Genomic DNA, 55,373 nt, shown 5'->3' on the forward strand with positions numbered 1-55,373 from the left:
CTCTGGGGTAGAGCATGACAACTATTTCACAGCACAGAAGGAGTGGCAGGGAAAATGCAGTTGTTTTTGCCTGCAGAGATGGAACAGCAGATTGGAATGGCAAAAACTGCAATTTAACTGGAACCTTGAGAAATCCTTCATGGTTTTCATAATTTAGCCCAAAGAAAATATAAAAAACCCCTTGCTTATAAAAGGCTGGATCACCAAAGCATGGGCTGACTCAAAGGGAAGGGCTTTGTTTAGTTAGGTGCAGCACTACCTACTAGAGCACCTACGTATTTCTTAGAAGTCTTTTCATCTCCCAAGTGAGTAAGCCCATTTCTGCTCACTTGTGAAACCAGGCAAGCTCAAAGGCAGGAGCATGATAGTTGCAGGTGAAATAGAAAAGGTATGGGTCACTGCTCTTTCGCATGACCCAGGTGCAGCTCACAAGGCAGCCATCTCATCTCATCTGATTAGAGGGTATAATACTCATGTGAGAACTGATCAAAAGCACTTTTTCTCCTGGTATGACTTCTAACACAGGCATTAGCCAACACTACCCCTTCCTTCCTCACCACTTCCTTGCCCAAACATGCTCTAGAGAATGAAAGGTTCAGCAGAACTGCATCCCCACAAAATCTGGCTCAGGGACTGAGCCTAGCTGAGAGTACAGTAAGGTGAAAGTGCCTAGGTATCCCAGTGATTAGCTCAATAAAATTATGTGCTCAAGACATTTCAGTTAATTTGAGGGTTTTGAGTTTCCAAGCAGGCAAAAGCAAACCCTGTCTACACTGGTAAGAGTGGAAGATCAGGAGATGGGAGTGGTAGGTTAGTTAAACAAAAATCAGTATTCACCAGGCCCACATATATCAATGTCATTCATGTATGAAGTAGAAAATGGAGTAGATGTTCCATGCATATCCTCAAGGATAAATGCAGCTAACAGCCCTGTGCCATCCCTACCTGCCAGATTCACTCTCTGCTCCTTTGGTGGGAGGTGCACTGGGAATTGCACACACAAACTCAGCTCCACAAGACACTGGCAGTCAGGAGGGGGAATATGCTCCTTGATTTCGTGCAACACCAGGAGTCCCATATCCCATACAACTCAGAGGAGCCCTGGATGTCCCTGCTCTTCCTGAAAGCATCTCTGCCATCCCAGCCTCCGTCAGCGGCCAGCCGGAGCAGGGTGCTGAATGTTGCTGCTGGAGCTAATTTTCAGTGCAACGTGCTTCTCTGCCCAGCAGCTTCATGCAGCACAGTGCCAAACATCTATAGCAAGAGAGCGGCTTGGCAGAAACACACCATGCCACAGCTCAGAGTTATCATCGCATCCTGAAACATGGGTATTCTGCTTTTCATTACAAGGGCCTGGCTCGGAGTCTGTCTCTTTCATGCTGCAGCACACGGCTGTATGAGAGGGGTCCAGAAGACAAAGCAAAAGATCTGGGGATGTTGTAAGCAAAATCTGAAGACACAGAAAGTCACATACCTCTTCCACTGCCAGCAATCAGCTCTAGGGAAGGGGCAGGATGTTGCTTCCAGTCACTTGCAAGCCCTGTGTGTCTTCTCTCCAGCCCTGGCCACTTCTATTCCTTTGCCTGAAAGAGGTCTCTAAGCAAAAGAGGCTGGATCAGGAGCAAAAGAGTAACTGTTGCATTATGCAGCATCCAGTTATAAAAAGGGAATTAGATTTTTATCTGCTTGCTGAAGTTTGCTATTTCTACTCTAGTACCTGGTGGTCAATTCGTTGCCAACATCTGTATAACATCAAACATTCACATCCATATGGAGAATGTATAATTAAGGCTTGCTGCACACAACTGCGAGAACTTTCTCATATCCTCCCTAAATTGCACTGCAACCCCCAGATGAGGGCTGGGAGCCAAAATGGAAAAACTCTGGCATAAATATTTAACTAACTTGAGATATGTATTCTTCAACTATTAGCTAATTATTTTGTGCCAGCCGTAAAAGGCATCTGGTTCGTTAGCACAGGATACACAAGGATGCTGCAGGTTAGACACATAAGTGGGAAATGAAACGTGATTTTGTGCTAATTAATATTAATGAATGGATTGAGGACCAACATCTCTGAAAATACAAGTTCACCAGGAGCCCAAACATGATTCATTATGATTAGTGCTGGAGTGACAACCATTACCAGTCTCAGAAAAGCCTCTGTTTCGTGCAGCATCTTTTTGGGAAATCTCTTCATTCTTTTGGAATTAAGCATCTCTTAATTGGCTTCTGGAAGAAGTGAGGATGATCAGGGGAGGTAGTTTCAGACCAGCCTGCAGGTATGTGCTTGATTATCACCCTGGAATAGGCATAATAGTAACAATTCCTTTTGTGTGCATACACTGAGGTTCCCATGCTTCGGTTGGCTTGCCGACGTGATAGCCTTAGCCTGCAGTCAAACCCCTGCCAAACTTCTTCCTATCCCTCAAACCTTTCACCCCTCTGTCCCTCTTCCTCCAAACTTGGTCCCTTCTTCCCCAGACACTTTGCTGCTGTTTCAGACTGCCTTGGCAGCCAGATAGCTCAGCTCTGAGACCTTGTGCCTGAATTGAGTGTGTTTCTCCTGGGAAGAAGAAAGTTTGTCCTCTCTTTCACACAGTGGCTCTCTGGGGTGCACTCACCATGGAGCCAAGGGAAAGTCTGGCTGGTTACCAGGGCAGTTTTCTTCCTTAGCCAGCATACAGCTATATGATAGAAATTGCCATTCTGCTTCCTTCTTTCAAGTCTACGTGGGTTGCTCTCTATTTCTAAAACATGCTAGCCATTAACAGAAATGTTTGTCCTCATATAAAGATCTTGAGCAACCGTCATTCAGTAGCCAGTTGCTTTGCTTAGCTATCATATCCCTTGGCTCCAGCTTTGAGTGCCTGTGCTGATAGAGCTGCAGCTTTAGCAGGGCTCAAAAGGGAATGCTACACTGTCTTTCTTTGGTTAAGCCTGTTCAGTCAAAGAAAAGATCTCCAGTTTGGTTTCTGCCCTTGAAGTAGCTCTTGAACTTGCATTATATATATTTGGGAAATACATTGAGGTTTTGGATTGCATCTATCTTTTTTCTACCTAGGAATTACCCCTCATCCCACCATTCCCCAACTGTTTCTTTGCTGTGTTCTCCATTTCTCAGTCATTTCTACTAACAGCTGACTAGTCCGCAAGCTAATTTCCCTCTGGTCTTGAACAAACATCAGCAGAAAATTAGCTGAAGCTGAAAGCCTGGTGCTGCTTTATACTATAGTTTTTCTGAATCAAGCAAGTCCAAAAGAGCCACTAGGACCATTAGTATATCTCCAGAAAGGGAAGACAACCACTGTCTCTGAACCACTGCTGCAGTTCCCATTAGTAGAGCTTTAACATTGACACTCCTGTGTTGTCTTCACAACTCTCAAGTCTTTGTAAAATCAGTCATGTCACTGAAGGCTAACAGAGAAAGAGAAAGAGCAATCGATGTGCAATACGTGCTGTGGGCTTATGATGGGGATTGGAAACTGGATCTAGGAATCCTTCCCCAAGGTAGTCTGTCATGTCTTGTGATTTTATGTAAAACCCCTTATATTTCCTCCCATGTTGCTCAAGACTTGATGGAAAACTGGGTTAACAAAAATGTAAAGAATCCCTCAATGCAGCAGAGACTGCTTCAGAGCCAGGCTTCCCAGGGGAAATAAATGATGAACAAAAACAAACAACAGCACAGCTCAAATGATTCCTTCCCTCACCACAGTCCTGAGATTTCGTAATTGCTCCCTTCATGGCCATTTTGGCTTGTAATATGCAGAGTAAAGATTTCCATTATAGCTGTGTTTACTTAATCACTATAATTTTTTTAAGTGAAGTTTGGGCTGTTGAAAGCACCAGGCTGCCAGCCCCAAGAAAATTAACCACCAGCAAGTTGCAGCTAGAGGCTGCTCTGCTGTGATCCTTAGCAAAGGGTTTGCTCCCCAGCAGTCTGTTGGTTCTCAGATGGATCACCTACCTCTGGAAGTAAGAAGGATATTTAACATGTTACACCCTTTATCTTATCAGGCAAGATGAGGACTTCTTGTGTCTGTGTTTAAAAACCCTCTGATCTCTAGGAATGGGATAATCATGTGGACATCTGGGACAAGTCTGACATCCATCAGAGGGAAGCTAGACAACTGCCAAATGCAGAATTCATTTCAGAAAACAGCAGGACATCGACTACATCTGCAACACAGTCTTTCCAATGAGGTTACATTGAATATTCTCATCGTGCATGGCAGAATATCCTGGTATGAATATTTAATCATGCAGGGCAAATATAAATAGATTGAAATTCTAGGTGATGACAACTTTCAGATGACCTGGGCCGAGACTAGAATTTGTGATTTCAGATGGGAAGGCTCCACCTCCCATTCCCCTTCTCCCAAGCCACTGATCCCCTAGCATGGGAAGTGGGAAACACCTTAGCCTTTATAAAAGCAGCAACAGCTACCACACAGGGGTCTTTCTTAAACACATGGAAACAGTCAGTGCCTGCAGCTGCTGGAACAGAGGCACTTCCTTGGTCAGGGCATATGAGACTGGCTGTCACTTAAGACACTTGCCAACATAATTTTCCTGGCAGTCTCATGGTTTCCAGCACCCCAGTCACTATGCTCAAAATGAAACTGGCTATTGCCATTTTCAAGTTGGACTGACCTGAGCTACTGGGCAAAGCCACTGCATCCTGTTTGCTTGTAACCTTTCGGGAATAAAAGATCCAGCCTCTGAAACATAACCCAGGAGTGAGGTAGATGGACTTCCTTGGCCCTAGTAGAACGAGGATCCCCAGCAGGGATCTCAGATTAGTCTAGTGGGCCCCCTTCACACAGGCCTCTCTGAACCCTCAGCAGCCACACCTCCCAACTTCTGTACAGATGAGAGATGGGAGGAAAAAGAAGTGCATGTGCATTGATTCAAGGAGTCTATTCTATAGACCAGCTCCATCACAGTATCAGATGTCCAAATCCCATAGAAACAGCAGAAAGCAGACACCCCAGTTCTTCTGGCCTGAAGCTACTGCAGCACTGAGACCCAGTGCATAATCAGACAAAAAAAAAAAAAAACATACATTGTCAAGAAGACAGGGCATCAACAAGCTATTCCTTTCTATAGTTAGAAGTGCAAATTCCTCTGTTCCCTTGTTTAAGTAACTGTAGCTCATATCATACTTTCTGCTGATAGGAATATAATTCAGTCATTTCAGCAAGGTTGTCAGGCACCATGAATGGTCCCTGCATTGACAGCTTCAGGTATTATCCTCATTTCCTAGTGGGAGAGATTCAAAAGTTCAATATCATCTCTGCTTGCAGAAACAAATCCTCATAAAGTGAAGCTATCATAGCAAATATTAGTGAACATCTTTGCTTCACAGGGGTGGAGGGGGGTGTGCAAGAGAAATCTCACTGTACAGGCAACAGGCAGAGATTAGAAGAGCACTAAGTGGCCAGGTGGTGAAGGAAACCACTTCTGATTTACAATTGCAATGATTGCAATGAATAGGGAGAATCTATGATTAAAGACATGCCTGAAAATAACAGTAATGATTTCCACTTGTATGCCTTTGATCAGACAATCTCACAGTATTCTATAAGTGAAATCTCCAAATATCTCCGCAAAGTTGGAAAGCCTTCTACAGACAGGAACATGTCAGAAATAAATAGCAGCTGAATGGTGTTAGATAGGTGATGGCTTAGATAAGTCAATCTCTCTTGGAAGAATTTCTTCTAGAGACAGAATTTGCCCCAGTTAAAAGAGAGGAATGTAGCTCAATGTGAGCTATATTGGACTACATCCACAAATTACAAATCCAGCCCATTCTGTTCTCATTTCCGTAGGTGAAAGTGCCAATAAGGGAACTAATCACCTGTCTGTAAGGATAATTTTAAAAGATGGAGACATTGCCCATCAGGAATCCCACTGGGACTTATCAGCACTGCTGGTAACCACCAGGAAGTAAGAACTGTACTTTCAGTCACTGTCTCCATAGGATTAATTTGAATTAACCATCTGGAGTGGAAAAATGTATATCCATTACCATGCCCTTGTTCACTACATTCCCTGGGACCATCACATCCAACCATAAGCTGAAGAGTCCTGGACACATCGCCCCACCTGCTCGTTTGGAAGCCAGGACCCATGTAGGCAGCTTTTGCACAGGTTTCACTGGGCTTTGCAGGGGCAGGAGATATTACTGTATGTTTCTCTGGCAATAGGGGAAACTGGGACCCAAAACTGGACAAAGTGTATAGTTTTCTGTGGTAAGAGAATTGTTTATGTTTGGAAAGCTTCAACAGTTATGTTTGGTCTTGCTCTGGTGCTGGTGGGGTTACATATGTGTGGGGTGTTGAGAGGGTTAAACACGGCTCGTCACTTATTTCGCTTATGAGTATGTTCGTCCTTCTGTCACCAAGAAAGAACCCAAAATACATTCTGATATTCAGATCTGCTATTTTAGCTTGTGCTTTTCTGCATTATTTGGTGAACAAGAAATGGCTTTTCACTGGTTCAGAAGCTATTTGTATAGTATTTTCTGAGGATAAGTTGTAGGGGTCAGACACCCCACCTTCACTGTTACGGTTGATAACCATAATTCCTGGTCTTCCTCAAGAGCCAGTAATAAGCTGCCTACATTAATCCTATTTAGATGTTTGATTTGGGTGTATCTGTCAGCAGACAGATTGTATAAATACAAAGTTTGATGAAAAAATCCTTACACTGAAATAAAACCAAGTACAGCTTTACCCCTGCTCAAGAAAAGGAAAACATTACCCAGCAAGTCAAATGCTGGAGATGCTCTCCAGGTGGCCAGAGGGACCTTGCTCCGAAAGAGATGGCAGTCCTTAATCTATTTAGGGCAATGTCAAAACACCGTCCTTAGACTTAGAATTTAAATATATTTTGTGAGGAAATATTACATCTGTCTGAACTCCCTGAAAGCCTTCACAAAGGAGACTACATGTAAAACCAGTGTGTTGTTCCTCCCTCACTGCCACTGTCCACTGACCTGAGGACATTCTCTTCCAAGTGAGTACAACAACATGGATAAAAAACAACTCTGTCCTCCCCCCTGTGCCACAACCAGCAGCTGCAGTTTCTAGTATAGGCATATGAAACAGCCCAAGCCCCACTATGTGTTGCCTGTTCAGGTCCCCCAAGCCTGCCTGGCAGAGGCACCCCTTTGACTTCTTCCCTGACCTGTTTCACTATGAGAAACCCCCAGGAAAATGTTCACTTGCTTATTGGGGGGGGTCCTTACCTGCTAGGTTAAAGCCCCGAGCAGGTCAGATGAAAGCTACATGGGTTGCAGCAGCAGCAGCAGTAGGCTGGTTTAGCTGCCAGGCGAGGTTCTGCCTGGAGGGATGTTGGTGGTGGGCTTTGGGGCAGGAAGGCTGGTGTGTACATAGCCCCGGCCCCTGCTGTGGCTGCAGCAAGGTACAGGGCAGGTGGTGAGCCTGGGCATGGTGCACAGGCAGGCCTGAAGTGGGTTGGTTTGACCACAGCAGTGGAAATGCTGAGGCAGCACAGAGGCCAGTGTGTGTTTGGGGCCAGCCAGGAGGGGAAAGAAGGATGATGGCTGGGGCTGTGGCCCAGCACCCACTGTCACCCTGTATCTGCAGAAGCAAGATGTGCAGGCAGATTTCCTCCACCCCAACATTCTGGGGGCTGTGAGAGGCAGCTGGGCACAGCACACCTCTGCACACAGAGGCAATCAGAGCACAGGCTTTCCAATAGCAGCTGAAGAGAGATCAGCTGTGTGATCCCTCCAGCCAGCCACCCCAGAGCAATGACTGCAGGAGCATGTTTGACCTCTGATTTATTCCTTTGGTAAGCAGTCATCAGCAGCAGTAGCCTCAGTGATCATCAAAACACCCTCTGCTCCTTCTCTCTTAGCCTCCCTCACTGCCCTGTTTTGCATGCTTCTCTTTGAGCCTCACCAGGGTTTGTTAGAAGGAGTAAAGCCACACAGTTATTGCTCTGTCTGCCTGATTCATCCTCTTACCATTGTCTGTGCTTCTAACAGGTGCTCTGTTAACTGGATCCTGCTGCTTTTAATGGTCTCCCCGGCCCCCATGTAACATACATATTTTCTGTGAGCCTGCTTGCTTGATGATGTTCCTGTTGTAAGGTCTCTGATAGGGGCTCCAGGAAGGGTCATGCAGCTTCTGTAATTAAAACAGGGTGAAAAGGCAATTCTTCTGTTTACCCAGAGGGAAAAACAAAATGGGGATGAGAGGAAGGACATCCTTTGCTGCTAATATGAGGGGTAATGAGACAAAGCCGGAAGATCTTTAGCTTAGTTGTTGACACAGAGTTGCACCAGAATTCATCAGGCCCTGTGCTATCAACGGATCACTCAAGTAACATGAACAATTATGCTCATATATGGAAAAAATGTGGTCACATTTGATATCTTCTGGCCTTACTCCTTCTCCCTGACTTCCCTGGAATAACTCAGCAAGGCCTGGCACACCAAGCAGAAATGTCTATTTCAGTTACACCCCTTGCTGTCATCCCCAGTTCTGCAAACAGCAGAAGCAGCACTTCTTAGAAACATCACTGAGCACACCTCATCTGAGTTTGTCCTGCCAATTTGTTATCTGGGATTATTATAGGGCTATGTATATGCTGCTACCATCCTCTGCATTTCTTCTAGTGCACATCTGTGTCTGATCTTGGTGTATTTCAAGTGGAAAGTTGTCAAGGCAGAGAGGTATCGTCCTGGGTACCATATGCATACTGTGTCCCTGCTACTGGGGGAGTCAGGGAGGAATTTCCCAAATGCACAGGTTGGTGAAAGGTCCAACATTGTTTTGCCAACACTGTCTCCATCCTCTGGACCAAGAGACATTGGTCTCCCATTGAAAGTGGACATTACAGATGGCCCTATTTGACATCACGGTGGCACTGCACCTTGCTAAGGGCCACCCTTGTATCTGCAGTGGATGCAGCATGGCATGTATGTGAGCTGTGGTGCAGGGCAGTGGTGTTTGCAATGCGTGCTGTAGAAAGGGGTTTGTGTTCCTGCTTGGAGGACGGGAGGGCATGGAGAAGGGTACAACACCTAGGTTTCATAAGCTGAAAGCTGGGATGCTCTGTTAGAGAGGACTTTGGGCATGGCTGGGACTTCTGAAAAGGATGGGAGAAGGATGGGACCTGAGGGGAGAGGGAAAGGTGGGCTGACACTAGAGAGAGCTTTCATGAAAGAGGGACAGCCACAGAAGGGAACTGTCAGTCTATAGCTCACTCCAGGCTGATGCTGACAGCTGGCCCATCAACATAATGTGAGGGAAACCTCTGTTTCATAAGAAACCAGACAACAGGGGAAGATGGTCCTGTGCCAGGGCTGAATCAGTGACAGTCATCATTAATATGTGGGAGTGCCATAGGGTAAGTCAGACTGTGGGTGCCAGAAATAGTGCATTTATTATGGGGGTGAGTTGGTTGTAGTCAGGAAAAAATATAGGGGATTTTTCTGCAGGTTATTATGAAATCACTCAAGAGAGCATGTTGCAAGTCATTCTGCTGAGGAGCAGAGGATCCAAAAGAGAAACTGCTTTAGGATGTGTATAGAACTCATATACCGAGTAATTGGGAGAAAGGTACAATGGAAGTTTATGAGTACCATTCAACTGACTGACTTTGGGAAGAGATGGAAACAGAAGCTGAAGAATCAAGAGTGCAGAATCCCTTTTCTCTGCGGAGGTCTTTTCAAATAAGCTTGCAAGTTCTCCATTAGCAGTCTCACAAATGCCGGATGGCTGAAGCAATGCCACTCCATAAAGAGATCCTAAATTAGCATAAAATAAGGGGATTCCAGAAACCTGCTTTGAAACATGATGAGTCCCTGTAAAATCTCCAGGATGCCCTTCAGCACCCTATTTTCACTCTATGACTCTCCTGAAAAGACAGAAACATAAATAATGGACTGCAAGGAAAGGAGGGGTGACTTGTTGAACCTTCGCTCTGCCAGGGAGAGGAGGGTTGCTAGAATTAACGCTGAGTTTGGGCAATGAATGAAAGAAATTTGAATCTGGTGGGCAGGATGGAGTTAAGGTTGCAGGCAGATGTTGGTGGAGCCTTCTGCTGTTTTCTTTCTCCCTAACCTTTTTTCCAGAGATAGTAATCAGATGTTTAACTTTTATTTTGGTAAACTAACCTTGCAATTAACCGTCTGGCAATAAAATGTGGTCTCTCTATAAAGCAGATCTTTTATTCAGGAAAAGTGTTTTCCAAGTCTTTCCCAGCAAGAACTAACTGTGGCATTCCCAAGAGCTGGGACACAAGTTTTACATCTTCCCATAAGGGTTGGGACCTGATAACATTTATTGCTACACCTGGAGAATGGAATTTCCCTCAGCATGTAGCAGAAGAGGCAGGAGCACACCTCCTGATGCTAAGAATAACTTGCTTATAAAAAACAGCTGTAAAGTATGCTGGGGGAGCTGAAGGTATTGCATGTGCTGGAGAGGCTGGTCCCCATATATTAGTCCAATGGGCCATGAGGCTCAGAAGGCAATTTGGCCATTATTTCTTCTGACAGGCATGGAGGTAGTAGCACGGGGCCCTAGATGCTAAGTTACCCATCCTGCCACAATAATTCTTCCCCAAACACCATCATTCCTGAGGCCATTTAGCATTTTGGTGCTTGTTCTGATCTACTCTGGGCTAACACTTCCTCAATAAACTATAATAAACCTATTAGATAGGTTTGCTGAAGTGTACTGCCACACTGGCTGGAGTCATTTTTCACTTCATTCAGTTACATCCAAAGTAATAGACCAACATGAATTAATGTTGATGTGATGGAGTAATGTGGTCTGAAAAATTACCTTTTCCTTTTATCCTCACACTGTTTTCTGAAAGCTCTTCTGTGGGGCAGAGCTGGTCTGCGTGACACCGCAGGAGGGGTCTTCTCCGCTGATGTGACATGCAGCTGCTGTTATCCAGGTCTAGGTGACCATGTTCCAGCAGTTTCAAAATTATGAGAGAAAGATTTTTTTTTTCTTCTCAGTATCTGAGGGCTTTTAGCATCCACAGTGTACCTTTTCCTTTATTAATTAATGTTATGTTTAAAATATAAGTAGGTTCTTATTTCTGCTCACTACTTATTATAATGCTCTGTCAGCACTTCAGTACCTTTCCTTTCCCATCAGCCTCAGAGTTGAGTTCAACCTTTGATGTGTTAGTCCTGGTCTGAATTGCAGCTTGCATCACCAACAACTCTAACACAAGGGTCAGGGTAACTTGTAACCCATAAAGGTGAGCTCTGCATTCACCTGCACAAGTGCAAATGAAGAGTGCCAGGCTGGGCTCGTGGCTGCTGCAGGGTGCCCTGTCCCAAGGCATCTGCACAGGGGGGTAAATGAGAGCACTTGGGTTTTTAGCATGTCAACTAGCTGAAGTGATGTCCACTAGCTGAAGTGATGTCCACAGGCAACCTTCTACAGCAGTCTCAGCTATACCTCTGTAAGGACTAATGCAATTAGCGCTTTTTTGCTAAAAATGAAAAAAAAAAAAAAAAGCAGGGAGATCCTCCCAGGAAAGCTGATTCACTGGGAAAGCATTGGGATCAGCACACTGCCAGCCTCTGCTGGGCAGGACACTGTTGCCAGGCTGGGCTGGTGTTTAACCACTATCCAAAGAGGCTTGGTAGTTGCCACTACACAGGGCACATGGGGGACCCAGGGTGAAGAAGGTGCGGTGTGGGCACCACCACACTGACAGAGTCTGTTCTCAGCAAGGAGAGACCCCTATTAGCCACAGGCAGATGTGTGGGCAGCAGCTCACTTCCCTCCTTTAAAACACAGCTATATTTGGAGGCAAATTGCAAACAAAGTGACGGTGAGCTGCTGCTGGTGCCCATAAATTATACAGCTGTGTGGGATACAGAGGGCCCATTGACATTGCCTGCTGATGGGGTCAGAAGTGTGATCCGGGTGGAGGAGATAATGCCTTCCCAACACTTGTGAGGTTCCCCCTGCATTGCCCCCACCTCATCCACACTCCCCCGGGCAACCAGCCCCCACAGCGGAACGGGGACTGCGGTTCAGCAGATGGTTGCTATGGGTTACCCCTGCACCACAGATACTCCTTTCTGAAACAGCAACAATAATTGCAAACAGGGGCTCTACACTGTCACTTCAAGGTTTGCTTCGGCTGGCTTGTGGTCCTTGCCAGCAAGGCACAACTGCAGCTCGCTCGACAGCACTGGCACCAAAACCTTCTCACAGCATCCTCTGAAGATGATGTGCTGAGGACCAGGGTTGCTTGCCCACAGCATGACCTGGCTCAATGGGGAGGACCATCACAGAGCAAAGCCTGGGAAATGGGGCCAAAAGAAGGGGAGGATGATGGAGGGACAGTGACCCTTGGCAGGCAGCAGCCCCACTGCATAAGATGCATAAGGCAATATTGAAATTACAGAGGTGAAGGCCATATCCAGAATGGCCAGCAACTGAGCTGGGAGTAGATCCCAGTTCTGACCACGGCCTTATGCTCACACTCCCTCTAGTGAAACAGTGCTTTAGAGGGGAATTTAGCAGGGCTTTTCCTGACACTTTGCCACACTGGCAAAAAGCTGGCAGGGTGACCAGAGCACAAGGGGGATGGATATTAAAGAGCTAGGGTACTGGTGGGGCTCTACAGGAATGAATAGTGAGTTTCATCTTACTTGAACCTATTCCTTTTTTAGGATGATCAATGCGCAATCAGTAGGCTTGTAACATTTAGATAGCGTAGCCTGCTGCCATCAATTAGAGAGATATTTCTGTTCTGCAGAGGGCTGTCAATCTGTAGCATAAAGTATCATTACGGGTACAATGTCTGCAAGCAAGGAGGAAAGTTGGGCTCCTGCTCAGGGAAGAATGCTTCCTCTCATCTCCCCATCCTACACTCAGGGACTTCCTGGCTCCTTTTCAGGCTCTATTCTCTCTGTGCTGTGAGGAGATTGTCCCTGCCTGGCCCAGGTTTCCTCTGGGGATCCCTCACCAATGCCTGGGAGACACTTGGTGCAGTGGTTGCAAGCACAGGAGGGTCTGTGCAGAGCTGTTCTTGCAGTCTGAGCATTAGCAATGCTGTTTCTGCATTAAGTTTCTACACTTGTGATCTATCCAACTCCTACACTAGTAACATTTTACCTGAGGCTGCACCACTTCGCATGCAAGTAAGACTTTGCTTCTAAGGTGGCAGAGAGCCTGTCGAGTGTATCTCTTCTTGTGTTACCCTTTCCAAAGGTTCAGCTGTATCTTCCTTGATGCCAAATCCTCTCACCTCCCACTCTTTCAGTCCTAAGCATGTCTGGGGGAGAATCCCAGTACTGCAGGCATTTCTAAGTGTCTTGTCAGGGTTTCTTAGTCTTTTTTTGTGAGCTCAGAGGGACATTTGCAAAACTCTGCTACCAAAATCAGCACCTAAAGGCTACCTTATCATCCCTTCTTGTCACATCCCTAAAAACTGAAAGCATAAGAGAGGTACCTTCAGTCTTTTCACTTTAAGAATCATTCTGGGAGAGCAAGATCCTCACCTGGAGCTTTTGTGTCCTCCCGGCGCTGCCCTGTCATTTCATTGCCACAACTCCAAGAGGCTCCACATTGCCCTTAACTCCACAGACTGTTCACAAGATTTTCATGAAGTTCTGATTTAAAAGAAAAAGGTAAAAAAAAAAAAAAAAAAAAGCTACTACAATTACTCCTGTGCAATCTTCACCAGCCCTCTTAGCACCTGCAGTGTTTGCTTTGCCCTCTGCTTGCACAGATAAATACTGCAGGTCGACATTGTTCACTTTAGAGAAACCCATCGACAGACAGAAAGGTGTAGCACAACACCTTAGGTTATCAGATTGATTCTGCATAAGGCAATGTCATCAGGAGTTTGACATCATCTGTGACATCTGGAAAGCATCAGTGTCTGTAGAGCAGAGCAAAGTAGCTTCGCAGCACTTATGGGGGAATGACATGCTTGCAACGCGTTAGCACGACGTATGACATGCCAGACTATGGAGACATTATACAATGCACTGGGGGATGACTGGTCTTTCTGTATCCACATAGGCTGCTAGATACCATCCAAAAAAATGCTATACTATCAGAAAAGTATTATACTGCTAGGAAAGCTCAGCGCTTTGACTTACGAAAAAAAATGAAAGAGTTTAAGATGTCTTTCTTGGCCAAATGTCTGCTGAGGATGTATAAGATCTTATTCTACAAGTATCCTAGGAGGTATAATGACCACAGTGGGGAAGTAATTGCATCCAGAAACCAAAGGGAGAATTGATAAATGGAGCAAGATGAAGCTGAGTTAAGGAAAAAAAAAAAAAAGATACAGATTTTCCTAACAGCAAAATCTGTTGAGCCACAGAAGGCAGAGCTCCCCTGGTTAAGCCATTTAAGAGTTAGAGTAGAGGACATTGCCCACATTGCTCTCTGGAGCAGAGCAGAGAGTATATGCAAAGAAACAGACCTTATTCCTTAGTCACAAGCTGGTATCATTGGGAAGGCAGCCTTTTATTTCACTTTTTTACAGCCACCAGAGAGCCAGTGCTGGGTTTCCATGTCTACCTAGCTCAAGTCTGGCAGGACATGAGAAAATTTTAGGGAAGGTAGCCAAATCTTATGGCACAGCATTGCCAATTGCTCCCCAGAGCAGTCATCTCTTGCTGTCAAAGGCACATGTTGCAGTGTGAGGCTGAGAAGCATGGTCACAGCCACTTTGCTGGCTGGCTGAGCAAGCGCGTCTCATTAACAGGGATTCATCAGCATCATTGTTAATAATGCAGGAGCTGCCTGTCTCTGGGGGAGTTCCTCAGCAAAAACTGCACTGCTTCTGTATTTCAAACACAGCCTCTGCTGGCACGATGGGCTTCCATGCTGACAAAGCACTTTAGTTATTTGTTATTCTCAAACGGCAGCTGTGACTGAGCTGAGTGGTACATCCAGAATAGAGGAGAACCTGGCCAGTCTTGAATCTACCCGTATCTCAGCATCAGCAGGGAACAGTATGATTGCTGCTAAGAGAGCTCTGCTCCTGAAGTCATCTTTGGGAAATGCAAGAGCAGGAGTTCAGGCTGTACTGGCATTACCCTCTGCTCCAGTCACTCCACTGTAGGGAGAGGGGATGAGCATACAGTGGTCCTGCTATCACCAACCTCCTCCTCTTTCAGGAGGATCTCCCTGGAGTCTTTGTTGTGGCCTTTACGTCTCTGCAGCTGGGGCCAGATTCTCACATAAAATTGCTTAGTCCTTCCAGTAGTTCAGCCTGCACAAAGGATGGAGCAGATGTTGTAGTTCCCTATTAGAATCACTTAGAAGCCTTATTTTGTTGTTACCCACTTGTGTATAGCAGCATATGGGATAAGGGATAATTTCATGCTGTATGATAGGGATGCTGTACAATGCCCTTTCTAAGGCTAGCCTGAACACTGCCAGCCTGTAAGCTCTGCTGCTGGTGCGGCTGGGCAGCCTTGTTATGGAAAAAGTGTCCTTTAACATTTACCCAGAGAGGAAACCTAATAAGAAGAGACTTTAAAGTGAGCAACCTAGCAAAACAGGCTATAAAAAGCCCAGACCAACTCCAAACCTGCCCTTTGGCCACTGTAGGCTGTTCTCCAGCATCTTAGGCCATGCATAGAAGAAGCAGTCTTATAAAGAAACAATTGCCAGGGCCTGTAGAGTGGAGTGCCCCAGGAAGTGTGAACCTCCAGCCAGGGCAGCATGCCTATTAAAAGCAAATGTTTTGATTGAGGTAAGATACCAACATCCCCTGAGAGGAGTGAGTATTCATTCTCATCCTGGCCTGGAAGGTGGAAACAGCTAATGCTTCCTGGCACGGCTGCAGGGACATCACATGCTGGAGTGGGTCCATGTACTGATACCCAGTGCCTTCCCTGGTGCCAGCACAGGGATCACATCCCTCCACCCTGAGCACATCACACAGGGCAATGATGGTAGATGGCTGCATGGATGAGCCTGCCATCTGGCACTTTGTCACACCTCCTGCCCTGCCGCAGACACATCCCTGCTGATGGGACCAGTGTGAAAAAGGGAACATTATGGGCCAAAGCCAAGAAACATACCCAGTTTCAGGGTCCATATGGCCTCTTCATGAAGCACAAGGTGCAGGGACTACCCTCATTTCAAAGCACATTTTGGTGGTTCATCCATAGAAAAGTGAGAACTTCCTTCCAGACACTGAGTGTGCATGGTTGGGCAGCCCAGCAGCAAGAGATCCCCTCCCTCGGGAAAGAAGGCAGCACCACCCTGGCCTTGCTCAGATGAGCATCTCTCTCCCTTTTGCAGTTAGACCAGCTAAACAAAGGTGAAGCATTGCTCACAGCACTCTCTGAAAGCTCTGGGGAAACAAACAATGTGATTGTAAAGCTCTGCAAAAATTCAAACTGTTGTGATAACTTTAGCGAAACAATAACAAAACAAGTCCTTACCTCTGAGTCTGGTAAATGTGGCTGAGAGGGGCAGCAGCCTTGCTGCACATGGACATCTCAGTGGACACAGGGAGGATGTCACAACAACAATTGTGGGGCCAAGCCAGCCCAGCTGCCTGGCGGGAGATTCCTCAGCTGATCATGTATTTCTGTGATGAGCCAAGGGCAGTGTAGGTGGAAGCCATAAACACAGTTTATCTGGGAAGTTCACCCTCTCCTAGCCCAGGGTCCCAGCAGTGCTGAGGCAGGAGCAGTCTTCAGCAGCTCTAGCAAGCATTGCTAGCCTAAGACCCCAAAAATCTCAGTGCCTTGGAGGAAGCTGACCCTAGATCCACATTTCCCTATATGGGATGGGTCTATGCTAAGGCATATCCAGGTGAGTGGCTGCAGACAGCTCCTGCTGGGAGACAGTGCTTTCCAGAGAGTGCACACTATAGCCTTTCACATCTGCCTTGGTCTGTACTCCGCTCCAGCCACCCCAGTGCTGGAGAGCCCCTCTCCCACAACTGCTCGTTCCGGCAGGCCAGGTGAACAAAGGTGCATCTCTGCTCCATCATCCAGATCTCCATGACTCCTCTCTCAGGTGTCCATACACCCATCTTGCTGTCTCAGTGCTTCTGTGGCTTCTTCTGCCGTGTCCATGTCACCTCCGGTAGGTGGCCCTCCTTCATGGCATGGAAGAAAGGTTTCAAGAGCTTTTAATGGTAGGCCTGGGGGACACCCAGATGAACCTCCTTGCTATACCACTGCAGATCTGTCCCAGCCAGCGGTACTCTGGTTATGCTCTGCCAGTGCCTGAAAATCCTCTGCTCTTCTGTGTACTCTATCAGCGCTGCTAAGTAAACCATATCTAAACATAGAAAACTAGCTAGCTGGGGTTTGGGAAAGCACCCAAGAACTCACATAATTTCCATTCCCTCATCACACCCACAGAACACTCATGAGCTCTCCAGTCCAGTACACCAGACACTTTACATGACAGGCTGTGAGAAATTACTGTGACTTCTCACTTTGGCTAGGTAGTAGCACAACAGCACTAGCCTTTCACCACCAGAAAGAGAGGAAATATAAAAAAATCCACAAAAAAGAGGGACATGGAAAGAAACATCAGAATCTTCCTAAAAAGGTTCAAACATAAGCACCAGTCTGGGAAGAAGAGCTTATTTTCTAATCTCTCCTCACCAGTGTAGTAACCTTGGACTCCTTGAACTCCGCACCTCTGCCTGGCAGCCCACAAGAGTAAGCCTTGCTCCTACAGGGACTTTTCAGTTCAATGCTTGGAAGAGCATCCATCAAGACCTTAAATTTCTGTATAGCCTTTGAATTTGCATGCTCTCAGACACTGCTTGTGGCTCCCTGGGAAGGCTTGTGGGTCAATGGCAGCAGCAGGACTCATCTTCTCACATGCAGGCTCCTAAATCTCTGGTTTCAAGGCCAGGCCAGTGCAAGGAGACAGTGGGCAGCTGTTCTTTCCCCATCAGGACTGAATATTGAAGCTGTGAAAGCTAGAACCAAGTAGTGATAGGAGTGAAAGCATCATCCTAGACACTTATGTGATGACTTGCCAAGTGCCCATTGTTGATCCAAGCTGTGGGAAGACCCATTTTCTCTAGTGGTTTCTTGGAGCAGGCAGAGGGTCAGCAAGGTTTGTCTGACAGTGATTAAAGCTCGGAGGAAAGAGGCAGAGTACAAACACTCACTACCAACCCTGGTGCCAGGACTGTCTGTGCCTGCTTTCAGAGGCCAGATTCTGCCAGGCAAGCAAAGATCTCCTTACATTTGTTTTAAAGCTTGAAAAATCTCTTGAGATAAACTTCCAAAATTAAAGATAAAAGTGCTTTGGGTTGCCGGCAGACAGTGTCCCTCTCCTTGGGTATAAGCTCTTGCCCAAGCCTCACACACATTTTCAGCCATGTGCCCTGACCAAGGATTGCACCCAAGGGTCCTCCTCTCCAGGAGGCCTGAGAGGTAACAAAACCCATCTGCCCCGCTGCCTCGACTCCCTCTGATGGCGGGTTCAGTGGGAGCAGTGCTGTGTTCCAGTTTCCATGCTCAGGATCTCTTGGGAGGATGTTAAATCCCATCTAGCACTGGCTGTATTTAAAGTGATTGTAATTCACATGGATTGGGCTGTGGTTATAAGCTGAATTACATTCTGATTTAGCTGTGGGGATTAAGGTTCTGCATTTTAACATATTAACTCAAACCAAGTTAGGAGAATTCCTCTTGTGGCCCTGCTAAGCTCCTGCACAAGGAAAGGCAAGGCTGGGGGGGGAGCAGTGGCAATGGGGAGGGATGGGAGGGCTGTGCCCAGGCTGGGTCATGGCTGCACAGCTCCCGTGACAGAGGGAAAGCAGAGGAAAGGAAGCACGCAAAAGGGACTGCAGCAGTTGTTTAGTATTCCCTATGCACAGGAAATTTCCTTTGTGTTAAACCTGGCAGAAAGGGGTACATGAGCAGTTAATTCCCCAACTAAAAGCCAGGGAGGTGTCTGCTGCTTGCGATTCCTGCTCCAGCCTGGGCCAGTGATGCTCCAGCCCTAGGACCTCAGTTGTCTCCCTCCCATGGTCTCTCAGTGGAGATACCTGTGAGAGTTAGCTCTTCGCTTTGGGCTGTATCAGTGGTGGCGCAGCTGGAGGAGATGCTTGCTGCTCTGACTGAAATAAGAGGAGCTCTGCAGACAGCCCAGAGCATGACAATGCCTGTCCTCACTGCTCCTGAGGAGGAAGCCCTGCACCTCCAGACCCAGGGTTCACTCACTTGGCTTCTCTCTCTTGCCATCAGACAGACAATTGAAAACAGCACAGGCATGCTCTAGAAAATTTCATTTAATATTTAATCAAAACCCAGTGTAACTGTCATGTCCTTTTCTGTTTCCTCTCACTAATGCTGCTGGCTGCACAGGTATCTGTGTATAAACAAAGCCTGTCTACTTTCCACTCAGTTGCACCTCTCCAGCTCAGAGCACAACATGTGATACCCATGCTCACCTTCAGAGGAACTGCTGGGGCAGCCCTACCAAAGACAGCATGGGTCCCTCCACAATGCCTTCACCACTTTGGACATCTGAGGGCATCCCAACTCAGCCCAGTGAGATAGAGGGATGGCAGGCTTTGGAAATCATAGAATGGTTTGGGTTGGAAAGGACCTTAAGATCATTCAGTTCCAACCCCCTGCCATGGGCAGGGACACCTTCCACTAGAGCACGTTGCTCCAAGCCCCATCCAACCTGGCCTTGAACACTGCTAGGGATGGGGCAGCCACAGTTTCCTTGGGCAACCTGTTCCAGGGTCTAACCACCCTGTTCCAGTGCCTCACTCACCATCATGGTAGGGAACTGCAAGGTCACAGCAGCAGTGTGGCATCCTACTTGCCTCTGTGCCAAGAGCCCAATGCTGCACACCTCATTGCTTTCATCTCTAGGCCCTGCAATTATTGGCAAGGAGGGAGGGAAAGCATTGCACTTTCATTCCCCTGCCAGTGCTGAACCACTGGGTTGTAACACATCCTACTTGCTCCTACAGAGTGAGTTGCAGCCAGAGCTCGGGAGATGATAAAGGAAGAGAAAGTGGGATGTGTTTTTATGAAACAGTTTTTACTCACAAAACTAAGCAGCAAACGGTGGGGGGAGAAATAAAACTTTGATGTTTGTTACAACGTAATTTTCCCTTCAAAAAACTAAATCCCTAAAACCCAGCATGAACAAAGAATGGTAGAATGGAAGTTTCCTTCCATCCCTAAATGTGTTATCACAGCTGCTGCACATAGACATCTCTGAATGATTGCCCCAGATCAAGGGGGGACCTTTGAAGCAGGGCTTACACTGTGATTTGGAAGCTGGTACCAGACAGAGGCCCAAAAGCATGACTGCTCTTCCTCATATGAATGCAAAGCTGATTTACTTGCTTCTGTGGAGAACTGGGGGCTCTGCCCAGGAAAGCAGGAAGGGGAATCTGCCTTCCTCTGCACTGAGATTTTCAGTGCCTGGGACATGTCAGTACAGTGAATCCAGGGCAGGGAATGTATATCCCATTGCTATCAGTGCCCCATGCACAAAAGCAGGACTGCAGAAATCCTAAGGCTTGGTCAAGAAATCCTAAATCTCTTTCTTGCTCCTTGAAGTAAGTACTTGAGGAGTAACTCTTGGCATTAGAAATGAAAGAGAAGACCTCTTATGCCACCCTCACCTTTTCCCCTACCCCTAGATGAACGGGATGCATGAATCCTGGTGGAGGATGCTCCTGCCAGAATCCCCTGTTGCAGGACAGACAAGGGCTGTGGGAAGGCATCACTGCCATGCACTGTATAACCCTTTCAAAAGAACCAGACCTGAACCAGACCTGAAAAGCATGTCTGGTGGGGAAGAGCAGAAGTGAAAGCAACAGCTGGGAATGCTGTAAGGACAGGGCTACACCCTGTGTCATCCATCGTCTTTAACTTAGTGGCAGAACATTCCCATAGCAAAGCACACATGCCACAAAACCATAACCAAACCCTAGTGAGTAGGGCTGGCAACCAACCAGAACAGGGACCCTTTCCCACGGAGTCAGCTGCCACTGATGGAAAAAGGAGGCACGCTCTCGAATGTGCCAGCTGGTAAACTCTCCCTGCCGTGGTCTGGCATGGCCCAACAACAGCAAATTTACTTAAAGAAGAAAAAAACGGCTTAACTAATCTATGGTCACTCAGCTCTACTTCTTCTGCTGACACAGCAGGAGGTACTCACAAGCCCAATGGCTTTATTTATTTAAGTGTATTGATTTTAGCCTAGATTGGAAGAAAACAGGTGGATAAAGTGCAGGAAATTCCTCAGCTGTGAGAACCACACAGACTACTAGAAATCAAGCTAGCAGATGAAAATACATTTGCCAGAACAAGGTAATGAATCCTTCTGCCAGTAGCACGGAGATCTGGCCAAAAGCCAAACCCTGCCCACTTGAAAGCAGCAATTTGGGGTATTAAGCAGTGACTACATTCCTATCACTGATCATCATTTAATATAGCAGCAATGCTCAATGGCTCTCAAACAGAAGTCAAAGCCTGCTGTTTAAAACCAAAGCAAAACCTGTCAGACCTTCCCCCAAGATCTTATTTAAAAATCAATGGCCTTAGAGTCAATCAGATTCAATGAGAAAGGGCTAAGCAAGAAGAATAGAGGACAAACCACAACAGAAGTGTACTCAGCTATACAGGCTGCTGTGCACAAGCAGTGTGCGGTAGCAGAAAACCACAAACAGCATCAGGACATGAAGGGAAATGACAAGAGGAGGGTTTTTGGAGGGTAATATTTTGTTCATGTGTCAGCTCTGATTATCTGATTAACATCTTTGTGGCTGGGACTCCATGAGAGAGGTCAGCCGCTCTGTTGCCTGTTGTCACAGATCTTCCCTTAGCTACTGGTGCTGTGACATTGTCCTGTGGAGATGAGCAGGAAAAGCAAGGCAGCTGGAGAGAGTCCTAAAATTAAATCTCAGGAGCTAGTGCAAAGTGAACACATGCAGTTTGTTAAACCGGTTCCTACCTTCTCTGCCAGATGGGAGCAGAATGAGCTCAGAATGAGAAACCCACCTCCAGGTGCAAACCCCTCTCCTTCCACAGGAACCTCCCAAGAGCTTCTGAAGATGTGCAGATATGCTGAATTACTCATCCTGTGAACATAAAGGCACTGCAGTGCAGAAGATGGAAGAGGTAGAGAGGTAGCAGAGGTGGTGGAATGGCAGCCCGGCCTCAAGAGACAAATAGGAAGCACACACTGTATTTCTTTTCTTCTCCCAGTAGGTGTTATATTCCTTCCAATGCTGGTGAGGCCTGAGCACCCTTGTCAGTCACCTATGGCTTTCTCCACTCCTCCTAGAGGAAAAGCCCTCAACATGCTCTGTGAATATAGAGCCAGGAGTTGGGCTGTTCCCAGTCCCTCAGACCCATGGGGGAGAGCCTGTGCCTAGAAGCCGAGGGCCATGATTTCTCTGTTTGCAGGGATGACAAGAGGCTATTTGCTGCAGAAGGGACAGCATGACAAAAGCCAGAAGAGGGACAGTATTCAGCTGAGCAGGGGAGCAGAAGGAGCAACAAGGTAGGTACCAGCTTCAAACATGTTTAAAAGCAGATAGCTTGGGTAGCAGCATTGTAGTGCACAACCTTTCCCCAGCTGTACAGGGAAGTTCGCCTGCTTTAAGGTAAATTTTTTTATAGCTAACAGGCTGTGGACTGTCATGCCATGTCATGACTCTATACACTCAGAGAGGTATGTGAGCAGCAAGCAGGCCAGCCAGAGCTTGTACATCTGTACCCTCTGAGCCTCCCCTGCCTGTACCATCTCCCCATGCCCTCTGCTGTGAAAGGCCTTGCAGGGAAGTGACAGAGATGGAGACTCACTTCTGTCTTGCAAAGGCATAAGGGATTCTCCCCAGCAAGGTCAGACAGGTTATTATCAGAGCTAGCCAATATTCACACAAACATTCACTACTTGCTGCCCTGCAGGCACTACAAAGGGCAAAGTTTGTCCCTGTTGTAGAAAACAAAGACAGAAGAATATGATCTGATTTTTGCAGTCCGGAGCCCTAGTGACCCATCTAAGCCTGAGGCAAACAACACAGCAGGAAGAAGTTCTGGGAAAAACAGATTGTGTCTGTGGAGCCAGAATCCAAACTGAGATGTGCAAAACCCAGATATCTGCCAAGGAGTTGACCCAGCATCTTTTAGTTACACATTTGATAATAGATGTGCTGAATGGTAAAGTTATTTCCTTGAGCAAATTGTTGATTTGCCTCCCCTCCCACTGGAAAACCCTGGTTGAAAGACACTCAGCACAGCAATTTGAGAGCCTCCACTTAACCCAGAGTTGCAGGACTGGGTGTTTCCAAAGAAGCACTGTCTTCCTCTCACACCTGAGCATTGCTATAGGGAAAAGTTCAGCTCTCAGAGCCAGGGGGAGCTGCCTTATTGCTTGGCAGGGGCCTGCACAAACCTTATTCTCAGTCTGCAGAGGTTTTAGGCTCTCAGGCTTTGTTTTGAATTCTGTATTCAGGACAAGTTTAAAACTTCAGAGAAACCACAATCAAAAGGGGTGGATTGAACTGCTCTTATAGTTTCTTATAAAGAAAGGTGCTTTGATGCAGTCCATCCAGCATGGTGGGAACTTGGTTAAAATGCTAATCTGCAGACAGGGTTAAGATTGAACTGTATTTTAATCTGCCATTTTCCAGATGTCACTAAATGTGATAAAAATCCCTCAGACTGTGGATCTAACACATCAAACCCACAGCTTGCCTGCAAAGGAGTCGGTGGGGATTGTACATGCTCAGTGCTTCTGGAGGAAGGCAGACAGGCCATTTAAGTCTCTAAACAGTCTCCGATACATTGAAGTGTCCAGCTATTTTCCTTCCACAGAGCAACCATCACACTGAAAATGTTTCCCCAGAAACATATTCCTTCATGGTATAACAAGTCCTTACAACAGACTATGGGCAAATTTGACTTTGTAATAAAACCTAATGCTGGCAGAGTTTTGCTTTGTTCTGAATACTGCTTATTTCACTCTTCAAGCCCTCAACCAATTGGGAGAAATTGGCAAAGTGCTCCATTTATTGCTGCACACAGAAATGTGCTCAGCAAGGACACAATACAATGACAAGGAATGAAGAAAGCACTTTGTAGTTATTCAAATATGTCCTCTTACACAGTGATTTCAGCTGAGAGGAGGTGGGGGTCCCTGCTTTTATTTGCGCAAATGTATAGTGAAAAGGACCACCAGAGAAGATGAGTGTCATGCCCAGCACTTGAATCCTGGAGGAGGTCCTTTTGGGCTGTTGCTAAACAGCATGTCACTAGAGCATTACACTAGTGTACCTGATGCTCTGAAACACATGGTCAGGTTTTTTACAGGTGCTGGATATCCAGAGCACTCCAAAACCTCTCTGAGGGTCACAGCTGCAGGACGAAGTACCCTTACCAAAGGGCAACAAGGTGAGACAGCAGGTGACCTGCAGCTGAACCAGCTTATTGCTACCTGGGTTAGAAGCATACATACCCAACCTTCTCCTTTGCTACAGCCTTCCCTGAGCAAGGTTTGGGCAGTCTCTATTGCATGGCCACTCAGCTCAATGTCCCTGCTTAACCCTACAGCACCCAGAGAGAAATCCATCAGATTTCACACTTCAGGCCAAGTCTGTATATGTTTGCCCAGCCAGACCAGTAATGACTATGAGAACCTGACTTACCTGGCAACACAGGCGCCTGGTGCTCCCAGGTAGTAGTGGGGAGGCTCAAGCATCTCCAGAGGAGAGAGTTGGAGGACAGGGAACAACTACACCATCCCGTGGGGAAAAAACCTTGTGGGGCTGAATCCAAAACTGGAGGAGGGTAGCCTGAACCCACCTTTGCTTTAAGCAGCCTGGAAGTGAGCAAAGAGGAAGGATGAGGTTTTGCTAATTGCCGAGGTGGCTGGAAGCAGAGAAACAAATTCTGGCAGGGAGAATTTACCTCTTGTGCATATGGCATCACTGGACTTTTCAGAGGGGAAATGTTCGGTTGGGTGCATCAGTCTGAGGTTTAGTCCAGGGATAAACGAACATCTCCTGTAAAGCTGAGTGCTCTTCAGTGTCCTCTCTGCTTCCCCAGAGCCCAGGTTTTCACTTTGCACACCCCAGAAGGAGCAGGGGCATTAGATAAACAATTACACATTCAACTGGCTTTGGAGACAGAGGATATTGAGGACCGTATGCCACACATCCACTTTTCCCTGGGGACTGCACAGGCTTGAGTACCAGGTACACTCCCTGACTAAAGACGGCCACACACTAACACTGCGTGGAGGAAAGCTGCAGAAAGGGAAAACTTCAGAAGACAGTGAAGTTCCTTCTGCACCAAAGGATGTGGGGGGTACACAGTGAGGCAGCAACAAGCCCAGAGAGACTGGAATGTAGTTCCCTGGGGTTTCATGGTGGGTCTCAAGCAGTGGCAAATCAGAGGATAGGAATATATTTAACAACCGGATCTGCTAGTTTTGTGGGCCTTCTCGGATGAGATGACAGATTTACTCGACACATGTCACACCTACAGCTTTGACTCCACAGCTAACGCCAAGTCAGCTTTAGTGAGGACTGTTGTTAGGTTTTTGACATTCAACTGTACAACATTCTGATTAAAAAAATCAACAGTATATAATATCAATAAATATCATTGACCGGATTAAGAGCTGGCTGACAGATCTCAACAAGGAATTATCAGTAGTGAATCATCTTCAGATGGGAGTGTTTCTAGCAGGGTTCTTCACAGAGCTGCTTGAGTCCTGACACTTCTCAGCATTTTCATCACTGGGAAGCAAATGCAAATCTCAGTGCTGTTATAGTGCATAAATGACAAAGAGATTCAAAGCGATGAATAAGGAGGAACACAGGGCAACTAGGCAAAGCAATCTCTACATATCAGTGAGCAAAGCCTACTTAACCACCAATTTACTGCAAACAGGTGTTCCTGTAATAAGCAGTTCCAGGCAGATTCCTAGGGCGCCATGTCTGGAAAGCAGAAGCTTGCAAAGGGTTTTGGAGATCATGACAGAATATGAACTAACAGCATAGAGCTGTGGCAAGAGGATGGTGTGTGCTCTGGGAATAATGAGTAAGCAAGAGATACACCTTTGATGCACGTTAGCAAGATGAATCCCAGTGTGGTGAAAACACTGAAAATATTGCTGGAAGAGGTGAGTATAGAAAGGAGCCAAAGGATCTCAGTGCTCCAGGGGGAAAAAACCCAAAGCTTTCCAGCAAACACAAAGCAGTCAAATGATTTCATTTATCGAAAAGAAAACTGAGTATTGACCTTAAACGAAAGAAATACCAGGATGAGTTGTCAGTGAGGAGGAGGAGGGCGAACAAAAGAGGAAGAGTGCAAAGGTTGAGATGAGAACTTGGGTTATGGACATTTCCAGTGAAAGGCTGATGTGCTTAGCTAGGCATAGGGGACAGCCAGACAAGCTCCAGACCAAAATTCAGAGGGAGCTGTCAGAATGAAACAAGAGGCTGGTAGCCTCTTTCTAAAGGATCTAGCAAGCAAGAGAGGAGGAAGAGGTATGGTACTAAAAGACTGAGGGACAGCATGGGATGGATACAGACATATGCACGCAAGCACTAAAGTTTTCCATACCCCATGTGAAGGGAAGGCCAGATGGAAGACAAAGGTAGATAAAAATCAGACACAAGGTGGGTTTTACAACAGGTAAGTCGTGGTCTGTACAGATGATACTCTTTGGTGAAATACTTCCCTAGACAAAGGCATGGCAGTAGTTCTCATCTATCTGGACTTCACAGAAAATATCTGCTAGTGGAAAATTAACAGTTAAGCCAGTAAAGCTGAAGATTAGTACGAGCACTGGAAGATGAGTAGCAACATGACTAGAGAGGAGCTGGTAGCAGGCAGCATTGAAAGGAGGACAGGATGAAACTCCTTTCCATCTGCTGGTTTCCTTGTTTCGGGCTTCTAAACAACCTTAGCACAGAAAACCCAGGGATATGCTAATGCAATATTTTGGTGACAAAAGGGAGATCATTGCCCACAGGGTGGAATACTAAAATATGAAGGAAGGAATAGATCACTATGAGAAGCCAGGCAACTGAAAACAAATAATATACAACAGCCCAGAAACTAGGGTCTGGCAGCCAGGAACACTTAGCTTGAATTTCTCTCATTCATTAGAAGAATAGCAACTGAAACTGGAGGCGGGGGGGGAGGGAATTAAAAGACTTGGGTTCATCAGCATCCTTTCCCCACTGTGGTTTCCTACCTAACCTAGTGCTGGGCTGGATGGGACTGCCTGACAATCACAGGTATAACATTGGTTTAGCCTTGCTATTCAGAGTGAGGCGGTATCCCTCCCCTTCTGTATGCTGCCAAGTAGTCTCCCTAACAGATCAGTATCTCCTTGTGGGCTGTTCTTTTGAGATCATGCTTATAGCACCTGGGTTCACATCATATAGTGAGTTGATTTTTGCTGCAGCCCTGTAAAATAGAGCAGACGGAGAGAAGGGTGAGACTAAGTCACAGATATCTTTCTAGTGTTAGTATTACAAAATGCCCAGGTAATGAGTTTTGTTACCTAACACTCAGTATGCCAGACAGTTCCATATTCCTCCAAAGAAGACCCCAGCATCTCACACCATCCAAAACATGAGGAGCACAGAGCACACAAAGCTGAGGTGGCCAGCTTGGCATCACTTCACAACTCCACGTGAGAAGTAGGTGCAGGGCTGACTGCAGGTCTTCCCTGGAGCTGCAGAAGCTTGCATTTCTCAAGCATAGCAAGACTTTTTATGAACATATCTTTCCTTGGTCTTGCTCTGAGAAATAACTGAACCAATTTTGCTGAAGCTTCTGTTTAAAAGAAAAAGAAAAGAAAAGAAGAAGATGAGCCTGGGGCAGACATTTGGCATGGAAATATTCAGCTGGAACACTCAGTGTCTGGCAATACTAAGAGCAGCTGAGATGGAAGGCCTCAGTCAGCAGTGTGTGTCTCTGGTGTTCACAGGGGCACCCCTGTTATCCCAGAGGAGCAGCTCATTGCCATAGGGGGTGTGTGGCCGCTGCAAGCCTGGAGGTTCGCTTGCCTTTTCATGCCCCTTGGCAGAGATCAGAGCTGTCAGAGCATCAGTGTTGCCTTCTTCCTGAATAATGGCATTTCCAGCAACAGAGGTGCAAGGAGGCAGAGGTCTCTCATTGATCAGGAGATAAGAGCTACTTACAGTATTAAGGATGCTTCCTGGAGGAGTTTGCTCAAACAATCCCTGTCCAAGAGCTAGCTCTCCATAATTGACCTGTCCTACAGTGAGAAGCCTCCCACCAGGACCCTCTGGGCTCCAGATATTAGAATCTGAATTTCGAGTCGTTCTGGCCAGTAATCACCTTTTTAACTCAGACAGCAGCACAAAGCAGTGTGGGAGAGCACGCTGCCCCAGCACACTGGGAATGAGGGTGCTGGTGCAGCTGTGGCAGCCCAGGGTGCAGTGCTTGCCCCTTGCATCTCCCTGCCTCCTGCGCACACAGGAGCTGGAGGGGAGAGCCAAAACTTGCTCATGCCCGGGCCAGCCATTTGCTCATCAGCCTGTGCTGCTGGGGCAGGAATGGCAGAGCCCTTCCACGGTGGTTTCCAGGGCAGGATGCTGCTTTTTTTAAATGATACCCATGTGGCTGGGTCATGTCTGGTCTCTCCTTTGGGAGGATCATAGTCAGGACTTGGAGACTGAGAGCTTCACTCAGCCACTGCTGTGTTTGGGGAAGCTCCTTCTCTACCCAGTAGAGATGGGAAAGCCAGGATGGCCAGAAACCCAGTTGGATTGCTACCCCCTGAAAACAAAACTTCCAGCTGCATAGCTGTGATGTAACTGGTCTCTTTGCACACACTGCATCCAGCCAAGGCAGGATGTCAAGGGGGTCAAGTGCAAGAATAGGAGGAGCCAGCCCTGATGCTTTTTCCCCCTTCTCTAAATCTAGCCTGCAAAAGTGTGACAAATCTCCCTCTTTCACCCAGACTTTCAAAAAAAAAAAAAAAAAAAGCTCCCAAAACCAATGCAGCGCTGCTTTGGCAGGAATTGAAATAACTTGCCAGCTAAAGCTGCAAAAAATGGCATTCCTCTTCTCTGCATCCCAACAAAGATCTTCAAAGATCTTGCCCAGGACTTCTGCTCTGAGATGATTTGCAGACATGCTTCCCTGTGGAAAAGGAAATGAAACTCATGGGCTCCAGCCACAAAGCATTTCACTCTTATGAGCAGTGTATGCCTCAGGTCTCCAGGTTTTGAAAAGCTTAAGGCAAAACCTCAAAAATCCTACAAAAGCAAGTCTGTCTAGACTAGGTGAGTCAAACAGGGAGGCTTGAGCCTTTAGGGAAAGGGAGAAAGAAAGAGCTTTCCAACTGTCCTCAGAGATACAGGCAAGCAGAGCAAGAAATAAAAGCTGCGGGTACGTGGTCAGGACTCAGCATCAGCCTTCTCCCTTCATTTCAGTTTTACAAGGCTCACCAGCAAAGCAAGGCTGCCCCACTGCTCTGTGCCAAAGCATCAGCACAAGGCTTGCTGCCATCAGTGAGACTTGCCAGCTATGCCCAGGTCCTTGCCCCTCTCCTTGGGGGGACACAGGATGGGACAAGACTAGCACCAGAGCCAAGCACAGGCAGGAGCAACTGTTTCATGGTGTGCTTTGACACCGTGACATGGAGGAGCTGTCTGCCTCCCAGCACACTGTGAGGGATGGATGCCCCGGGGAGGAAGGAAGCCAGCTCTTGGCCAGGTGTCCTGAGGCGTGGGGCAGTTGGGAAGTTTACCAAGTGCTGACAGGGTGTTAATTAAAATTAGTAATGAAGGTTGCAGCATAACACCCATCCTTAGAGCAGATGGAATCAATTTGTGGGGCAGCAGTCCTAGTCCACCCAGGACATGCCCATCTGAGCAGGGGGACAGGTAATGCCCCGTTCAACCACTACAAGGGGGTGCGTGAAAGACCCATGCTGGTACTGCAGCCAGCAGAGCTGTCAACCCTCCTTATTTCCCAGGATGTTGCATACAAGCCAAAAAAACCACCTCTGTAGCCTGACCCAGAAAACCATTGTTCCCTCTCATCCTTCACACTGCTGTGCAATTGCCCACCCTCGCTCCTGGAGGCAGGCAGGTTTCTGTGCCAGACCTGCCTCCTGTTCCTTGTGGACCTTGTAATGATGGAGCAAGAGTTGGGGGCTGGAAAACCTGTGCTCAAACCAACCATTTGTTCTGTACCTGTTTCCCCATGCAGGGGTAATATTTACATCCCTTTGTGAAACATCCGGACCCTCTGGAAGAAGTAGCACTGTTCAGGAGAGATGTTAAAATAAAACAAATAGGCAAGGAGAACATTAAACTAGCCCGGAGAAACACTGACATTACCAAGTGCTCATTCAGACAAAGAAACACCTCCTGACAACAGATCTTTTCACAGGTGAGGGATGTGCCAGCCAGTTCCGTGGCTGCACAGACCAGAACTGAGGCAGATGCTCCAGCTGCAGGCCCCAGGAGACCACCTGCACATGCCCTCCACAGAGTCTGTTTGGCTGTTCTGGGGAGACACACACCTTACCTTGCAGGGTAACTCTTACTGCAGGCAAGACAGGAGCTGCAGTAGTGGTTGGTAGCTTAGGCTACCTGCCTCCTGGCTTGGGGTGGATTGCCCTGTTCTCCCCACTGCCTCCACAAGCCAGTTTCTCCCAGCGCAGGTGCTGTCACTATCTGTCTCCCTACTGAGACTGACAAGAGCTGCATGGCTTTGGTGTGACAGCTCTTTGACCTGCTTCCCCACAGAACTGAGATGGCAATGAGGTGTAGGGAACCCCATAACATCAGGGGCTGAGGCTAACAGGACAGCTTGCTGATGCAAGAGCTGCTGCTTCATTAATGAGGGAGCTTGCATTGCAAGGACATCCCTTGCACTCCTGCAGAGACAGTCACCAAGTGCATTGCCCTCCTCCTCCTCTATGGGCTACTAGAAATGCAGGAAGAATCCATCTGACAGAAAAGGCCAGCACCCACCCTCACCCATTCCTAATTCTTCCAGCAAACACAACCAGCATGGTAGCTAAAGAGCCTGAGTTTCCCAGTCCACACTGATATTCCATGCAACCTGCCCTGTTCCTTCACACAGGGATAGAGGGTCCTGTGTCCAGCCCTTTTTGAAGGACTCATCTATCATCAGGTGCTTGCCAATGCAGCCAGCAGCCACCAGTTTTCCCCCTCACTGGGGGGCAGCTCCCCATGGCTTTCACCAGGCGAGCATGAGCTGGATATGCAGACACCTGTTCTCCCTGTAGTGGATCAGCCACACTAGTGTTTCAGCATGCAGGGCTGTGCTTTCCTGCTCAGCCTCAGGCCCCCTGCATGTCCTCCGGATCAGGGAGCAGCAGGTTCCCACTGCTCTTCCCCTTGTACAACTCCAACTCCACATTTCAGCACTAGGACCCTCCGCACTCCTCCCTGACAATGGAAAGGCAGCTCTCGGCAGGCCCCTGTTATTTCAGCTAAGGCTCATCAACCATCCTTCTGTCACTAAATGCCTTATCATGTTCAATTAATGGACTGAGAGCAGCTACAAAGTCATTCTCCTTGTGAACCGATGGAGGCAGCTGGGTTATTTCTAGTGACTTTCTAATGCTGCCAGCTTCATTACTAAGTGCAGCTGTGCAAGGGGAAAGTGAGAGGGAAGGCAGGCGGGGAAGTTGAAGCAAATGAGTTAGCTCAAATCCAGCATCGTGCCTTTCAAACACCCGCAGGCAGCATGGCAAAGAGCTTCCTGCCATCGCTGGGGCCAGCACGTCCCTTTGAGGGGCACTCAAATGCTGGTCACCATCCACAATCAAAGGCAGTCGGTGGCTCCAGCCCTGCCCCATGCAGATAGGTCTCTACTGCCATCTCTAACTTTTTTTATTATTAATAATACAACAAGAGGAAAGAGAGATAAGAGCAAACTGTCAGAGTAGGTTGAAACAGCTAATTTAACTGTAGCCAAACTGCATTCAGATGTGCAAAGCAAGAGAATAATTTCCGCTCTCTGATCTCTCAAAGATCATCCTCTTAGATGTCATGATTACATTTGAAAACAGTTTGATGGCACTTGAAGTCAGTTTCCCTTGACAATTAACCTATATGTGTGCACCCTTCATGACTTCTTGCTGCCATACAGGTGTGTGTTTTGAACCACTACTAGACTTCTTACATCCACGGCTGAAAAGAAATACTAGATATTAGAGGGTTCCTAAGCCAGTCCCAGACAAAAGAACACTGGTCTCATTGGAGCATGGCACTGAATTAGTCTGCCTTTAGTAATGCCTTGTTACCAAAAATAAGAGAGTTACAGCTGGCATTTATGCAATCAATTCTTCCACTGTGCTAAGGCAGTTCCTAAGGACCCAGTGATAAGTAATTTGTTATAGCTTATTAAAAAAAGTAATTAAACAAGCAGCATTTCATGTATTTTAAGTCCCTCTGCCTTATTTCCCCTCTGCAGAAAGTGTGGTGCTCTTCTACCAAAGGACATCTGATTTTTTTTTTTTTTTTGAGGATAGGAAGTACAAAAGAAGTAGATACATAAATTCTTGGGCTAAATTCATTTGCATGAATGGACCTAAGCCCTTTGAAGTAAAGGGCGAGGCAACTGCTTAGATTAATCCTAATGACCCAAGCCATCACTCATGGACAAATCCTTGCAGGGTTTCCTGCTCTTGAGCCTGAGCAGCTGTTACTTTTTGGAAAGGCAAAACAAAACCCCAAGGGTCTGCCTTAAAACAATTTACATCCATCCTAAGAGTAAAACACTCTGCTTTGAATATTAACAAAGGACTACCCAGCATATCATGGCTATAGCTCTGTGGGACACGAGTAACTCTTTCATGAAAGCCCCTTCTAAAAGCTCTTATTGCGACCCTCGCTGAGGCCTGGCAGGAGTTAGGAGGGCAAACATGGGCTCTTGGATTAAAAGCTTCAAATAAAAATCAAATCATGAAAATTTGCCTTAGAGAGAAAAGACAGTGCAAGTACTGCATGAAGGGGAAGAGGCGAGAAGCCACACACACATCCATCTGCTCCAGCTTCAGGTGATGAGGAGAGGCCCCAGCCACACGACACAAGAGCTGATGGGAAGCTGCTGCCTTCCTGCCCCTTCTCTTTCTTTGTGCACCCAGGAAATCCTCTCCTGTTTGCAGAAATGAGGAAAGCAACCATCAATGAACCTCAGTCAACCGCCGAAGGAGAATGACTGGGTAAGCAGCTTCCCTAGAGGTTTCACTGGTCTTGTGTCCATCAAGGGCCAGGCTTCACTCTCAAGCTCAAGTGTACAGCAGCACTCCAGCACTGCCAGTCCCGCTCTCAGATTTGCTCCCAGTTATTTTGGCACAATTCAGGACACAAGCTGTCTGCCTGTGAAGTAGTTTCATAATCCTCGCCCTCTTCTCCCTCCTTCTCCCCCTGCTCCACCTACAATTTACCTTTTATCTGCAGCAAGGACTTTTCATAGCACCACCTAAAAGAGCAGCAAAGGGTTTGCTGCACATGTAACCCAAAGGAAAACATGAGATGCTGTTTTCCATTTCAGCCAAGATATCTTTTTAGTACCATGCAAGCTGGGAGCATCTTTGAGGCTTTGTTGTTTCTTAAGCAGAGGGGGAAGCACTAAAGGTTGAATTTGAACACTAAAACCATTTCTTTGAACTGGCAAGATTTACCAGTGTACACATGGCTCCCAATACAGACGCATGCTTGGAAACATAAAAAAAAAAAAAAAAAAAAAATAGAAAACACATCTATTCTCCCTCGGTTCCTGTCACCATTTGATTCCACTGCACTGCAGTTTTACCAGGGAAATTACTGGGGGAAAGGGAGTTAGATAGCATTTCCCTGACAGCAGCTTGTCACCCTGTTCTTGAAGTGTCAGGAAAAAGAGCTGCATCTTATGTCTTTAAAGGGCTGTTCTGTCACAGCAGAAGTTAGACACACATCTGGCTTCCCTGAGGCCACGTGCTCATCCCCTCTTTTCCCTCACCAGAGGTGCTGCCAACACATGTGGCAGACCCACAGCCTATATTCCCCCAGTCCCTTGGCTGCCCAGCTCCCAGCTGTCTGATTTCTCTTCAGCCCAGCCCCAACCAGTGTCTCACCATCAGCTGCATTCAGGGGCATTGCATCTCTGCAATGGATGGAGAAACCAGCAGGAATGCTCAGTTCTATTATCACTTACCTTACCTACACTTGCCTACTTATGTTTTATTATCACTTACCTTACCTTACCTACAGCATGACCTTTTGCCTTCTCTACTAGCTTGGCCCCAGCTAGCACAGAGAGAAAATCAGAGTCAGATTCTCTGACATCCCACCTTTGCCTGATGACATGTTACATAATATAAAAGTGGAGACAAATGTTTCTGATGAAAACAACAGCACAAGGTTCCCTCAGTGAAAGAGGCAGCACACAATTCCTTACAGCCCTCTGGGACAGCTCAGCACACCCTTTTTATGGCCTTAGAGAGGAGGCTCCATCTATCTTACCTGGAGTGTACAGCACTGACACAAGCTTGTAGTACTCCAAACTGATGGGTCCAAAGAGCCTGAGTATACCAAACCCAGAGCTGACAATATACAAACCCCCCATTGACTCTAGCCCACGTTATCTGGACAGGGTCATGACTGCTCCAGCAGCCCCTGGTATTAGAGCACCACAAAACCCACTGCTACTAAGCCACTGCCACACATGCTTTGAACCCAAAAAGCAAGACCTCCCAGACAGTTCCATTTCAGAAGGAAATATCCTTCAGGCTGTAAATAACCTTATTTTTCAAGACCCCTCTTTCTAAAAATGAAATATCCTAAACCGTAGCAAACATTTCTGGAAGAGCAGGTTTAGCACTGGGAGAGGAACGGATGCAGTTCACAGCTGCCATCAGGTTATCTCCTGCAATGTTTCCCTGGCAACCAGAAAGCTCAAGGTCTGGTGACAGTTGCAAAGTGTAATAGTTTTTGAAAGCCAAAATATACATATTTTGTCAGTTAGTGTTGTGCTTCCCTTGAGATAGGCCAAAGGATCAAAAAGAAACTCCACTGAGAGCTGATTAGTCTCCATGTAAATAGGGCAGTCAAGAAACTTATCAAAATACACCAGCACCTGGGGGTTAGTGCTGTGATTCGATACTGCTTGCACACCCAGACAGCCACCCTTTACTGAGGACCTCCAGATATCATTTTAAAGTATAATTAAGGGAAACAAGTTACATGTGGGACATGCTCAGGCACTACCACACAAACACAAGGCTAGAAAGCCGGAAAGAGCGCAAGATGCAGTGGGGAAGATCAGAAAAGGAAAGACTTGCCTGCAGCAATGGAGAGAGTGAGCAGCAGTTCCTTCCTTGATCAGGGCTGTAAGGTCTCTTCACCTCCACTCATCCTATAGGCATCTAACCAGCTAATCTCACACTTTTCCCAAAAGAGTTGAGTCCTCACCCTCAAATGTTCCTATAGGACTGCATGTATGAAAACTCAGCATGGGTACTAAGGCATACATAGATACATGCCCTCTGCATTGCTCTTCTCTAGCTTATCTTGTGACTAGCTACAGCTGTTGTGGGAGGAAGCCCATAGAAAGCAATCAGCTCATGTTCCCACACCTTTCCAATTCTTGCTGCAAGGGGTGCACTAAGTTTTGGGCAAGAAATAGTTTTTGGTGGGGGTTTGTTTTTTTTTCCCTATCCCTAACCTCTACTTGGAACATTTGTGAGGTAGCAGCTCCAAGTGGTTTCTAGCTCCTTTATACAGTCACTCAAAGCAACCATGCATTGGGCCCTCAGCAACAAGGCTAAGTCAGCTTTTTTCCGTAGGATCATTTCTCTGTTTTTATGTCCATCATTCCACTGGAGCCACTGTCCTTTGAAAATTATTTTCCAATATAAAGTTTCCCATCTATTTGTGAACAGCAGCAGGTGTGTGAAGAATCACCCTCCAGGTGATGCTGCCCACAGCTTAATAACAGGGTTACTGTTTCTTCTCAGATAAGGTGCTGATGTGTGAGTTGTAGCTTTGAAGACAAGAAGGCTTTGCAAAAACAAACTTCTGGTGATGGTTACATCAAGGGCAAGAAACTCAAAGCTCTCCTGCAGCATGGGCAGAAGTTGGTTGCAGAAACCTATACATCTGAGCATGTGTTTCTTCCCCTCCCTCCCTCCTTGTCCCGCATGCTCAGCTCCTGGATCTGTGAACAGGAGCTCCCAAAATCCTAGCACCCTGATCAAGTGTTATTCTGCTCCACAAACATTTGCCTCTGGGAGGATAAGCAAGTACACATCTAGCTCCATTACAAGCCATATCTTTAAGCTCCTCCCTGTGGTTGTGCTGTGCATAGGCTCAGGCTGGGTGACGGAGCAGCTGAAAGATTTGGGCAGCTAAAGGATGCAGCATTCGCCTGGCGCCTTGGCTTTGAAAGACTGCTGAATAGTAAAGTGTAGACCACCCTTGTCCCTAGCAATATATTGTGGTCAAATCACAGAGTTATGGACATAACACCAGGGCTGTGTTTTTCTTGGTGCTCATGAGAGGCAAAAGAAAAGCAGATGGTGCTGGGTTCCTCCTTAGGCATGTGGCTTATGTCAGCCATGCAGTCTGGACAGGACAAGAGGGTCCTCCAGAGAAACGCTCCCTCCTCCTATCCCTCCCTCCACGAGCTGCTGTGTGGTCCCTTTAAGACAGTTTTACTGCTGTGGAAACATTTACAGGAGGCTCATCACCATGTTATCTGAGCAGTACTGCCTAATAGGGCTTATGAAATGTATTTGTTATTAATTTCTTTAAGGGTGGATTTCTTGACGTTTTGTTTTGTTCTCTGCTTCAATTTGGGTGTGCTGCTTGTGTGTGTAGCACCTTTCATAGTGGCGTCCCTTGAAGGCACCGTGGAAGAGATGAGCATGGAGAGCGAGGATAATTAAAGGAAACCTGTCAGCTAGTTCTATCCCCAAGGTTTAGAGGTGGTTTAAAAAAGGAAGGAGGAAGAAAGGCAGTGACATTATTAAAGCTATCAGGAATTAAAAAGCTTTCATCATTCAAAAATAAGAATTTAATGAAATGGGTAAGTCACCATTGTGATGAAAGGAAGAAAGTGACACTGAGAAGTCAGTGACCACTTGGACAGAAAAAAGTGAAGAGAGGGGAATCAGCAGTGGTACCAGCCAGGACGAGGGATGCTTTCAAAGCATATGAAAAGCAAGCTAGGATTTATTTTTTTGTTCATGTTAGCTAGAAAAGTTTATATTGGCAGTGGTCCTAGACTAATAAACCCTGATGAAAAACCAGAGTCAAAACTATGACTTTTCTTTGAATAGACAATTTTGCTGGTGCAACTGCATACAGCTGAATACTTCCATTAGCCCCATGGCCAGGTCTGGCCAGCTGGCAGCTCCCTTTTGCCAAGAAAACCTTTTGTGAAGACAAAAAAAGCACACTGCAAAAGGGAAGTGGAGTGGAGCAAATCCTTGCTGCAAGATCACAGTCCTCAGGAAGTATTTTATGGTTTTAGCATTTCACAAGGGGATTGCTGGAAAAGGCTCTCAATATGCATCCATGCTCTGTGCCACTTGATGTGACAGCCTGGAGGGCTGTTCTGCTAAGCACCTGGATCAAAGCATCCCAACTATGTCCACAGTTCTGGCCTTTCCAGCTCTTCCCAAACAAATCCACATAGCCCTGCCAGTAATTACCATGCCCCCGACTCTCCTACAGTACATGCACTCCTGGACATAGCGTGACTGTCACTAGAACAAAAAAACACTTTTAACAAGAAGCGATGGAGCCAGAAATCCAGGAGACTGTCCCACGATTCTGACATACTCTGTCTGCAGTAGTAGGCAACAGAGGGACAAATACCTGCTGCACTCAGCTTGCTTGAAAGCTCCAGATCTTGGAGGCTCTGAGGCTAGAGCACAAATCCCATGCTGTTTCTGGTGTATGATGCAGGGACGAGACCCCTTCTTCCTAGAGTGCCTGCCCTCTTCCTGGCCCAGATCTCACAGCCTTCATGGTCAGCAGGACAAGTCCTCCAGCAGAACCCACATTTTGCATCCCAGCAAGCCTCACTCCCTTTGGGCTTGTCTCTCCTGGGAGAAAACAAGGGGGCCAAGCACCCTGAAGTTTGGAGAGGGAATAGCATGTGCAAGCATGCCAGCCTGCAGCAGAGGACAGCTTATTCCGCTCATCCCTTCTCCATGCTTCAACTGCCTGAAACTCAGCTCTGGTTGTTTCTTCCCTTGCTTGTGAGCACAGGCCTGGCTTTGACTTTACTTTCCAGGTGCTATCAAAGCCACTGATTTGTCACATCCTGGGGTAATGGGAAGCGATTCCATCTTATTGTGGTTGTGGGAGAGGGCCAAGTTAGACCTGCAGATTTGCCTCTGCTGAGTGCCATCTTCCAAACTTTCCACAATGGAATATTTATGCTGTGTCCAAAAGGTGCAAGAAAGTCATCCCAGATCCTGAGAAAAGCCTGATGAGTTACTCTTGCTGGCCCATGTGAATGTCCCTGTAACCCCTTAGCTTTTAGCAACAGAAGTCAGATCCTGAAATAGACTGGATAAATAGTCAGTCATTTTGCAGCCTTATTTAGGCCACAGGACCCCTTGCACAAATCCTTACAGTGAGATCAGGTTACCTACAGAGTCAAAAACTGCCTTGCAAAAGGTGAAGATAGGGTCCAACTCAAGGACTGAAAAATGAGCTGGGAAGTGGTGCAGTGGCACACCTGCAACATTGGTGTTTAGAAGAAGCCAGCTTGAACACAAAGGCTGGGGCTCCGCTTTCTGTAATCACCTCCTGCTTGCAAACACAGACCTGAAACTTGTCCTCAGCTCATCATTGCCCACTTGGAGGGCCTGCTAGCAAGACTCCTTTGGTAGCTCCTGGGCAGCCAAGCAGCAAGGATGTGGCAGAGCACTTGCTGAAGCAGCAATGGTTGAGGACATGAGAGCGCGTTTGAGCAGGATGGCCCCATCTTTTCCTGTCTCTTCAGTACGCCTGACGTGCAGCCAAGCATCTGAAATGAGAGAAGACAGCTCTGACCCGGAGCAGCTGGGGAGCACACACGCACGTGAGAAGCTGCCAGGTCGCAGCTGCCTGCACTGTGGGCAGCGACCACATCATGCAGCATCAGTGACTGCCTGGTGCCAGGGGAGCCAGCGACTCCACTGCCACCCCAGTGCTGAGCCCTGTGAGGGCAGCATGAAGGGACTTCTCCCAGCCCCTCTCCGAGCATCCGAGCATCAGCTAACTCTCACAGTGTCAGGGTGGAAAGGAGATTGATGATGTTCTCTGTCTGAGCAAAAGCACTGGGTGATTTCCATGATTCTTGGTCCAGGGATTATCCTCAGTTTCTTCGCCTGGGAGGAGTTGTCATTATTACTCTGTGGTCTGATCCTCCACCAGCTCCGTGCGTGTTTCCTTGCTCTTATCTTTATAATCCTCTGCTGCTGATCTTCAACAGTTACAGTCTGAGATTGGGAGACTTTCAAGGCTCAAAATTGTTTTAACTTTTTTCCCAACAGAAGGCTGATTTTAAGTTGTCTATGTGACAGTCCTAATGGTACCCAAGCTCGCCCAGACAGCACATACCCTCTCCTGTCCTCTGTTAGCTTGGCTCCTCCAGCGCCTCAGAATGGGTACAAGGCAGCATCATTTCCACTCTCCCTGTCCTTTTCATTTAGCTTCAGCTTCAGATCTACAGTCTTCCTTTCACCCACATCTGCTTCTTTCCTGCCTTGTCTACATCTTAGTGCCAGACCAGGGACCAGCTCCTGCTCCCTCCTAGCAGCCATTTGTCCCATGGGCAAATGGCTTTCTCACAGGCTGAGTGAGTCCTGCTCACCCTGGAGGGATGACGGCAGGAAGACTCACCTTCCCCAAAGGGAAACGCTGCCATGTTTTCTCCTAGCTCCACGGCAAGCCCTGGCATCCCTGTCCCCTCAGGCTCAGCTACAGGGAGACAGGCAGAGGTGGTGGCACAGGTGTTTGAGGTCTTGTTTTTGATCTAATCAAATCCATGTTTTGTTTTCCACAACACAATCCTTTAAGGAGCTCATAACCTGGGATAAGCTACATTCCATAGGCTGCTAGGTTATTCCACTTGGAAGTGTATGGATAAAATGCCACTATTTTACAGCAACTATTCTAATTCAGCAAGTCACTGGTAAAATATTTTCTGATTTGCTTAGTTGTTTCCCAAACATCTTGAAGTGGTGTCATTTCAAGAGGAATTTCTGTTCTGAAAGAGAAAGAGACATCCAAAGAATGCAACCAGAATGATATTTTAAACCTCAGATACCTGCTTTTCTTCAAGTCCAAATTTTTGACTTGGTCACCAAGCAGGAAAAAAAATAATCAGACTATCACACAGCCTTATTCTGTGAAAAGAAAGGTATTAACAAGGGCAAGACAATTCTGTGCAACTCTCGTCCTCACCTTAGCACAACTCTTTCTAAAAGCACCCAGGACAGATTAAACATATGAACACTCACAGCACCTCAAATGGGGAATGCAATTAGTAACTGATTTATGTCTTCTGGAAGAAATGCAAAGACAACTTAAGCAGCAAACAAAAGATAGGGGTTTTATCTGCTTTGTTTGCTAGCTTTGTTATCTGCTCTTCTCTCTGCAAACACACTGGCAAGATCCAATTGCAGGGGATTTTAACAATCTTGTGTTCATTAAAATAATTATTTTCTTACCATTTATTACATGTGATTTCATAATCCTCTTAGTCTGCCATGTAGTGCTGACCCCACTGCTCCTTTGTATTGGGGATGACACTTAGTTTAGCTCTGTTTTCCGTTCTCTTATCTCGTTTGGAGAGAAAAAAGTCCTTCCATGGAGATATGTGCCTCAAATCGCTTTCAATGCCTCAGTATGGACTTCTTCACCCAGTCCTCCCAAGGTCTGGGGTAACATCTAGCCTACAATGCCCACAAGAAAAAGGGCTGAGTACACGCTAACCTGACAACATTTTGTGTTGCTGAACACAGGAAAATGTTTTTTCAACATCCTTTTTTAACCTCTTCCTAAAGCATAGATTTTGCCTGCACAAGCGTACCCGCCTGTATAGGAGAGACTTAGTTACAGCAGGACAATTGCTGTGTGGATGTGACTTGAATTTCTTTGCTGCCAATCATCACAGCAAAACAACAGGAACAGCATTTGCGTATCGACATTGGGGGTTTTGCAGCATAATGCAAAATTCAGTCAGTTAGGAGTGCAATATTTCTCTCCTGATGCTACTAATTCTCATCAGCAAGACTCACCCTCTCACCCTATGATTTGCTTTTAGCTGCTGCTTCCATCAGGCAGTCCATAAGGATGCAAAGAACATTGCAAAGAGCTTACAGTTATATCAAATCCCACAGAAACAGGCATACCATGCAATTCCCTCCCACCCCAGTTGTGTATTTCATAACAGGGAATGGTATTTGTTAGCATTTTTACATTCACCTCTCCCCATTAGGTTCCTTTGAAGCTGCTCAGCTTTTTTTTTTTTTTTTTTTGGGGTTGGGGGGTTTAAATCCCAGCACACTGGCAGGGTGTACACGCTCCGTACGTGCTCAGCCCATTCAGTGGTCCCTCTTTCAAATGCTTTTGGTTACTTAACAGGGAATCATATTTGTTCAGGTGACCTGGGAGCCCACCCTCATGTGAATTCACCTGAGAGGAGGGATTATCCATTTCCTCTGTTGTGTTTGCCTAACTCCAGAGATAATCTGGTTCCTTTGCTGGGGGGAGGAAAGGGAGCAGGAAAGGAGGATGAGGAGAGAAATTGATACAGGTATTGTTTGTCAAAATGTCAGGTAACTTGGTGCTTTCTGTGGGTAACACAGGCAGGCTACTGAAAAGGCATCATTTTGCAGAACCTGAAGAGCTCAAACTGAAGGAGACACAGCTGTGAAATGCAGCAAACAAGGAACTTCCACCAAAAACCAAAACAGAACAAAAAAATCAAAACCAAAACCAAACAAAAAGCCCAACAAACCCAAAAACAACCCCCCACCAAAACCACCAAAAACCCACCCACTTGTGACTAGGTGAGCACAGTCCTTCCCAACTAGCTGATATCCTCCTTCAGCAACCTCATGGGTGCACAGAGCACACAAGAAACCTAAGAGATAGTTTGCCTGACAAGCCGCAGGGAATAAGCTCCACCAAACCCCAAAGATACAATGATGACAGGTGTAGGACATCCCCATTCCTTTTGTAATGGAGTGCCACCATGAAAACCTGCCTTGTCCTCTGCTCCCCACCAGCCAAGTCTCAGGGGCATTACCCCTGTATCATGCCTGCTATCTCTGCTTGCAGGTGACGCAGGGAGTCTAGTGATGTGCCCAGTGACACTTCAGGTGCCCATGGCCGCTATTCAGTCCCTCAGGTATCAATAGCTCCTGATGCTTCCCCCTTACGTCAGGAGGACCAGGGCTGCTACAACATGCTTGAGACAAGGCCAAGTGCCTCTCACCAGCCATGCTGGATGTGTCCCCAGGACCTGTGAAGGACAAGCTGTGCTCTCCCCCATGGCCCAGCATGGTGAGGCCCGGTCCTGCCTCCAGCAGCAGCGCCTTGCCTACCCCATGCATCTTGGCTCTGCCCTTCTGATTTAGGGGAGCCAGTGTGTGCTCTGCTAGCTTCTGTCGCCATGTAGCATACTGTGGCTGACATAAGCAATAAGGGACTGGCCTGAAAGCTAGTGCATTATAAATGATTTATTGGTCTAATAAAGAACCCCAAATTACCTACCACCTTCTTCCTTTCCCCTCTCACCCCAAGGACCGATAGAGCTACCGTACAAACATTTTCTACCTCACGTTGTGTAATGTCACAGAGAAGAAAAACAAGTATACAGCCCCCCAGAGAGCCACGCTGCTGGCTGCCCCCCCGTTCCCATCAGCAGCCTGGTAGATGGCAGCCTTGAACACTACAGCACAGGCATCATTGTCACACAGCTGGGCCAGGAGCAAATTGCTCCACTCTCCGTGATGGGAACCATTTTCATGCTCTTCCCACCCTTCCCATGGCTCTTGCCTCTGGCATCCCAGAGAAAATGAGTGACCTGCCCTCTCCCAGCAGCCTCGCCATTCCCTTTGGGCTACCCACAGCCAGGGGTGTCCTCTCCTGCCCAGCTGTGCAACCCCTGCCTCTCACCCTGTGCAGAGATGGGGCTCTCATGGTCAAGGGTTTGTAGCCCCAGAACCAACAGGAGCTGGGCTGTGCTGGAGGGAAGGCCAGGACAGCGGCTGGAAAACCTCATTTATTTTAAGAATGAAGGATTTTGTCCCCCCCGATGTGGGACCCCTGATAGCTCATCCGTGCTCCCATTCACCGTCCTCTTCTCTAATCCATATACTACATCATCACCACCCTTTTAACAGCAGTCGACACAAATCTTTGGTTGATAAAGCCTGGGAGCTTGTTATCTACTATCACACATGCAGCCTTCTCTGTTCTGGTCCTCAGGGACCTTCTCTCCTCTCCATTCAGCCTAACCTCCTGTGTGCACTTGTGCTGATTACTTACAGGCAGAGGCCCTTCTCGGGACACAGAGCTATGTGAGCCACTATAGGTGTTGAGAGATCACAGTGTCCTTCCTGCCCCATGTTTCAAGCCTGCAAGTCCTGCCTCTCCTTCCAGCTCACTTGTTCAAGCTGCAGTTTCTCACCATACACAGAGCAGGAGTAATAAATTAACTCACTTTAGATGGCTTGCAGGCCTTAACAAGCAACCATTGCTAAAGGGCTCATGGGGTCACTGAAAGTGGCACTGTAAACCAGCAGAATATTATCATCCTCATCTGCTATTATCCTGAAGATCGTGAGGTCAGATGAGGTGAACTGAATACAACAAAAGAGACTTAAATATGCAATGTCAAATCATTTGAAGTGTGGTAAAGGAAGAAAATGAATAACAGGGATGAAGAAAAGCTGCAGCAAAGTTGTCCTTCCAGGCATTTTTGCTTCAGCATGTGACAAAACCTCACTTGGCAGTGAACACAGGAGCCCTCCTGGGCAAGGTGGGCATCCCAAGGACCCCCTACAGCTCCTAGGATGCTCACCAGGGCTGCCAGTTTCCAATACACAAACCTGTACCATGGTTGCACCATGGCTCCTCAAGTTGCAATAGGCCAGTGGGACCCAAAAATGCTGTTCACCAGACAGAAAAAGAAGGGCTGGGAAGCAAGGAAGAGATCTGGGGAGGGAGAGACACCTATATGGGGCCTGAATTGCTTGGCCAGGGTAAATAAAGAACAAAAATTCTGGGAATGATGTTATAAAATGAGTATTTTGAGTACCTGCATTCCTTGCAAGGCTGCCCTGTTTACAAGCAGAGGGGCTTTAGCCTCGGGGGAAAATTAATACTGTTAGAAAACAGGACTGAAGCAACCCAAAGTGTCTGCTGCGTGCACTGTGTGGGTGCCCAGGCAGCCTTGGGCTACCACACTGACACATCCCAATAACTGATAGTTTTCTCTTACCTCATCCTTAAGGCACACAGCTATACCTCAGCCTGTGGTAGAGCCAAGCCTACCAAGTGGGGCTGCCCTTAGGGGGGAAACACATTCAAGGAGGAGACTTAAAAGAAGCCTTCATCCTGTTGCCTCTAAGAGACGCAGCCCCACCCCCCCATCTCAATTACCACACTTTGTGTGCACAGGGAGGACCTTGTTTGCAGACATCTTGGTAACAGCAGATCTCTAATAGTTTGTTTCTGTCTCCATGTGTTTTCTTCATTTGAATGGGAAGATGGCTGAGATACAGTTTAGCAGTCATGCTACATTACGGTTTCTGATGGGGCTGATGGGCAGATCCTGGGACTGAAATCCCCAGCCCAGGAGCAAGAGAGAACCACAAAAGAGGCTGGGGCTGAGCAGCTGGAGCTGAGTTAGAGCAGCTCCCCAGGCACACACTTTTCCCATGGGAATGGGTGTCAGCCAAGCTTCAGTAGGGCCATCCCAGCTCACTCCTCTCCCTGCCTCCCCAGCCACCAGTCTTGACGTGCTATCACTTCAACCCAGTCCCTCTGTCCTGCCACGGGGTTGCTGGAGCTCACATGCGTGATAACTCCTTTGCCAGTTACTTAAATGGGTTTCATGCCTCCCTCATCCTGATTTCAGGCTTAAAGGGTCCTGTTTAACCATGCATGATAAACATAGCAGAAGTCTATTTCCCCTTGCTGGGAGGCCTCAAAGTGATGGTTTTGGCTGGTGGAGAAAGGAGATGCAGTTTGCTTTTCTAGTTCTCTCCTACCCACTCCCCAGAGTGCTTGATTATTTTCCAGAGTGGAAAGATGCTTATATCCACGCAGTGTCCAAACCCCCACCACCACCACCCCTGGTATCTAAAAGAAGAAGGAATCTACACCTCCTATGCTCCTACATCTCATCTCTTTCACCAGAGAGATGACAGCTCCTACCTCCATCAGCTTGTGTCATATTTTCAGACATGCTTACTGAAGCTTTCTTCCTTTCTGTCCCTCACACTGGAGAAGGCTTCCCATAAACATCTGAAAAACTGCTTCCTCCTTCCCCTCTAAAGCCCTACTACAGCACATCTGAGGACTGCAAAATACTTCATAAACCCCAAGCTGTTGCTGTGCTGAGGCTACCGCAGATCATGCTGCTCTGTACAGACCCCTTGCCTTCTTGTGCTTGTTCCTCCTCTGCCTGGAGTCATCTCTTACCTCTCCCTACACTTTGCAGGCACCCCTATGGCAGGAAACATCTTCCCAGGTTTTGGTTTTATAGCACCTTGCAGAAATAATCCAGCTTCAAGTTCTGAAATACCAATGGGCTCAAAGGCACTAGACCTCTGAGTAGCTATTCCAGCAACAGGTCTAATCACACCCCTTTGCTCAGGAACAGGCTATTGCCCCAAACCAGGAAGGTTTACTTGGGGCCACATCAGTCTGCTTTTGCCCTCTCCACATGGTTCTTCTCTAAGCATTTCCTACCAGCCCCTGACAGTACACCACAGCCAATACAGAGTATTGGTTCAGTGGCTCCCAGTATGCCCATTTGCATGTTCTTTTAAGCGGGGCTGGAACAAACTGCAAGCAAGAAGCCTGATTCTTAATAAATGCTACACCTGTCTGCTCCCTTCTGCTGCTCTGCACTGAATGAGTGAAGAAGGCTGAACTTGCCTAAAGCTGTAACATTAGATATCAGTGGCCAAAGGGCAAAGTATTAAGACGTTAATTTCTCTTAATCTACTCCTTTCCCTCAAGGAGAAAGACTCCTCCTATGGGAGGCACTCAGACTCCAGAGCACAATTTGTTATTACTTTATTCTTGATAGCCAAGTCAGAGCAACTGCTAAAAGCAACAGAGATATGTAGAATATAAAAATGCTACTAAATAAAGCCACTTACCTCCATATACTCATCAGTTCAGTGTAAAGGACTGGGTCTGAAGAGCACAGGATCAGGATCTGGGAACGCAGGGAAGAAAAGACAGCATGTCAGGATGTTTCCACTGACAGTCATGAACTCCCGGAAAATACCTGAGATGTAGCTCTCCACACTTGGCTCTAGCATCACCTCCAACCTCAGCCAGCTGCTGCCCTAACCTTCCTTCTGCAGGTGCAAACAGCCCAATGAGAGAGCTCATGGTGTGGTGGCAGAGCTTGGCCAAAGCCCAAGGACAGCCCAGGTAGGCAGTGTGGGTCACAGTACCCACAGCTCTGGTGGCAAGCTGCCTGCTGTCTCTGGCCATCACATTTTCACAAGGGCATATAATGATGGGACAAGGGGGAACTTTAAACTACAAAACAGTAGATTTAGATTAGACAATAGGAAGAAGTTCTTCCCTGTGAGAGTGGTGAGACACTGGAACAGGCTGTCCAAAACAGTTGTGACTGCTCCATCCCTGGAAGTGTTGAAGGAGGAAGCAACCTGGTCTAGTGAAAGGTGTCCCTACCCATGGCAGGGGGCTGGGACTGAATGAGTTTTAAGGTCCTTTCCATCTCAAACCATTCTGTGGTTCTATGATTAGCACCAGGGAGGCCCCCTCTGCTCTCCTACACCCTCCCAGCCAGCCCTGCAGCCCTTGCTGTGTATCAGCAGCCGCTTTCACACACCTCGCAAAGAGCTATCTGTCAAAAAAATGGGAATAGAAAACTTTAATCTGAAGTCAAGTTAAATGACACCACTCTTCAAACAGGCACTTCCTCACAGGAGGCTTAATTACATTGCATGCCCCTGCTAATGCGCAGGTACCTGGAGGCATGTACTCCCCACACTCCCCAGTGATGCACGGGGGCATCCATCTGCCCACAGTCCCCCATGCTGGGATAAGTTATGACACCGCACCTGCAGAGCGGCCCAGGGAGCCAGCAAAGGCACTCTGGCAGATTTGCTGCCCAGAGGAGGCAGCTACACTGGCTAATTGGTCACGTCCCTGACAGCTCCAGTGCTAATGCTCACGCTCCTTTACATAACCTGGTGCTATGATACTTGCTACAGCTGGTTTGGGATTGCTGGGGAACTGGCACAAGCGCTGGTGGCATTTTATTATTACTGTTATTTGTCATTATTTGCATTACAATAGTGCTCTTGAGCCTCTGTAAAGATTAGGATGCAGTTGTCTTGGGTGTGGGGAATATTTAGCCAGAGACTTGCAGCTCAGAACAAGGTGTGTGCTTAAACTCCCTTGGAAAAGCACTGCTGTGAATAAAAAGAGTCTCTAGGTCAGCGGGTTTTAGTCTTTCCTTCTACCTTAACATTTCTGAACATGGCACTTCCTGAGATCCACCAACCTTAGGCAAGGCCTAGAGGCCGAGCAGGAGTGCTTTTGTTTCTGATTAACAGAGGATCCTGGCCATTGCCTCACCACCCTCAGGATCAAAAGGCTGTCCAGAAACCAAGGAGACACATCATGAAGTCTGCCAGGACCCCCAAACACAAAGAAGAGCCGCATTCATGTTTGGGTTGGCAGCACCCCTCTGCCTCGACGCTGCAGAAGAAAGGTGGTGGGCACAGTTGGTGAGGAACAGCTCTTGATGTCAGCCCACGGGCTCCCAGCCAAACTGCTCTGCTCTCAGCATGGCCACAGGGAAGGTGAAAAGTATGGAGAGAGAGTGATCTGCCTTAGCTGCTGCCCATCTCCAGGGCCTCTGCATGGGTTGTATGGACAAAACTGAAGCCAGAAGAGTGCAGCAAAGCAAACACCCCAAAGACCCAGGAGCTTCTGAGGCATAATGTGGCAGATACCTAACAGCACAGAGCAGTGCCAAGCAACAGCCAAAGAAATGCAGTAATGATTGCTCTGTTATATTATTACCTCTTTTTGCTGTTTATTCAGCCTCAGCAGCATTTGTCAGAGCAAAATGAAACCAGTCACTGTCCCAAAGAATTCAGTCTCTTTTAGTTGCCAGGCCACAAAAATTCAAGGTGTGGGATGTGGAAATAAGAGCTGACATCACAGCTGAGGGGGTGAGGTGTAACGTAAATGTCATTACATGCACACACTGTGCTTCAGACATAGACAAGAGTGTCTTTGGCGACCAGGTCTCATTTGGGTCATCATTTTTTCCAGCTGTACACGTTACAGACTTTAAACAAACACCAACCACCACCACCATTCCTCACAGTGAACAGGATGAAAGAAGCCTGTACCCCCTGTAGGACAATGTCAGCAACAAGCAATTCACCATCTGCCTCCCACCCAAACGCTGTGCCTGGCCAACCCAAAGGTTGAAACTATTGAAACTATTGAAAAGTCTGGTGAAAATACCTATGGGAGGTAAGGGGCTAAACCTGGCAAAGACTTTCCAGAGTGGTTCCAGGTTGCACTCAGACCAACACTTGCAATGTGAATGTCCTGCAGCTAGCCCTGAGCAGACTGTTCAGGATCTAGCTAATGGGGTTAGACAACTTGCTTCCCTCTGCACCAAAGCCACCCCATGCACTCTGTCTCCATGTTCTGAAAGCAGGTAACTTCTTCCACGAAAAGCCACCATGGGCACTGCTCTCAGACCCTGTACTTTTTCCTCTTCTGTCTGCAGCTCTCTTCCCTACCTTTAGGACCAGCAAGTGAAGACAGTCCTCCCTGCCCAAGCGAAGCTTCACTCAGATGCTCCATGCTGATCTCTCAGACACACGGTACCAACTCTGACACAACTATATGTCCCTGGATAAAAGATCACTTAAGGGTAGTCAAATAAAAAGCTTTAGCACAAGGCTCACTCCACAGCAAATTTATTAGCAATGGGACTTTCTAGATAACATAGGTGAAAGAGGGCAACTTGCTGGTAGATGGGGATAGACAGGTTTCTACTGCTCGATCAGCTGGCAAGCCTCAGCGGGGACTGTGCCTCCAGCATTCAACAAGCCTGGCTCAGCATGGATTAAGTGAATCTTGCAGTATTTAAAGAGACGGTCTCAAGGGTTCCCTTTTAATCTCATCTCTGTTTGCAATTCCCCCTTCTGAGCCTATGAGCAACATTTCTTTCCCCTTCAAGTGCTACTCTGCTCTGTTCAATTTGCTCTCATCCCTCCCTGCCCTCTCCTTCCCTCTGCTATCCCCATCCCCATGTTTCTTTAATGGAGCTTGAAATAGTAATACGGTGATTCAGCTTCCTTTCATGTCTGCTGAGAGTCAGTGGTGCAAGCCTGGAAATAGGGCTTGCTGTATTTCTCAGCCCAGTATGCAACAACCTCTTTGCTCACACCATGAGGCTGGGAACCTTCTTTCTATCACAGTGGCAAGGAGAGGTACTTCCCCAGGAGCCCCTGGGTTGGCCATGGCCCACTGCACAGCCATGGGACACAATGCACCAGGTGCAGGGTGTGTTACTCCTTGCTGGCCGCATGGAGGTGGCTTTGTTGTGGGGTGCTTGAGCTGAAGGGCCTGGGTGGTGCCAGCTGGAGTCCCAGCGCTGCCTCCCCTTCCCAATGCCTCATGCACTGGCTTCTGCTGGGGCTGAGACACACCCAAAGCTTTCACCAGCCTAGTGCCCAGCGTATGTATGTCTTTCCCTTCCTTCTCTCCCTCTCTTCCTAGCAATGTTCTTTCTCCTGGACAGAGAATTTCTTGTGCCACCATTTGTTCCCTTTCATTCACCAACCTCCAGGTGCTCCAGCTTTGGAGTCATGATGTTGACACTCTCCTGGAAGAAAGAGTGGGCAGTATGGCTCCTAATGTAATTACTGGTTGTCTTCTTCCTTTCTAGATGAGCATGTTGTCTTGGCCTCATTTTGTCAGCTGCTTTCCTACCTCCTTCTCTGCTCATCCCTTTCTCTTGCCTTTCCACTTAGTGCCCATCTTACTGCACATTCATTCATAACCAATGCTCTATAACCCCACAACTTCTCCTTCCTTTGTACTTCACCCTCCTTACCAGACTATTTCCTCTCTTGCATCTTCTTCATCCACAGTCTGTTTACTTCTCTCAAACTCTTCTGCTGCAACATCCATGCTCTCTCTCTCACTTCCTGCAGGATGTACAGATGTCTCATGGGAAACATGTGCTGTATCCTGTCCCAGTTATTCCCGAACCATGGAGGTGTTGTGCAGTCTCTGCTTGTGCCCAATGCTGGACACTCTTGTGGCTTGCTGACCAGCAGCACCACATTCAGGTGTGCTGCCCTGCGGTCCAACACCCCTGTATCTTGCTGGGATCAACTTCAACGATTAGCAATAATGACCCTTGCCAAATTCCCCTATACTTTTAATGGCAGTGATGTCAGCTGGCAGCAGCTAGCCTTTTCCTTCATGCAGTGAGTGGGAACAAAGAGGCATTACATAGACATATATGCATGCATGAGGTGACCGTTACCTTGAGGACTTCTAGAGTAAAAGAGCATGAAATTTTATGGCTTGAGATTGAAAGCTGGGCTGCCTGCTAGAGAGCAGACACGCATCCCCTGTTGGTGAGCTGCAGGCAGAGAACTGTAGTTGCTGAGCTGTGAGTTATGAGTGCACATGTAGCAGCAGGGATACATGGAGTGACTGTATACATGCGAGCCATTCCACATGCCATCAGTGTGGCTGGGAACACACAGGGAGTAATGAGCATGTTTGTGGGTACTGTGCCACTACCCACAGCAGAGACCACTGCAGTGAGCACATGCACATGCTTTGAGCAGCCTGGATGTGTCTTCTGGCCTCTCAGGTTAATTGATTTAGGAAGTAGTTAGGCTTTTCCTCCATTAGTGAGGCAACCATTCATCCCCAGAGCTTACCCATGGACACTTTCCAGTAACTGTTCAGATAACAATAAATGTTGCATGAGCTAAAGATACTACGTCAATAAGGAGAGGTTGTATAATAATCGGGAATTACATGAAGGGAAGAGAAAATAAAAGCCCTGTTTCAATTCATAGAAGTTAAATCCTCCATACAAAGGGTAGAAAGCTGGACCCTTTTGAAGAAATGGCCATTTTTAAAAAGCATTGATAATCCATCTCATCTATCATTTCTTTAAAATCCTGTTTAATGGTATATAATGGTAGCTCAGCCAAGGCAAGACTGCAGAAATGTGAGCAATATCACTTTGAATAGACTCAGAGACCCATAGCATCCCTGAACATCTCCTGCATGCTGGAAGCCCTCTACTATAGGTGCACTCTTACATAGGAGCACCTGCCAGCAAAGCCAGAGAGAGCAAGAGCTAATTGTGCCCCCATGTAGGGAGAAGCCATTGCTGCAAGACCACCAGCATATCCCAAGACAGTGTCTCTGATCACCAGACTGCTCTTGGTCCCCTGCATGTGCCCTCAAGAAAGGAATTTGCTATGTTGGTGATTTACAGGCCTATGGGAGTATCAGAAGTCTGGCTTGTAGCTGAAACCAGCCCCAAATCAACACACACAACATGCCTCCAGGACATACCACAGCCAGAGCATGCAAATTCCAGCACAAACATTTATAGCCACAGCCTGCGTGCCTCTCTGGCTCCCCTATACTACATGACACAGGGAGCAAGGGCCAAGGCAGTATTCAGAAATCCAGAGATGGGGGCTGATGACCATGTTACGCTAGAAACAGAAAGGTTAAACTACAAAAAATCTCTTGTTCCCTCCTTCAACCTCATGCAGAACCCTTCTTTATAGAGGGACACAAAAGAAGACAAGAGAGGAAAAACATACGCATTTACTGGTTCCTCTGGATCTCTAATCCTAAGGCCCAGCAGTTCAAAACTCTCCCTTCAGATGATTTTAATCACAAGTAGAATTGTTTCAAAGGAGAGTGTCAAATGGCTTCTGGACACCAAGGCTGTGTTTGCATGAGACAGGTGCTCTGCTTTGGCTTACTATCCTTGTCACAAAGCACTAGCTGCTTCGTGTGAGTGTCAGCTTCATCAGCCTTGGTGTAATCCAGAATGGAGAGACAATGGGGAAAAAAGGGAGTCACTGTGTCTCCAATAGCCTGCAGAGTCAGAGACTGTTCAGCCTCTGAGAGATGCTTCTTTTTCAGGCAAAAGAAAAGGAACCCCCCCTGCCATGTATTTCTTACCACACTTCTTCGCAGCTGCTAAAAAGACAGTCCTTTTCCTGCAGACCTGAGGACATCTGCCAGGACAACGACAAGATGGAATTAGTTGGGGTGACAATAATTCTCACCACCATATGGTGGTCAGACCTGCTCAGGAAGGGAGAGCACCTCTGTTTTCTCACCTTTCTTTTGCCCCATGGGAAGCTTCATTTCTGGATAGTTCGTGACAGCGTGCAATAAGCATAGAGCCTGCCTGTGCACACAGCCTTTCATCTTCACCCCTTAACATGAGGCTGCTGCTTTCTGGCCCACTGGGTGCTAAGACTTGTCAACACCCTGCCCAGGAGGAGAGCGAGATCACAGGTAGGCCAGTGGCTCATTCGCTCTTGTGGTCCTTGCCTAGGAGGACTTTTTCTTGCCACTGCACTTGTTACCTTCCTCTTCCTCTCTCCTCCACTGTTATATCAACACCCTTTCCTGCTGTCCTCTCCCAGGAGGACTTGGGGGAGTCTGGATGGCTTGAATCTTATCTCCTCAGCAAGGCTGCAAGAAATACTCACTGTGGCCAGGGATGCTCTCCCAGGTCTGCGGTGATGGACTAGCCCCTGAACATGGCTGGTCTTTGCCTGAGCATCTCAGAGAGCAGGAGGGAAATTTCTGGCCGCTTCAGTTGCATGGTGCCATTGTCTATTTATAAAATCATCCTGAAATCTGGAAGAGCAGGAAGCTTATTTATTTTACTATGTCACCTTCTGCCACACACTAAGGGCCTACACTGTTTTTGCTAACCTGCTCTTCTGTGTCTTAACTAGCCCAAGACACCCCTTTTAATGTATTCCTCCACAGCAGCAATGGGGTCTTCTAAGGAAGAAGGCATGTTCTTCTTGTGTTTAATAGCCTTAGGAAGGATATTTTTTTTTCCATAAGTTTGTCTAAATGCTTTTTGAACCATGGAAACATAAACCCATAGCATACTGTGGAAAGATTAATGTTGCCTTGTACTAGGAATCACTCCCTGTTGTTTTGAACATATAGCAGCTGGTGTCCCTTTATTCTTGTAGGAAAACAGTTAGCGAATGGATGTTCCTTGCCTGCCCTCTCTGTGCCACATCTGATTTTATAGACCCCTAACAAAAACTATTCAGCAAATTCCCAGCTGAAGAATTCAGCCCTTTTCAGGCAGGCTGCATTGATTCATGCCAGCTGGGGTTCTGGCCTTCCATCCTTGAGGAAAATGCAGGATGACCTCTAAAGACAAGGTAAGCTTTGTGGATACACTTTGCGTAGTGAAGGTCAGTGTGTGTCTCAGGCATTTTCTCTTCCTGCAACACACACTGCTACATTTTTCAGCTCAAAAATTTCTTTTCAAGACAATTATAAGAAGAAAAAGCAGTCATGAATCAACTGACCAACGGCTTGTTACAGAGAAATTTGTTCCATGGCGATCAAGGGATATGTCGCATGAGATGATCAGAGTAGTTCAGGCTTAATACAGCTTTACATCATTAACAGTTAATGTTGTGCCAGAACAGTAGAGTAAGCCGTACTTATTGCTAGTCAGATAGACTGCAATGGCCAAGGAGAAAATAATCACTAAAGGCAACAGAAGATTAAAGTGAGGGGACGATGTCTGAGTGCTCATTTCTCTAAAAATTGTAGATTTACTTGGCAGTGCTCACAGCCTGTCTATTCACTAATACTCCCAAGAGGAAAGATAATCCTTTTCCTTCACCAACCTGCTTATAGCAAGCCATCTCCCTTCCTTAACCTCAGCTTGAGTGAATGCGGGCACACGAAGTGTGAGGGACACATCAGGAAGGGACTAGCCTTTTAGGAGTCCAGGACATGGGGGCTCATTTCCTACCACATGCAAAACACCCTGGTGTCCTGCGGCCCAAAGGAAAGAGGGAACAAGCCACAGCAAAAACATAAGAAAAGCAAGATGGAAGCAGTGTTGTAGCTCCCTCCTAGTGCCACAAGCTCGCTGAACATGCTGCCATGAGCCCCTCACCAGGGAGATCCGCATGAGGCCACAGCAGGGAGAAATGGTGTCCCCATGATCCTCCTCTGAAGCACTTCTCCTAACACAAGTCTGCACGTAGATGATGTCATTTTCTGCCAACAATGAGGCCAGATTCTGCCCTGATCACATCCCAACATCACTGCAAAGGAAATCAGGATCCTGAGGCTACCAGCTAGTGTTAGACAAACCAGGCGGCACATCCACTGCTACTGGCTGCTCTGCCACATGGATACATATCTGCTGGAGAACAGCTTACCCTGGGTGCCAGGCTGGAGTTAATTCACAGTACCAGCAACAGACAGAGGGTCCCTAATTTGTAAGTGGAACCTGACATGTTTTTTGACTAAAGCAGTCCCTGAGTATGGGCAGGGTTTTGTGTAATGACAGTCACACGACTGAACAACCACCATGCCCTTTTCTTGCAACAGTGCTTATTTAGGAAACAAAAAGGAAATATGAAAAGCTCAAAACCTGCTGATTGCTAGTACTTGTGCTTCTCACCCACCTCCACAAACCACAATATCTGACCTCCACAGTGACTGGCTATACTGTGCCTAACCATGTGTGGTCAAGCAGCCCTTTTCAGCAGCCAGAAGAAAGACCCAGAAGGTGAAACAGCCCTTCTGCAGCATTCGCAAACACAGCCTTTCCATCAGACTACACAAACCTGGGTCTGAGAAATAGCGATGGCACACTGCAGCATGGCTAACAGCAGGGAACATAACCAGAGCATCCATACTGAGCTGTGGTTTTATCCCTCCAAGCTGGTGAACCCAGGGTGCACTGAAACCAATCAAGCTGCTTACATCAGGGAGCAGAAACCAAAGTCCTGCTGGTGAGCATGGCTGAGGAGGAAGATGAGACATAGACCGCTTCCACCTGGCTATGTTTACCATGAGGAATATGTGTTCCCAAGCGCCCT

At 47.1% G+C, this 55,373-nt stretch overlaps 1 long non-coding RNA gene across 1 annotated transcript; it reads right to left on the reverse strand.

Moving 5' to 3' along the window:
- Window positions 1–14,583: 14,583 nt before the first annotated feature.
- Window positions 14,584–27,791, reverse strand: LOC136013104 (uncharacterized). Its single transcript, XR_010612147.1, has 6 exons — window positions 27,528–27,791; window positions 24,917–27,430; window positions 24,655–24,827; window positions 16,436–17,100; window positions 16,070–16,344; window positions 14,584–15,252 (listed from the first exon to the last, which is right to left on the reverse strand). It is a non-coding gene; the product is annotated as an uncharacterized LOC136013104 (long non-coding RNA).
- Between the last annotated feature and the right edge of the window lie 27,582 nt (window positions 27,792–55,373).

This window comes from Lathamus discolor, chromosome 4, assembly GCF_037157495.1.
Source record: "Lathamus discolor isolate bLatDis1 chromosome 4, bLatDis1.hap1, whole genome shotgun sequence".
NCBI classification, from domain to species: Eukaryota; Metazoa; Chordata; class Aves; order Psittaciformes; family Psittacidae; genus Lathamus; species Lathamus discolor.